The 72,089-nt window shown below is 36.6% G+C and overlaps 1 non-coding gene across 1 annotated transcript; it reads left to right on the top strand.

Moving 5' to 3' along the window:
- The first annotated feature begins 49,577 nt into the window (after positions 1-49,577).
- Positions 49,578-49,683, top strand: LOC145110425 (small nucleolar RNA R71). The gene has a single exon (XR_013709804.1). It is a non-coding gene; the product is annotated as a small nucleolar RNA R71 (small nucleolar RNA).
- The last annotated feature ends 22,406 nt before the right edge of the window (positions 49,684-72,089 follow it).

The raw sequence follows: 72,089 nt of genomic DNA, 5'->3' as shown, positions 1-72,089 counted from the left end.
AATTGTCCCAAGCCTCCCTACCCTTGGAAAACGTTTTTGTGCACTATTTACCATGAGTGTGCGGCCGCACACTCCTTAGCTGCACACCCATGGCCGCACACTCCTCAAAGTGGCCGTATACTCCCTTTAAGTGAATCACATGTGATTGCAACACTTGGACAAAGTGTTTCCTAGTTTCGTAAGGTGTTTCCTTGCATTTGGTTGCTTCTAAACACTATATTTATTCCAATATATGCCATTATATGTCATTTAGGACTCGTTAAGTCTCGGGTCTTTATTCGTGGAACTTCTCATCCTTACGCGCATATTCGTTTGAATCACCCACATAAGGTGAGTTCATACCCCTATAATGAATCTTTTAACTGTTTTAAATTCTTTTAAGGGGGGGGGGATACAAGTTGAACACAATGATAATTGTGTAAATGTTTGTTCTAAACATCTTTCAAAAGATTGCTTATGTCTTTTATAAGTGATCAAAACATTTCAAAAACTCTTTTAAAGTTATGTTACTTTATAGTTTAACAAAACTCCATTTTTAAAGTACCAGCATAACTTAGTAGAAAAATGAGTCTTTTCAATAACAGTTCCAGTAAAACACTAGTAAACTATAAGGGGTATAGTTTAGAGGTTTAGTTCATACTAGATGCTAGAACATACTATAAAGAGAGTCAGGAAGGTAGAAACAATACGCGATAACATAGAGATCATACTATAAAGAGAAACAGGGAGGTAGATACAATGCATCAGAGAGACATACTATAACAAAGAGAACATACTAAGATAGTATAACAGAACGAACATACTAAGATGCTACAGCATAGAACAAATACAGGATCTAATTATACCAATTAATCACTAACTCGTTGTTCTAAACAAAAGGTGATAGTAAAATTGGGTATACATGATCATATAACTTTACTGTGAGCCTACTTCACGGCTCAGCAACAGGTTTGCTGAAGTCGCGTTTGGTTCCCATAATCTCTTGTAGGGAGAGCGTATAGTATGGGGACTATTCATCACATTATGACCTTAATTAAACAAACATGTTTTAAGGTAATCAGTACTGCAGGATGTCAATTCAAAAGAAAATTGTGTACTTATAACTTCCCATTACTTTCATTTTGTGACAGTTCCACTTGAAAGTTAATGCAAACTATTTTCGAGTCAAGATAGTTATAAACTAGGGAAAACTTACATTTTACAAATGACAAACAGAACAGTCGAGTCTAGTACATTTAGTAGAAAGTGGGCCTATAATGCTAACTTTATGATTCCTTAGTGTATACATTCGGGGATATATATTAATCGGGTCCGATAGGTAGTACGATGTGTGCTTTCCGCTTCATTTCCTGTTCCTTGTTTGGTTGTGGGCTTAAAACGGATTCACCCAGCCTACTCTCTATCCGATCTTAACTATATATATGTTCTGTGTACACCAGGTAATCATAAGGGGTACCAGGTATGGGCCATGTCATAGAACATTAATTCAATGCACCGTTTTCTAGTTCAAAACATACTTTTGAAATAAAGAACTTTTGAATACAAAACTAGAAACTTACTAGTAAAGGGTTTAATCCATTTTTATTAAACCTGTATAACTTAAAAGACCTTAGGTGGTTAATTCTATAATACTTTAGTTTATACATCAAGGTTATACATACTTAATATCCGATAAGTACTTGGATTTGTGCTTTCCGCCTCAATTCCTGTTCCTTGTTTCGTTCTGGGCTTAGGGCAGATGCACACAATTAACTATCTGTTCGATATTAGATTATATATAGCTGGTATAAACAAAGTGATTATAGAAGGAACCACTGTTGTTACCATTTTTATTATAAGAAATAATGGTATTCTTAAAGAATCTTTTCATTAATTATAAAGGAACTATTACAGTTAACTTCGTGAGTACCAAGTGAATACGTTAGGGTTATATATAACAATGATCTAACAAACAATGGGATGTGTATCTTCCGCCTCATTTACTGTTCCTTGTTTGGTTGTGGGCTTAGGGCAGATACACACAACCGATTGTTTGTTTACTCGGAGTTTTATATAACTTGTATCCACTTAATACTCATAGAAAGGACTGTAGAGTCATTTTTACTTATCTTTCATCAAAACAGGAAATATAGGATTTCCTGGAGGAACAGACAAACTTTTCTAAACAGAACTTACCACAACTTACTACAACTCTCTTACTACTCACTTACATCACTTAAATCTTATGAACTCACCAGCTTAAATGCTGATCTACGCTTTCAAAATAACTTGTATTCTCAGGAGACAAGTATACAGGTGCGCTCTCTGGGAATTCAGAAGATGGAGCAGTATAGCTCAAGTCTTGTTTTGTAATTTACTTTGAAGTCTATATTATGTGAACACATACTTTGTAAACACTTTCTTTCTAATGAAATGGTTGTTTATTACTTTGCTTACTATGATGCATGACCTGTGATACTAAACATGACGTCCTCCACCCTAGAACGTTTCCGCCGTTCCGGTTTTGGGGTGGGACACTATGTGTTCTTGCTCCTCCGGAAACGCATGCCTTGGCCCCATGATACCTGAAAATGAACATCAAGAAAAACCAAACAAACCACCAAACAATTAAGCATATAGAAACAAAATGGAAAACAGTTCGCCCAGCTTTCACGTCGTGGTCAAGAAAACCACATCCTGACTTCAGTTCGTAACGTGAACTATAATCGTGAAAGATCTAGTATGCCCAAGAGTCATTATAGAATGATATTGCTAATAATATATGATCCTATAGGGTCACACCTTATAAAAAGTTACAATCAATTGATTATTTATTAGTATAATTTGATTATTAATAAACATATCAACACTAGTCTTTAATTGGAAAATTATCATTTCATGGAAATAATATTTTACTAATTTGAAATTTATTATATGTGGAAATAATATTTATTGGAGAAATAACAACTTATGAAATATATCATAAAGTATGATCATTTGTAAGTTATATTTATATCTTAATAAACTAGTTCAATTTATATAGAAGGTAGTTTTATATAAAATAAGATATTTATATCTTAACAAGCTAGTTACAATTTATATAAAAGGTAGTTTTATATAAAATACGATATTTATATGTGACTAGTTATATAGATATATATGTTGGGAATTCTTTATAAATAAGATTGGATTTTTATAAAGAAAACATGTATATATATATATATATATATATATATATATATATATATATATATATATATAACAACTATACATGAGATAACTTTTGTCTTCTTTTGTGTCTTGCTTTTCTCGAAATTTGAAAGAGACCAAGAATGGCTCTCTTTTGAATTGTTTAATGGTGCATGCCATGCTTGGAAGAGTGTTGTCCCATGGTTTTTCTTTTGTGTCTCGTTTCACCTTTGATGGTTCTACTCTTGCTTTGTGGATACTTCTAGAGAGCTCTTGTTTTAGAGTTTCATGCCACACTTCATCAACTTCCAATCTACCATGAGAATCAAAGTCTTCAAAGGTTGTTAACACTTTCTTTCTATGATTGTTTTAATCATTCTAACTCTTGCAAAATCATCCTTGGTGGGTAAAATAGTTTTTTAGTTTTACTCAACAATTTTAAAGCTTCCGTTGTCATTTTTACCGGTTGTGAAACCATATTTTTGAATAAAAACTCAACAATTGGTATCAGAGCCATTTTTGCAAGATTAGTTAGATTATTTGTTTAGTTGATGAAATATTTGTGTTTGGAAAACATGGATGGTTTTCTATTTGCAAGAAAAATCCATACATATTTTCTATGAAAACTTTAAAATATTTATAATTGTTATTTTTTGACCAAAAGTTTACATGCATCTTTTTGGTCATAAAAGATGTCTTAGAAAAACAAAGAGTTGTTTTATATATTTCTGATTATATAAATATGTATGATATGCATAAAATAGCAATGGACCTTTGTGTTGTTGCATGTGTTGATTTATTTAAAATGGTTGTAAATATTTACTTATTCATATGGTATATAATAATTAAATAGATAGTTTTCTTTTGTTAATTTTTTAAGTAATAGATTAGTTTTAGAAGTAGTATATTTTTACAAAAATGTAACAAGAATGAATATGGTGGCCATTTTGAAGATCAAAAGTTTATAAAGTTGGTTTTATTAAAGTTTCTCAAACTTTATAAAATTATTTTTATAAACTTCCTGCAAGGTGTTCAAGCAAGTGGGAGCACATGAAGACTTTACAAGATAAATGTCCCTTATGTCCCTTTAGGAATGGAATTGATAAGTTTGTGACGGCTCACAAAATTATTACTAGTTTATGGCTTGGTTTATGCACATATGTTATAATTGTTATGCATGTTGGTGTTGTTTTATATTTATTTTTTTATCATGTTATGCTTGATAAACTAGTTTTAAAATGATAAATAATATTTTGAACATAAATAAACATCACAAGGATTTTGGTTTTAATGAAATTTACTTTTTAACATAAGATGCTAAAAATAGTTTCAAAATAAAACAAGCTTTATCATTAAAACTAGTAACCGGTAAAATTTCGAAATTAAAATTGTATAAGTTTAAAATAGAGATTTGTAAACTTATCAAACTCCAAACCTTTTTTTATAAAAGAAAGTTTTATTAAATGGTTTCCAAATTTTCTAAAGTGCTCAAACTATATAACTTAATACTAGTTATTAATTTAAAACATTGATTGCGTCAATTATATAAAAAAACTGGGTTTTATATATAGAACATTGTTCAAAATGTGATTTTACATTAAATAAATTTTTTGAACTATACCATGGTTTATTGAATGCATACAACAACCATGATATAACATGTTTTTTAAACTAGAATTATAAAAACATCAAAGACTCCTTACTAACCTCAAATCTGTGCAATCCTTTTTAAATAACACTCGCACATCTCTTGTATACACTAGCAGGATAAATGATACCTAACCGCTTGGTGTTATCTTTTGATGGCCGGGGTGTTTTCGCGATTTAATTAACCAAGTTATAGGCCGATTACAAAAGTTTTTCAAATTGGATGATTTGATTGGAAATCTCTTGTGATAAAGGATACCTAAACAAGAGAGTTATGAGGCATAGATGGGATCAAACATGCCTAATTAAATTTGTTATTAGAGATCTCATAAATCTAGGAATTATATGGTAAGATATAATTGATAATCGATATCTACCGGGTTGAATTCGGATGAATGGGATAAAGGATACCTTACCATTTATTTTTTTTGCAACTTGGATCCTAGACTTTGATAATTAATGTTTTTAGAAACTAAAAGGGTATTAATTATTAAATATTAAATATTGAAAATACTAAATGAATTTTCTTAAAATTTTGTAGATATATAATCCACTCTCATAACCATGAATTGTCATTTCTCTTTAAATGACTTAATAAAACATTAACATTCAATAGATACAACTTCAATGAATGAGTTCATGTCTTGAGTGACAATCTCGTGAGAGATGTGAAATTGTATACACTTAAAGGGCCTACTCCAAAACAAATACCTTTGAGAAATATACCTGAATATGATACCTACTAAATGCATCACAGTGATGTTGAAGATGCTTCTAACATCATACTAGGAACAATTACTCATGATTTCAAGGAAGTTTTGGATAATATATATATATATATATATATATATATATATATATATAGATATATATATATATATTTATATATATATATATGATAATATAACAGGTTAAGGAATATTCCAATAAATATAGTGATATTTTGTTGGAATAGTGGATGGTTAAAAGAGTCACCTTATGTGATCTAAAAGGCCCATGTTTTATGGACTAAAAATCTTTAAGCTCAAGAAATCCAATAAGGCCCACATAGATGGATCTTGTTTCTTTTGTGAAGAAAATGGATACTGGTAGAGGAACTACTTCTCTTATCTAGAAAGAAAGTCTGGAAGAGACTAGTACTTAATTTATCTACTGGATAGAAATTATACTTTTCGTATAACACTTAAGTACTTGGTAGTTAAACGTAAATCTGATATTTATAACTTGATAGCATATATTTATAGAAGAGTAACTAGCTAAGCACAAGCAAGTTGGAACTATACTCTCGAAGTTTAATTTATTATTTATGCTTAGAATATAAATTGCTTGTAATATAGAACAATATTTGTTTTGGAACAATGTATGTTTTAAATTTAGCATGTCTAAATATTTATGTCTCAGTTATTTATTTAAATGTTTGAATATTTACTAGATCGTATTTCATAACGATAATACTCATATTCTGAAATGATTGACTTCTATTTCTGAGACTAGATCTTTTAATAGAATTACAAAGTAAATATCAACATTTTATAAATAAAATTAAGTTCTATGTGCAAGCACTTTTGACTTAAACTTGTTTTAAATCAAACTTATCCATGACATTGTTATCTTTATTGTATGAATGAAATCCACATATTCCAACTTCAAGAAAGGGATTTTTGAAGGCAAATAATGTAGTTTATTTGACATATGTGAATCTTATTTATATATAAAAGATTCCTAATGATATTTTTACTAAAGTTTAGAGAAAATAATTATTAAGGAACTATACACTTTGGTGTATGACTTCCTTTTTAATTAATGTCTATGATTAAGCACAATATACGACCCAGTAATACCATCTAAATCCTTCATGATGATAAAGGGTGAATTAAACTTTAATTGATATAGTTTACTTTCTAATCGGTAGAAATGTCCTCCTTTGAACCTTTTTGGGATAATACTTCAATCACTATTAATTGTATCTAGAATACAAACACCAACTAATTACATAATTGTAGAATATTCTAAAAGGGCATTTAGATTATTATATACAAACCAACCAAGAATAAGTTCCTTTTGATAGGTCCTGATATAGTGGTTTAGGCTAGGCATTCATCTTGTATAAGTCTTGATAGGGTCTTGGGGTTTGTTATGGTGGTTGTAACCTTTGTGTGGCTGTGTACGGCCGGACATGTGTGTACGGCCGTACACCCTGTGTACGGCCGTACACGCGTGTGCGGCTGTACACTAGTGTACTGCTGGGTGTGCTATAAATAGTAGGTGTCTGTGTCAGTCTTAGGGTGACGTATGTGTGTGTTTTCCAAGGTGTATTTGACGTTTATATGATATAAATGTGTGCATGGTTGGCTTAATTCTTCTTCTACTCCTTCTACACTCTGATTGATAGCAATATCATTTGATCACTGATTAGGATTTTAGAATTCGGGACTTACAATTGGTATCAGAGCTAAATCAGTGTTAATTTGGATCCTCGTGAGTGTACGGCCAGAGAAACTTCATAATTTTTGAAGATAATTCGAAATTGCTTATAGAGTATCTTTTTCTGAACAACATTTACGGCTTTTGATTGAAAATCAAGTGTACGGTTGAGCTCAGTTGAAAGTGTACGGTTGAAGGTTGAAGGTGTACGGTTGAAGGTTGAAGGTGTACGGTTGAAGTTTAAAGGTGTACGGTTGAAGGTTGAAGGTGTGCGGTTGAGTGTACGGTTAAGAGTGTGCGGTTGAGTGTGCGGTTAAGACTGTGCAGTTGAGTGTACGGTTAAGAGTGTGCGGTTGAGTGTACGGTTAAGAGTGTGCGGTTGTAAGTGTGCAGTTGAGTGTACAGTTGGGAGTGTACAGCTCCAGTGTACGGTTGGAAGTATACGGTTGAAGAGTGTGCGGTTGGGAGTGTACGGTAATAAACTCCTTAGCTGCTTGAACTTCTTAATTTTAAGCATCTTTCTTGTTAAGTTTTTGATCTATTCATTTCTGAAAAGCCAAAAACAAAAACAACAAAAATGGATTCTCAAAGCCCAACAATTCATCATGAATTGGATTCAATCATGGGAACAACCACTCACATTCCACGCTTGTTATCTGTAGAAGGATTCCCGGAATGGAAATACCGGATCGAGAAATACATCAAGATGAAAGACTTTAAGGTTTGGTGAAGCATTCTCAGAGGACCAGTCAGAATCACTACTACTCTTGCGAATGGACAAATAATTGACAAAGTGTATGTTGATTACACTGATGAAGACTTCGAAAAGGTTGAAGAACAGGAAAGGGCATTGGGTACTTTAACTATGGCTTTATCTCCTGATATTGCTCAAGGATTCAGCCAAGGCATTGTGGGAAGCTTTAATTGAGGTCTATGAAGGTAATGAAGACATGAAACACAGTCGCCAAGACATGTTAAGAAAGAAACTCAATATGTTTAATTATGTTCTTGGAGAAACTCTAGAAGCCCAGTTGCAGTGTTTTACCACACTCACCACTGAAATGAGTTCAGCTGGGATTTATGTGACTAAATCTGAGATAAACAAAAAGCTGCTGAATTCACTTTCGAAGGCATGGGATATGAACATGGCTGTCATCAAGAAGACGAAAGATCTCAATTGTCTCGGTCTTGCTGAAGCTATAGCAATCATCAAAGCCTGTGATCTTGATGATAAGCAAAGAGAGATCAATCATGTGAATTCCTACTCGACAGAAAATCTTGGGATTTCTTCAAATAATTCCTTTTCATCTTTTACCTCCTCTCCAAGTCAAGTTGTTGCCGTTCAACAACCTCAGAATCAAACCTTTGTTGCTCCATCAGCTGCACCATTTATTGCTTCATCATCTATGTCTCATCCACAAAGTCAGTCTTTTGTTGTTCCACAAGCTATTTCCTCCTCCAAAGCACCATTTATGGTTCCTGCTCCCAATCCAAAAGAAAGTGATGAAAACTTAGCTCTTGCCACTGGACTTGTCAATTGCTACAATGCTTTTGTAGCTGGAGAGCTTCCACCTCAACTCTCATTTGCTGATCTGGATCAAATTCATCCAGAAGATGTGGAAGAAATGGATACTACTTGGCAGATAGCAATGACAGTGTTCAGGGCAAACCAATTGGCAAAGAAGATGGGAAAGAACAACTGGGGAATGAATGTTGACAAGAAAGTTGGGTTTAACAAGGGCAAGCTTCGATGTTACAACTGTCACGAGAAGGTCATTTTGCTCGTGAGTGTCCGAAGCCAGACAGAAGGGTAAGCAATGATAAAACAATGGTTCCAGTGGGAAATAGTCGTGGAAGTGCTGCTATCAACAGTGAGACTGCTAATCTGGCAGTGGTTGCTCAGTCCTTTGAGTGGGAGGACCAGATTCAGGCACTGAATATTTCCGGACCTGAGAGTGCTCACTTTGCTCAAATCGATGATGCTCCAGAAGAGAAAGCTGAGGTTGATCCTGAAGAAGAGATGATGGAGTTGTAGTTTTCCTTTATGGTATCTTCTACTCCAGAAACTGAGAAGAAAGAGGTAAGTCGGTCTTCCTGTTCTCAAACATGCATTAATAATGTCAAAAATTTACTTGAGCATATAGAATTATTGCGTAGAGAGAACGAGGACCTAAAATATGAAGGGTGTCAACTTAGGAAAGGACGAAAACCTCTAAAAGCTCAATTAGAAGCAAAAACAAATGATTTTAGAAAACTTCAGGAAGAGTATAGCAATAAGTGTGCCAATTATAGATTTGTGACTGAACAACTTGCTGAGTTAACTTCTGAGCTTGACACATTGAAAAACAAATTTGAAAATGCATATTTTAATTTTAGAAAATTTGATGTGTCAAGTGAAGTAGTTGCATCCATGATAGAACATAATTTTCAAATCAAAAATAACCAGCAAAAGGGTTTAGGATATGATAAAGTGCCTCCTCCTTTTAATCATAATTATCAGTTTAAGCCACTGACTGAAGAAGAGATGGACAAAGAGCCATTTCTTAAATATGGATTTGTGTCAGGAGGTAGTATTAATGTTGAAAATACTAATGTTTCTACTTCCCATGCAGATCAATCTCTAAGTCAATCAAAGCAAGAAGTTGAAGGCTGTGTTTCTGAAAATAAAAATGTTTCTGAACCTGCTGTTTTTATTTCAAATGATAACACTTATGTTTCTGATGTTAAAATAAAGGATGTATATTGTGATGATTCTACATCACAAAATGATAACTCAAACTTTTTCGATATATTTGATGATTTGTTTGACAATACCGATGTTTCTGTTTCAAGCACATCCACTTCACCCTCATCAATCACACAATCTGATTCTGGCACATGTTCTGGTGGGAAAAGTAAGGGTGTCAGTAAAGAAAGTAAATCAGACAAAGGTCGTACCAGTTACAATAATAATAAGGAAATTTGTTTTAACTGTGGTACTGCCGGTCACATAGCTAGGAACTGTCCTAATACGACATTTATGCATTTTTCGTCTCAAAGAAGAGAGAACGAGTCTCAAGGAAGGTCTTTAACTAGAAAGTCCTTGAGATCTCGCCCTCGAGATGGTGATTGGAAGGCTAATCATGTGACAACCCGAAATTTTTAATCTTATATAGTAATCAACTCAATCAAGGTTAGACTCATTTTTGCAATCTTTTAGCACTATTTGGAGTCTATTAGAGTGTTCTAAACCTAGTACATCAAAGGAATCAGTGTTTAGATGAATCAGTTGAAGTTCCAAACCACCTAACCGACCATAAACCTCCTCAAAAGGAGTTTTCGGTCAAGACCTTAGAGTTTTCGGTCAAGGTGACCGAAAACCCCATCCTACATAAACATTTCATGATCATTTCGATCATTCTTTCCTTTTCAAAGCTAGAAACATCCATTCTCTCTCAAGTATCATCGAGTTCTTCACTTTGATCTTCAAAATTGTAAGAATTCTTTCCATTTGATTTGTTGTTACAAAGCTTTATCTAGTACTACCCTTCTTTGCTTCCTTATTGTAAGTATCTATCTCCTATACTTGTTATCTAGTAAGGATACTTGATTTACGGCCTTGAAAACATCCATTTCTCAAGAACAATAGGTGTTTTTGGTCAAGTGCATCTCCCTTGAGCGAAAAACCTAAAGAAAGGTGCATTTAAGACCTTAAACTCACATAAGGCTTTGGATGAAACTTAGAACCACTATATATACTTGAAAGCCCTTGAAAATCACCTTATGCACCAAATATCATGAGTTTTCGGTCTTAACCGCATGAACCGAAAACCCTAAAACCGAGAACCATTTGGACCGAGAACCATTTGCACCGAAAATACCATTAGGACCGAAAGCTCCTAGGAACATACGACTTAGACCAAAAGCTTCATTTGGTAACCATAGACTCATTTTATGTAATCATTTATGATAGTAACACTTCTATAAGAGTGGTTTCTAGTCTATGAGAGTGTTACCCTTCTTAATTAGTTGTATAAGCACTAATTGCATGCATATATGTGTCTTTATATGCTAAATAGGATCCGTGTGTGCTCAAGTCTTCACTTGACACTTAGCATCCTTTTTCCGATCTTACATTCGGATCACTCATTTCAGGTGAGTTCATACCCCTTAATCGACCTTTGAAATGATTTTAAATGCTTTTATGGGGGGGGGGAGATACAAGTTGAAACATTCTAGATATTGCTTTAATCACATGTGATTAATGTCTAGAACAAACAGAAGGATTTTCTATTACTTTCAAATTACTATCAAACTTATGGATTTCAAGCACTTCAAAACCCTTTATCAAACTATTTTAGATGCTAAAACTGTTTTCAAACCTTCTTAAACTTACATTATTTTCAAACTCATATCTACACTAATATATTTATATAAGTAAGACTTGAAGGACTTAGGACTGATAGCTCACCTTATTTCCTGTTCCTTGTTTGGTTGTGGACTTAGGGTATCCTGTTATTTGTCCGAATGTCGTTGAACTCTTAGTTATATATCATATATATATATATATATATATATATATATATATATATATATATATATATATATATATATATATATATATATGTGTGTTGGATATAAAAACTTTCACTTCAGTTCAGTACCTTTGTGTAACGAAGGCATACAAACAACATTACTATTTAACTATAATAGGTATAGTTAAGGGATTACTACTCACTATTACTACTAGAACGATACATACAAGAGTCAGTACATTTACGAGTTACTACATAAGTACTACATTGAGAAACAATACATACTATACACCATACAAGAGAACATACTATACACTATACAAGAGAACATACAATAGACTACACAAGAGGATATATTGTACACTAGTATAGAGAAAACATTACTATACTATGACCTACTATACAAAAGTTTTGAATACTATAAACAGAATGTGACATACTACTTCTCAATACGACACTGCATTGTTGTATCACCTTGTAACTAGAGTCTCCTGGAGGGAGAGCGGGCATCATGTGTATAGATCTATACGGGACAAACACTCCCACATCCCGACTGCTAGCTACAGTCCCAGCCGATAAGGCCAAGGGGTGACAGAATGTTACCTCACTACATATGACACCGGAGGGTCATCAGTTATTCAGTCGTCGATCAGCATGGTTACATACGAGTTCACATTCAAACTTTTAATTAACTATCTAAGAATTAAAGGCAAACGGACTCCCCGAGGTGTATTGTACATTTAATACTACCTGGAGTCTGCATTTTTATCATTTTCAGCCAGCAGTGCCACTGCTGAGGTAAAACATTATTTTCCCCTATTACAGTTATTTTGAAATCATCTTGCATAAGTGAGGTCTTAAACTATATTTTTCATAAGGATAGTTTCACTGGGGAAAACTCTTACATTTACAAAAGAACAAACATACAAACAGTCGGGTCTTGGTAGAAGACTACATTTCACTAGAAAATATAGAATTTTCTAGGGAGTATAACTATATACAAACATTTGAAATCAGTTACTAACATTTGCACTATGTTGTTACATATATCTTCATACAAGCAAGGACACTACATACTTATGAACTCACCAGCGTTATGCTGATAAACTCTATCAAAATAACTTGTATTCTCAGGTCATCAGTAGACAGGTACCGATGAAACTTTTGAGAAGATTGAGCACATACAGGACTCATCTTTTATTTTGATCATTCTTTTGGTGTGTTACAAACTATACAGAACACGCTTGTATTAAAATTATTATATTAATGCAATGGATGTTGTTGCTTGTCTTTACTATTATGCATTGTTATGATAATGTACATGCCGTCCTCCACCCCAGAACGTTTCCGCCGTTCCGGTTTTGGGGTGTGATAGATTGGTATCAAAGCACTGTTTATAGTGAATCAAGTATATCAACCCATAAAAGATATACAAACTATAAACGCAACGGGATTAAAACACTCTGACCAAGAATTTATACTTTTAAATAATAAAATATTTAATTAAGTATGTATACATCTATTCATACCAAGGAGGTCAGTATCATACTAGATCGGAACGAAAGTATTACGATTGTTAAACAACGCAATTAGGCTTAGAGATATATAGTCAAACCTAGGGGGATATAGCCTGATCAACTATATTTTCCGAGGAGTGACTAGCATGTGCCTAAGAATGATTGTAGTGTTGCAACAAGTCTAAAAACTTACCAACACTACTACAACAAGAACATTAGAATAGAACTTAAACCTAAAATACTATAGGAGTATTTTGTGTTACTATAATTACTTATGTGCAAACTAAAAAGGACCTTCATTAGTACGTCTATTAACTATTCTTTTCCCCACTCTCGCATAGATAACATGGCTGGCTTCCATCTCCCTGGCGATCCGTATTATCCCAACCAAGGCATTGGTGGATGGCTTGATGATGAGCCAGAAGATGATCACCCAATCCCTTTGGATGATCACCTCGGAGAAGGCTTTTCGTATGGCTCTGACTCCGAACCAGAGGTCAACAACCTACCCCAAGAAGGTCAAGTCCCAAACCTCAACCCCCGTCCGGCATTTCAAGGTCCCACTCCCTTGTGGGCAACAACCTTGAATCGTTGGAGTGATGAGCAGGGTCAGCCCTTACCTTACATTGGGGACCGGAGTTTTTACAATCTAAGCGAGGAAGGATCAGCTGACCGAATCCTACCCATTATGGTCCGTAGGATTGCTCGAAATGATGAGCAAGGTCGTGCAGCTATCGACCGAGTAATGGAAGTTGACGCCAACTCTGGCGTTAATACGGTCCGCATTCGTCAACCCGAAGAGGCTATGGAGAGAACTAGAACGACCAACGAGGCTCTGCAACAACAGCTAGCTGCATCCCGAGCCGAAGTCATGGAACTCCAAGTACGTCAGAGGGCGCATGAACGAGATCTTCAAGAGGTTGTACGTCAACTGGCAGATCTGAGCGTTCGCCCGAGGGATACCTGTCGCCGGTAGAAGATGTCGACTCATCTTTTTCTTTTGGGATAAGGAATAGCCTTTCTTTTCCGTGCTCTATGGAGCACTTGTCTGTAAAATATTCCTAGCTTTTAAAGTACTCTAACTAGTCTTCTAAGCTACCAATATTTTCCCTTATGGTTTGATGTAAGACCTACTGTTAGGTCATTTCTTTTTCCCTAACTCATTTTACATCATTAATACCAGTAATATTGGCAGTTATCTAATTTATGGGGAAGGATATACCTTTGTGTTTCCCTACTCTATTGTTATATCTCTATCTAATAGATGGACTATGGCGATTTAGTCCATGAAACACTCTCATCACACTTTCAATTGATTCTCACTATTATCATCATTTCTATAAACTTCCAGTAAAAGATGCCTCCTCGTCCGCGTCCGACCAGGGGAAGACCCGCAAATCAAACTCCACCATCACCACCCCCTCCGCAGTTCGATGCGGTGATGTTTCAAGCAGCCGTGACCGCAGCTGTGACCGCAGCCATGGCTCAAGTGAATTTTGGTGGTGTAAGTGGAGCTGGTACGGGCACCAACTCTAGCCATGGTGAAATGAAACCTCATGCACGGGAGTGTACCTATAAAGATTTCATCAGCTGCAAACCGACATACTTCAACGGAACCGGAGGGATCATTGCGCTGTCCCAATGGATCGAAAGAACAGAAGCAATCTTCGAGATGTGCTCATGCCCTGAAGGAAGCAAGATAAAGTTCGATGCTTGCACCTTGACCGAAAGGGCTCTGACATGGTGGAATGGCCATGTCAAATCACTCTCACTGGTAGCAGCTAACGCCATGGGCTGCGATACACTGAAAGACCTGATGACAAGGGAGTACTGCCCGAGGGGCGAAATTCAGAAGCTCGAGGAGGAACTGTGGAACCTCAAAATGAAGGGTTCCGACATAGTGGCTTATACAACCAGGTTCTGCGACCTGGTGACTCTATGTCCCAGCATGGTCCCCACCGAAAGCAAGAAAATCGAAAGATACATCTGGGGTCTGGTACCCCCATATCGACGGAACGTTCTAGCATCACACCCTGCGACCTTTGATAGTGCCAAGGAATTGGCCCAAAGGCTCATCGATCACGAGGTTCCTTCTACTCCAACAACAACTATAATGACTGTCTCCGCACCAACCAAAACGGCTGATAACAAGAGGGCGTTAGGACCGAAAGAAGGGCAAATCAGCTCAACCCTCTTCCAAGAACCAACAGACGGTGGCTGTCCATGCTGTCACTACTCCTGCTGCCCCTGTACCAGCCAAACCATATGCAGGGAGCCTACCCAAGTGCACCAAGTGCTCTTTCCATCATAACGGCCCCTGCCGGGAAATGCACTGCACTAATTGCGACCGGAAGGGCCATACCGCCCGGTTTTGCAGAACACCACCCAAACCCATCACCCAGGTTGCCGGTGCAGGAGTGAGCCAGGCCTGCTAAAGCTGCGGCGAGACAGGGCACTTCAAAAGAAACTGTCCGAAAGTTGGGAATGCGGGAGGAGTAGGAAGACTACTTGCTATTGGCCACAATGAAGCCGTGGCAGACCCCACAGTAGTCACGGGTACGTTCCTTCTCGATAACTCTTATGCTTGTATCATATTTGATAGTGGGGCAGAGAGGAGCTTCGTAAACCAAAAATTTAAACACTTACTTAATCAAGCACCGCAAGAACTAAAAGAAATCTTCGTCGTAGAAATGGGTAACGGAAAGACAGAGATTTCTAACGAGATTTACATAGGTTGTACCCTCACACTAGACAATCATTCATTTCCAATCGACCTCATACCAGTAGCAATCAAGAGTTTCGATGTCATTGTGGGCATGGACTGGTTGAGTCTCCATCTACCGATATTCTGTGCTTCGAGAAGGCAGTCCGTCTAAACCTACCGAATAGCGAAACCTTGTTGATCTACGGGGACAAACCTAGTACGAGCCTTCGTATCATCACAAGCATCCAAGCCCAAAAGTAATTGCGTAAGGAATATCGCGCATTCCTTGCACACGTAGTCGATGCGAGCCAGAAAACCAAAGACCTAAAAGACCTCCCTGTAGTACGCGATTTTCCTGACATCTTTCCGGAAGAGCTACCGGGTTTACCTCCCCAACGTCAAGTCGAATTCAAGATCGACTTAGTTCCAGGGGCTACCCCCGTAGCCAAATCGCCCTATCGTCTAGCAGCTGCTGAGATGCAAGAACTGTCCGGTCAACTTAACGAACTGCTCAGCAAGGGATTTATAAGACAAAGCTTCTCACCCTGGGGAGCACCAGTCTTGTTCGTGAAGAAGAAAGACGGATCGTTCCGTATATGCATCGACTACAGGGAAGTCAACAAACTTACGATCAAAAATAGTTACCCTCTTCCTCGCATAGATGATTTATTCGACCAGCTGCAAGGGGCGAGTTACTTTTCTAAGATTGATCTGAGGTCCGGGTATCACCAGTTACGAGTGCTGGACACTACGAGTTCGTAGTGATGCCGTTCGGATTGACTAATGCGCCCGCATTATTCATGGACTTGATGAATAGGGTACGCCGTCCTTACTTGGATCAGTTCGTCATCGTTTTCATCGATGACATACTTATCTACTCTTGAAGTAAGGAGGAACATAATGATCATTTACGACAAGTCCTAGGAACCTTACGATCAGAGAAGCTCTATGTGAAGTTCTCTAAATGGGAATTTTGGATTCAAAGCGTCGAATTCTTAGGACACGTGGTTAGCGAAGAAGGAATCCACGTGGATCCATCCAAAATTAAAGCTATTGAGAACTGGTCAGCACCAAAGACGCCTACGGAAATTCGTCAATTTCTAGGCCTCGCTGGCTACTGCCGCAGGTTCATACAGACCTTCTCTCGAATTGCGAAACCCCTTACGACATTGACCCAGAAAGGCGTGGCCTTCGACTGGGAAGAGAAAAAAGAGAAGGCGTTCCAAACGCTGAAGCGAGCATTATGCACCACACCGATACTATCCCTCCCCGAAGGGATAGACGACTTCGTGGTATACTGCGATGCATCCAACCAGGGGCTCGGCTATGTTCTGATGCAACGAGGTAAGGTCATCGCCTACGCCTCAAGACAGCTGAAGACACACGAGGTCAACTACACCACACACGATCTCGAATTAGGAACGGTTGTGTTCGCCTTGAAGATCTGGAGACACTACCTGTATGGTACGAAGAGCACTATCTTTACAGACCACAAAAGCCTACAACACATATTCAACCAGAAGGAGCTTAATATGAGACAACGACGGTGGGTCGAGCTACTCAACGACTACGAATGCGAAATTCGTTATCATCCGGGTAAAGCCAACATAGTAGCAGACGCCCTAAGTCGAAAAGAATATTCTGGACGAAGAGTCAAGTCATTAACTATGACTATCCATTCGCATCTATCCGCAAAAATTAAGGAGGCTCAGTTCGAAGCCTTAAAACCTGAAAATGTGGCGGGAGAATCCCTATGTGGAATGGATAAGAACTTGGAAGTCAAGGGTGACGGAGCCATATATCTCATGGACCGGATCTGGACACCGAGACACGGTGGTTTCAGAGACTTGGTCATGACCGAGGCGCACAACACTCGATATTCCATCCACCCAGGTTCAGATAAGATGTATTTGGATCTTAAAAAGCTATACTGGTGGCCTAACATGAAAGCAGAGATTGCTACCTTCATGAGTAAATGCCTTACTTGCGCCAAGGTTAAGGTCGAATACCAGAAACCCTCAGGATTACTAGAACAACCAGAGGTACCTGAATGGAAGTGGGAGCGGATCACAATGGACTTCATAACCAAGTTACCCAAGACAACGGATGGCCTCGATACCATTTGGGTGATCGTAGACAGGTTAACCAAGTCCGCACACTTCCTACCTATCAAAGAGACAGACAAGATGCAGAAGCTAACAAGAACCTACATTAGGGAGATAGTACGACTGCATGGTGTTCCTATATCTATTATCTCCGATAGAGATAGTAGATTCACTTCGAGGTTCTGGCACTCGCTACAAAGTTCCTTAGGAACTAGGCTGGACATGAGTACAGCCTACCATCCACAGATCGACGGACAGAGTGAGAGGACTATCCAAACCTTGGAAGATATGTTGCGAGCCTGTGTGATCGACTTTGGGAAGGCATGGGATACTCATTTACCCCTTGTCGAGTTTTCCTACAACAACAGTTACCACACGAGCATAAAGGCTGCTCCCTTTGAAGCCCTCTATGGCCGAAAGTGCAGATCCCCTCTGTGTTGGGCTGAGGTGGGTGACACCCAGTTAGCTAAAGGACGAGTTCCTGACAGCACTCTCACCGGTCCGTAGATCATTCGGGAAACGACAGAGAAGATCGTTCAGATTCGAGATTCTCGCTAGAATCGGCCCCGTAGCTTACAAACTCAACTTACCCCGCGAGCTTAGTAACGTACATCCTACCTTCCACGTCTCGAACTTGAAAAAGTGCCTATCCGACAAGACTCTTGTAATCCCACTAGACGAGATCGAAATCAACGAGAGCCTCAACTTCGTGGAAGAACCAGTAGAGATCAAGCAAACGAAACAAAGCCGTATCCCGATAGTGAAGGTTTGCTGGAATGCCAAGCGAGGACCGGAATTCACTTGGGAGCGCGAGGATCAAATGAAGCTGAAATGTCCTCATCTGTTTACTTAGTTATTTGTAACAACTTCTTTGCTTAAAACTCTAATTTCGGGACAAAAGTCTCTCTAACGGGGGGATGATGTGACAGCCCGAAATTTTTAATCTTATATAGTAATCAGATCAATCAAGGTTAGACTCATTTTTACAATCTTTTAGCACTATTTGGAGTCTATTAGAGTGTTCTAAACCTAGTACATCAAAGGAATCAGTGTTTAGATGAATCAGTTGAAGTTCCAAACCACCTAACCGACCATAAACCTCCTCAAAAGGAGTTTTCGGTCAAGACCTTAGAGTTTTCGGTCAAGGTGACCGAAAACCCCATCCTACATAAACATTTCATGATCATTTGGATCATTCTTTCCTTTTCAAAGATAGAAGCATCCATTCTCTCTCAAGTATCATCGAGTTCTTCACTTTGATCTTCAAAATTGTAAGAATTCTTTCCATTTGATTTGTTGTTACAAAGCTTTATCTAGTACAACCCTTTGATTTCATCCATGAAATCATCTCTTTCGGGTAAGATGTTCAAGAACACCAAGAACACACACTACTGTTTTGGGCCGAAAACACACTTCTTTGCTCCCATATTGTAAGTATCTATCTCCTATACTTTTTATCTAGTAATGATACTTGATTTAGGGCCTTGAAAACATCCATTTCTCAAGAACAATAGGTGTTTTCGGTCAAGTGCATCTCCTTGACCGAAAACCCTAAAGAAAGGTGCCTTTAAGACCTTAAACTCACATAAGGCTTTGGATGAAACTTAGAACCCCTATACATACTTGAAAGCCCTTGAAAATCACCTTATGCACCAAATATCATGAGTTTTCGGTCTTAACCGCATGGACCGAAAAACCTAAAAACCGAGAACCATTTGGACCGAAAGCTTCATTTGGTAACCATACACTCACTTTATGTAATCATTTATGATAGTAACACTTCTATAAGAGTGTTTTCTAGTCTATGAGAGTGTTACCCTTCTTAATTAGTTGTATAAGCACTAATTGCATGCATATATGTGTCTTTATATGCTAAATAGGATCCGTGTGTGCTCAAGTCTTCACTTGACACTTAGCATCCTTTTTCCGATCTTACATTCGCATCACTCATTTCATGTGAGTTCATACCCCTTAATCAACCTTTGAAATGATTTTAAATGCTTTTATGGGGGGGGGATACAAGTTGAAACATTCTAGATACTGCTTTAATCAAATGTGATTAATGTCTAGAACAAACAGAAGGATTTCTATTACTTTCAAATTACTATCAAACTTATGGATTTCAAGCACTTCAAAACCCTTTATCAAACTATTTTAGATGCTAAAACTGTTTTCAAATCTTCTTAAACTTACATTATTTTCAAACTCATATCTACACATTATATTTATATAAGTAACACTTGAAGGACTTAGGACTGATAACTCACCTTATTTCCTGTTCCTTGTTTGGTTGTGGACTTAGGGTGTCCTGTTATTTGTCCGAATGTCGTTGAACTCTTAGTTATATATCATATATATATGTGTCGGATATAAAAACTTTCACTTCAGTTCAGTACCTTTGTGTAATGAAGGCATACAAACAACATTACTATTTAACTGTAATAGGTATAGTTAAGGGATTACTACTCACTACTACAACTACAACGATACATACAAGAGTCAGTACATTTACGAGTCACTACATAAGTACTACATTGAGAAACAATACATACTATACACTATACAAGAGAACATACTATACACTATACAAGAGAACATACTATACACTACACAAGAGGATATACTATACACTAGTACAGACAAAACATTAGTATACTATGACCAACTACTTCTCGATACGACACTGCATTGTTGTATCACCTTGTAACTAGAGTCTCCTGGAGGGAGAGCGGGAATTGTGTGTATAGATCTATACGGGACAGATACTCCCACATCCCGACTGCTAGCTACAGTCCCAGCCGATAAGGCGAAGGGGTGACAGAATGTTACCTCACTACATATCACACTGGAGGGTCATCAGTTATTCAGCCGTCGATCAGCATGGTTACATACGAGTTCACATTCAAACCTTTAATTAACTATCTAAGAATTAAAGGCAAACGGACTCCCCGAGGTGTATTGTACATTTAATACTACCTAGAGTCTGCATTTTTATCATTTTCAGCCAGCAGTGCCACTGCTGAGGTAAAACATTATTTTCCCCTATTACAGCTATTTTGAAATCATCTCGCATAAGTGAGGTCTTAAACTATATTTTCATAAGGATAGTTTCACTGGGGAAAACTCTTACATTTACAAAAGAACAAACATAAAAAAAGTCGGGTCTTGGTAGAAGACTACATTTCACTAGAAAATATAGGATTTTCTAGGGAGTATAACTATTTACAAACATTTGAAATCAGTTACTAACATTTGCACTACGTTGTTACATATATTTTCATACAAGCAAGGACACTAAATACTTATGAACTCACCAGCGTTATGCTGATAAACTCTTTCAAAATAACTTGTATTCTCAGGTCATCAGTAGACAGGTACCGATGAAACTTTTGAGAAGATGGAGCACATACAAGACTCATCTTTTATTTTGATCATTATTTTGGTGTCTTACAAAGTATATAGAACACGCTTGTATTAAAATTATTATATTAATGCAATGGATGTTGTTGCTTGTCTTTACTATTATGCATTGTTATGATACTGTACATGACGTACTCCACCCAGAACGTTTCCGCCGTTCCGGTTTTGTGGTGTGACAAAACAAAACAAGAAAAAGGCAGTTTTTCAAAAGAACAAACAGGTTTTCAATAATAAAGTAACAAATAGTTTGCCAAAATCGAACAAGGCTAAGCCGAGGTCGGTTTCGTCAAAGAGCAGATATGGATTTTCAACCACTTCTAGTAGAAAATCCAAATGCCCAAAGCAAACGGGAAGGAAAAATTTTTCAAAATCACCCGTGATTCTTAAAAGAACTAAATACCAGTGGGTTCCCAAATTAACTTCCAACCAATCATCGTCATCTTCTAAAAGTGTTTTAAATGATGATTCAAAATCAAAAAGTTCAACAGATAAATCTGTGATCGTAAAGGGTCAACCCAGGAAAGTAATGACCTGGGTCCCCAAATCTAAATGATCCCGTTCATTTTGCAGGGAAAGTTGTGGAGGATTGTCATCAGACCTTGGTATGTCGACAACGGCTGTTCCCGGCACATGACAGGAGACATCCCTCAGCTGAACGACATTCAAACTTTTAATGGGGGATATGTTTCCCTTGCGGGAGGTGAAGGCGGAAAGGTCACTCAAAGAGGAACAGTGTCTAATGGAGTACTAAGTTTTGAGAATGTCAATTATGCTCCCGAGTTAAAGCATAGCCTGTTGAGCGTTTCTCAGATCTATGACAAGGGTTATTCAACTCACTTCACTGATAAGGAATGTCTGATTCTGAAGCCACTCATTGTCATCCCGGATGAGTGGATTCTTGTTAAAACAAAGCGGGATGGAAATACATACATCATCGACATGAATAGCAACATTCCAGAACAAAATGCTATGTTATGGCACCGACGACTCGGTCATGTGAACGCTAAGAATCTTAATCGACTTGCTAAAAATGAAACGGTGCGTTGCCTACCTGTCAGAGACTTCATAACATTTGAAAAGTGTGTGTCATGTGCCCAGGGAAAGCATCACAAAAAAACACACCTGCCAAAATAGGTCAATTCAATCACCCAGGTGCGCCGATTATTGCACATGGATTTATTTGGTCCGGTCAATGTCCTAAGCATCAACAGAAATTCATACAGTCTAGTTGTGATCGTTGACTTCTCGCGTTTCACGTGGGTCTTCTTCTTATCCAACAAAGATGGGGTATCTGATCTGATTAAGAAGTTCATCGTAATGATAGAGAACCAAACCAATTACCGGGTGAAGGCGCTTCGAACTGATAATGGAACAGAATTGAAGAATGCGGTTCTTGATCACTTTTGCACAGAAAAGGGAATCGTGCGTCAATATAGTTCCGTTCGCACGCCTCAACAAAACGGTGTTGCTGAACGGAGGAATCGAACATTACAAGACGCTGCAAGGACGATGATGTGTGACTCAAAGTTGTCAGTTTTCTTTTGGGCTGAGGCGATCAACACAGCATGTTTTGTTCAAAATCGTGTTCTGATCAACAAATCTCAGATGAAGACACGGTACGAAATTCTATATGGTCACAAGCCATCTGTCGGTCACTTCCGCGTATTTGGCTGCCCTTGTACCCTTCTTCACCTGTAGTCCAACCCGAAGTTCAATGCCAAAGCTGATGACTGCTATTTTGTGGGGTATGCTGCTCGCACTGCGTACAGGGTCTACAACAAAAGAACAAAGCAAATCGTAGAATCATTCGATGAGCGCTGGTTGGAGGAGAATGAAACGGATGCTAGAGTGGGTCCTGATTGGCTGTTTGATTACACATCTTTGTTCAAATCATTCAATGTGTGTTCAGATAGTTTATCTAGTTCTACTTCTGGTTCGAAGATTGTACCTGAAGAAGAAGACGAAGAAGTTCTTTACAGATCGCCGATAGTGCCTTCTGCAATTCCTTCGGTGGAGTCATCTGTTTCAATTACTTGTCCAGAATCTCCAAGTCAACAACACGCTCCGGATGTTGATGCCTCACCTCTTACTCCTTTTGAAAGAGTGTTCATGTCCAGAGATGCTTCCGCTGCTACTCAAACTTTTATGGAACTTCTCTTTCCTGAGCAAATTGCTAATGAGTTTGTGGCAAATCCTTCTAACGAGATAGGTTAGTCTGAAGTGGATCATTCAGCAAACTTTGATGGAGTTATTAACATTCACAATCTTCCCGTTTCAATCAATGACATCAGCCAGGAGATACCTTCTCATCTTCAATGCGATCATCCGATCGAAAATGTCATTGGCCAGCTGGGTGATGGTGTTAGAACAAGAAGTCAGAGTGGAGATGTTAATACATGTCTATATTCTTTCTTTATCTCTCAAATTGAGCCAAAGAATGTTGAAATGGCTTTTAATGAGCCTAGTTGGGTAGATGCTATGTACGAAGAGTTAAATCAATTTGAAAAGCTCGGGGTTTGGACGCTGGTTGAACTCCCTAAGGGCAAAAAGTCTCTTGACACGCGCTGGGTATATCGCAATAAGCAGGATGATTCCGGAGTCATAGTGCGCAATAAGGCGAGATTGGTGGTTCGTGGGTTTAGACAGATCGAGGGTCTTGACTACACCGAGGTTTATGCTCCGGTTGCTCGCTTGGAGGCTATCCGTATCTTCCATTCATACGCTTCGCACATGAACTTCACAGTTTACCACATGGATGTCAAGACAACCTTCTTGTATGGCACGGTGAAGGAAGAAATATACGTTGATCAACCCCCTGGGTTTGTTGACTCGAAATTTCCAAATCATGTCTATAAGTTGGACAAGGCGTTGTATGGGTTACATCAAGCTCCTCGAGCGTGGTATGCAACTCTCACAAAGCACTTTCTCGACCATGGATATTCTCGTGGCACTATCGATCAAACCTTGTTCATCAAGCATGTGTGTAATGATCAGATTCTAGTTCAGATCTATGTTGACGACATTATCTTCTGGTCTACAAGTTCGCAGCTATGCAAGGAGTTTGAAGGCGTTATGACAAAGAGGTTTGAGATGAGTTCATTGGGAGAAATAACCATGTTTTTGGGGCTTCAAGTCCAACAGAAGTCAACCGGAATCCTGCTCCATCAAGCCAATTATGTGGAGGATATGCTGGAGAAGTTCGGGTTCCGAGACGCTAAACTTGCATTGACACCGATGGACGAAAGACCCCTGCTGAATTGGGATACTGATGGCGAACCTGTAGATCAGACCGACTACAGATCGATGATCGGATCGTTGATGTATCTAACTACAAGCAGACCAGACATCATGTTTGCAGTTTGTCAATGCGCTTGATATCTGGCCAATCCTAAACTTTCACATCTTATTGCTGTCAAAAGGATCTTTCAGTATCTCAAAGGCAACCCAAAATTGGGTCTTTGGTATTTGAAAATTTCTGAATTTGATTTATATGCTTTTGCTGACAGTAATTATGGAGGCTGTGAGCTTGACAGGGAATCAAATTCAGGAGGATGTTAATTTCTCGGTGATCGTCTGGTGTCGTGGCAGTGCAAGAAACAGCACACCGTCTCAACCTCAACAGCAGAAGCGGAATATGTTGCTGCCTCTTCTTGTTGTTCTCAAGTTATCTGGATCCAATCTCAGCTGTTGGATTACGGTTTGAACTATCTAGAAACCCCTATTTTTTGTGATAATGAGGCTGCAATTCAGATTGCTAAAAATCCTGTCCAGCATTCGAAAACCAAGCACATTGATATCAAAATTCATTTCATCAGAGATTATTTTGAGCATTCGCTCATTCGGCTGGAACAGGTTCCCACTGCTAATAATGTGGCGGATCTGTTCACAAAGCCGTTTAACAAAGCTAGATTTGATGTGCTTGTAAGCTTTTTGGAAATGATACGTTTTGAGGACTAATTTTTGCTTTAGGTTAGTTTAGATTTGCGCATTTTAATTTCATTCTCTCCCATGCACAAATTTAGGGGGAGAAATAAACAAAAACCAAACAAATATTTAAAAAATTCAAAATGCAAAAACATTAGAAAATCAGAAAATAAAAAATATGTTGCTGATAGTTTTTGTTTGTAGGTGATGTGTTGGGAAGTGATATAATCATGTGATAACAGGCAATCTGAATCTGTGTAAGGTACCAAAGTTGAATTGTCTAAGCTCTGTGTTCGATGCGCTGGTAGGCACGAAAGTTTTTAAATTGGATTTGACTAGGATGAGATGAACTTAAAGAATTTAGAGACCTGACAAATCTTGACCTAGATAGTTCCATTTAGCCTGACAATACGACGCTTCGGTAGGTTGAGCAGAGAGATATACATGGAAATCTGCGGATACATTAAATGATCTGTATCTAGAACTATGGATTAACTCTTCCTTGATGTACGCACTTATGTCCTTAATTCTGGTTCTGATAGGGCGACTGAGGGGTTCTGATAAAGTAGGTATGTAGGAAATTATTTTCTTGCTTTCTATCTGTCAGTCATATGTTGCTTCCTCTACGTGATTGGAAGAGATCCGACCTGGAATGCAACATATGCAACTCTATTTCTACGCACCTCCTTATCTATGAAATTCTTTCTATCTGTTAGTCATATGTTGTCTCCTCTTCGTGATTGAAATGATCCGACCTGGAACACAGCATATGCAATATTCTACCTCTCAATCCCTCTATCCTAGTTAGTTATATGTTGTCCCCTCTGCGTGATTGAAAGAGATCCGACCTGGGACACAACATATGCACCTATTTCTAAATCTGACTTCCTCCTTAATAATTGTTTACTCACCTAAAGTAAGGAGTTCTTTGGATGTTCTTGATTACTGGGGTATATCAGGAAGCGGGAAACACATTCCAGTACAACTAAAATTGAACATTTATAGGTTGTCTGTAGATCTCGCTGCTCAATTTAGGTGGACAACAATATCCTTGGTCGTCGTCAGCTGAATAGTCCTTAGGAAGTTTATCTAGGAACATAGGATCAAAATGTCTTGTCATAATTTTTCGTGCTTGAGTGGACCACAATACCGGCGATCAACCAGACATGGACATGAAGGTATAAGTACCGATAAGTGGATTAAGGCTGTCTAACAACCTTGATCCCAATATCACAAAAATATTATTAGCGTTAGTTGAGGTGAAATTAGTGTTAATTCATTTTAATCTCAATTTTAGTTTGATTTTTAAAATTTGTTCTATTTTATTTTTTAAAAATATTATCTGCATTAGAAATTAGTTTCGTTTAATTTCAATTTTATCTTATTTTATTTTATTTTATTTTTATTTTTTATTTTTATTTTAAGTCCTTGAAATGCATTATTTTTAAAAAGTCTATTGGGTTGTTGGGCTTGAGTTCACTGTTTGATGGGTTGCAGCCCATTTCCAGGTGTAAGGGGGAGTATATAAGGAGGGTGTGGTCGGACTCACTCTTATTCTTTACTTTCTGAGTACGGCCGCACACCCGAAAGAACACTCTCTCTCTTAAAAACATCAAAAACTCGATTTTTCTTGATGGTTTTCTTGAGCTAAAATGATTGTGAATCCATGGTTTATTGAAGGAAAAACGTATTTCGGCAATGTTGGAGCGTGTACGGCCGCACACCCGTGTATGGCCGCACACCCGTGTACGGCCTCACACCCAGTGTACGGCTGGACTTCTGTGTACGGCTGCACACCCAATTTGCCCCTAAAATTTGAAATTTAACCAGTGAACAACTTAATTTAACTGATTATTGGGAAAAACACTTGATGTTTATTGATGAATTTTTGTGTTTTTCTCAGCTCAATATGGCAGGACTTGAATTCGCTAAAGTTCACAACTTGGTCGTTTACCTTGTTGATCCTCGAGAGGCTCACTCCGAGTTTCAATTCATAGTCGATGGCTTAAAAAGGTGTTGCTTGTTCACTGCTCTCACCACCAGTCCGGTCATTTATCAACAATTGATTAAGGAATTCTGGAGCAACGCAGTTGTGATGAAGGATAACAAGGGTACAAAATATCTTGAGGCTTCTATGTGTGGAAAGAAAGTCTTGGTTACTGAGCAGATTATTCGAGAAACTTTGCAGATCGGTGATAAGCCCGAATTCCCGAAGGAGATTGATCTTGACCGGACTCAAGAGATTTTAGATCAAATGGGTTATGAAGGAACTTCCCCCCCCCCCCCCCACTCTCAAGAAGCTATTGCCTCCGTGCTACAAATATTTAGCTCATGTATTTGTGAGTTGTATCTCTGGTTGGAAATCAGGAGCTAATGAAATATCTCTGGTCAAAACCGGTGCAATTGCTGCTTTGGCTTCTGGATTTGAGTTCAATTTCTCAAAGTTTATTTTGCATGAGATGAGTTTGAACATTGAAGGTAACAAAAGGGATAAGTTCTTCATGTACCCAAGATTCCTTCAACTGATCTTCAATGTCAAGCACGCTGAAATCGAAAGAGGAGGAGAGACCCTGGATCTTAAGCCTGTTGGGTCAAGGGCCTATGGATTGATGAAGCAAAATCGACCAGGAAAGTTTAATTTTGAAGGGAAATATCCACTGATCAAGTTTGGAATTTTTACTGAGGAGAGTTATCAATCTGAATCTGATGATCTCTCTGGCCCCACGGAAACTGATGATGTCGTTATCTCGGTTTCAGAACATGAAAACGAAGAAGGCCATGTTTCCCATGTCGCAATCGTGGCAGAAGAGCATGACCAACTGCGAAATGTGGAGGTTCAGAGTAATTTTGATGAAGAGGGTGATGCTGAAGAAAATGATGGTGATGATGATTTTCTCAAAGACATGGATTTATCTGGCTTTAACGATAAGGAAATCCCACTTAACCTTGATCTTGATCATGATAAACTAGGTCGAAGTTCAGAGTTCCTCGACAGGTTCTTTATCAATGTCATTGAAGTTGCTCAAACAGCAATAGAGACTAGGGTTGCTGATGATGTTCATGAAACAATGCCTTCTACATCAAGATTGATGGTAGAATCTTCAAGCCATAAGGATGCAGTTTCAGAGATTCCTCCCTCTGATACAGCTATTCCTTCATCTGTTCCATCTTCTAGTGATCCGATACAGACACAGACCTCTCTGCCTCCTGTGAAAAGAAGGCGTCTAGATCCTAGGCAGGGTATGTTCATTCAAGATCAAGAACCCTCAGCTTCATCCACAATGACTACCACAACAGTTACTGCACCACCTGTACCAATCCAACAAGGCCCAATCTCTTTAAATGAAACTGGAGGATCTTCATCTGTTCAAGGATATTCCCCTTCAGGGCCTTCGCTAGATGAAGCCTCTATCATCCTAGCAAGGCACTTGGCACAACAACACAGTCCAGTACCTTCCTCACATGGAAAAGGAATAGCTATTGAGGAAGGTCATTCAGGGGATGATGATCCTTCTATGTCTAAGCTCAGAGAAGAAATCGACATTCTAAATCAGAAAAACATTGAGAAGGATATTCTGATTGAAAATCATGATATAAGGATCGCTGAACTTGAAGCTGATAATGCTCTAACGTCAAAGCAAATCTCTGACTTGCAGACTAATCTTGGATCCTTGACTCCATTCTTCTTCCGCTTGAAGAACAAACTTTTTGTAGAGTTTGTTGATAGGTTTAATTCTTTATTTCAACAGCCTCCAACTAATGTAGATGCCTCCAGTGCTCAAGTCCAGTCTCCTCCTCATGACAACCCGGTTGTTCAGCCTTCTCCCAGAACCACAAGGGTGTTTGATCGATTTGAAAAAGAACCAGCTCAAGCTCCTCACATTGTGACAACCCGAAATTTTCTTTTGTATGAACTCTACAGTCAAACACTTCAAATAAAAGTCAAATTCATTTCTGCTAATTTTTAGCCGGTTTAAAGTCCGTTTGGCTGTTTTTAATATAAATTCGTCAAACGAACAAATAAAAAGGAAGTATCTTCTAGGAGTATTGGGTAACAAATAAACATTTCACACCATAACAAGGTATTTTCGGCCAAAATTTGGGAGTTTGGGCCATAAACTCCTCTTGGCCGTGAACTCATGCTTAAGGCATGAGTTTACTCCTCATTTCCTCACTTCTCACTTCCAAGCTCAAGAACACCCACATTTTCTCTCTCAAGTATCATAACATATTTCTTCTAATCTTCCAAAAATGTAAGTGTTTCTTCTCTTTATTTGTTGTTATAACACTTCATCTAGTAGTTATACATGATTTCATCCATGAAATCTTCTCTTTTTCATAGATCTTCAAGTGTTCTTCATTTCACCAAGAACACACACTAGTGTTTTTGGACCTTAAACACTCTTACAAGCTTCCTATAAGTAAGTACACCCCTCTTAACTAGTTATGTGCTTAGATTACTTGCTAAATCATTGAAAAACACCAAGAATCCCCAAGAACACATGGGTTTACGGCCAAGGCAATCTCCTTGGACCGTAAACACCATTAGGTGGTGCATATGTGCCACCATTACCTTCTAGGGCTTGGATAATGGACTAGAACCTTGCATGCATGAGCTAAGGACCTTAAACCACGAAATGATAGGAGTTACCATGGGTTTACGGACGTAAACCCACTAGGACCATAAACTCTAAACCGTAAACTCCATGGGAGTTGGTCCTTGGGCCGTAAACACTATTACAGGGGCCATTATGAGCCCTAGTCCCTTCTAAAGCATTGGAACCAAGTCTAGATCACTTGCATGAGGAGTATAGGACCTTAAACATCAACATGGTAGAAATTACCATGGGTTTACGGCCGTAAACCCATTAGGGCCGCAAACCCTAGGCCGTAAACTCATGGAGAGTTACTCTTGGACCGTAAACTCAAAAGCAAAGCCCTACAACCCCTAGATGCAACCCTATGTACTTCTAACACTCGGATCAAGGTGTTTTTCATGTCCTAGGGTGTCCTTAATTGTTTAATTAGTTGTCTAAACACTAATTAGATACATATATGTGTCATTACATGTTAAATAGGATTCGTGTGTGTGTTCAAGTCTTCACTTGACACTTAGCATCCTACCCGTCACTTCCATCCAAATCACTCATTGCAGGTGAGTTCATACCCCCTTAATCAACCTTTGAAATGATTTTAAATGCTTTTATGGGGGGGAATACAAGTTGAAACATTCTAGTTATTGCTATAATCATATGTGATTAATAACTAGAACAAACATAAAAGATTTGCTATTACTTTCAAGTTGTTATTAAACTTATGGATTTCAAGCACTTCAAAACCTTTTATTTTAAACTCTTTTAAATGCTAAAACTGTTTTCAAATTCTTTTAAACTTACATTATTTTCAGACCCATATCTACACCAATATATTTATATAAGTAAGACTTGAAGGACTTAGGACTGATAGCTCACCTTATTTCTTATTCCTTGTTTGGTTGTGAACTTAGGGTATCCTGTTATTTGTCCGAATGTCGTTGAAACCTTAGTTATATATATATATATATATATATATATATATATATATATATATATATATATATATATATATATATATATATATATATATATGTATGTGTTGGATATAAAAGCTTTCACTTCAGTTCAGTACCTTTGTGTAACAAAGGCATACCTACAACATTTCTATTTTAACTATAATAGGTACAGTTAAGGTTTTACTACTCACTACTACTATTACAACAACACTTACAAGAGCCAGTACAGGTATGAGTCAATACACGCTATATACTATACAAGAGAATATACTATACACTATACAAGAGAACATACTATACACTAGTACAGAGAAAACATTACTACACTAAGAACTACCACATAAACATTTGAATACTATAAACAGAATGTGACATACTACTTCTCGATACGACACTTCATCGTGGTATCACTTTGTAACCAAAGTCTCCTGGAGGGAGAGCGGGCATTGTGTGTATAGATCTATACGGGACAGACACTCCCACATCCCGACAGATAGCTACAGTCCCAGCCGATAAGGCCAAGGGGTGACAGAATGTTACCTCACTACACATCACCTGGAGGGTCATCAGTTATTCAGCCGTCAATCAGCATGGTTACATACGAGGTCACATTCAAACCTTTAATTAACCAATTAAGAATTAAAGGCAAAATAGACTCTCCGAGGCGTATTGTTCCTTTGATACCACCTAGAGTCTACATTTTTATTACTTTAGACTCCCCGAGGTGTACTGTACATTTAGTACTACCTGGAGTCTGTATTTCATCACTTTATGACTAGCAGTGTCACTGCTGGGGTAAAACATTATTTTCCTATGACATTTACTTTGTGATTCTGTCACATACACATTTAAGTAAACTATATTTTTCATAATGATAGTTTTATTGGGGAAAAACTCTTACACTTACAAAAGAGAAAACACACAAACAGTCGGGTCTTGGTAGAAGACTACATTTCAGTAGAAAATATAGGATTTTCTAGAGTGTTCAACTATTTACGAATATTTACAATCAATGATGAACATTTACACTAGGTTATTACAAACATTTTTATACAGGCAATGACACTAAATACTTATGAACTCACCAGCTTTATGCTGATAAACTCTTTCAAAATAACTTGTATTCTCAGGTCATCAGTTGACATGTATTGACGAAGCTTTTGAGAAGATGGACCACATACAAGACTTATCTCTTATTTTGATTATACATTTTGGTGTCTTACATACTATTCAGAACACACTTGTATTAAAATTATTATGTTAATGCAATGGATGTTGTTGCTTGTCTTTACTATTATGCATTGTTATGATACTATACATGACGTCCTCCACCCCAGAACGTTTCCGCCGTTCCGGTTTTGGGGTGTGACACCCATCATTACTTTGAAACTTGCCAAAGCTGCGTCATCCTCTAATAAGAAAAAGTATCTATTCAAGAGGAACTCAAATCAAAATGTTCGTGGAGGCCAACCCCAAATCACTGTTACAGATCTTGAACTGAGATGTTTTGGTGGCAAATATGGAGATAAATCTGGAACTGTGTCATGGGGATTTCATGATGAATTAAAATTATGGCTTATGAAGCGGAAAAGTGCCAATGTGGAGTACTACAAGAGCATACATGATTTCAACTCTTTTATGAGAGTTGACTTGTCTGAACTTGCTGATGCTCCCTTTCTCAATCTAGGAAATGTTCCTCAAGCGACTAAATTCAAGCATTTCCTGGAAGATCAAGTAAAAAGGGGATTTCCTAGTATGAAGACTGCTGAATCTTTTCTCAAGAGCCACCCTGGCATTCTTAATCCATTGACTGGCAAGCCTATCCAGACAGTGATGTGGCCAACCACTAATCAAGTGAAACAGATCCCTATCTTGCAAAAATCGGTGACAACCCTGGACTTCTATCCTGTACAATTGATCGGTATATCAATCTTAAACTAGATTTTATCACCTTTTAACGCCGTTTAAGGGTTTGATCAAGCGTTCTAAGCCTCGTACAATCAAAGTTTGGGTCCTAGGTCGAGTAATACCAAGTCATAGTTCAACATTCGGGCCATACACCCTCTCGGGAGGAGTGTACGGCCGTACACATGGGTGTGCGGCCGCACACCCACCCCTCAACCGTACACCCACCCCTATATAAAGGAGGAGACGCCTTCATTCACTCTTTTTCCCTTTTGGCTGCACACTACTTTCTCTCTCTAGAATCTTCACATAAGGACCCTTAAAAGGCTTCAAGAACGTAAGTATTCTATCATCTAGCTCGTTATACTTGCAAGACTTCTTAATCTAAGCCCTAATTCATCAAAGTTTCATGCTGTTCTTCATCCTTGAAGGTGTACGGCCGCACACCTTCATAAGGTGGCCGTACACACCTTAAAGACTCTCCAAGGTGAGAGTTTGGCCTCCATCTGCTAGTTGGACTTGGTATTAGCTTTGAAACACTGGAAAATCGACTTTTGGAGCATAAATGAAGAGTGTACGGCTGCACATACCCTCTGTACGACCGCACACTCCTGTGTGCAACTAAACACACATCCCGGCCGCATACCCTGGCCGCACACACACTCTTATGTCCATACACCTCCCCCGTTCGATCATTTATGGCTCCGACACTTAGTTCAAGCATTTCCAAGTCTTTAGGGTGGTTTCCCGTCATGTTTTGTCATGAAATACCTTAAATCTAATACATATATGTGTACTATATGTTAATAGTATCTGCTTGCGTATGAATAATCAGTTGACACTCAGCACTCGTAACCGATCGTACACCCGAATCCTACGTTAAACTGTGAGTTCATACCCCTACGCTTTTTCCGAGTTTTTCATGTTTTCAGGGGGGAATACAAGCAAAAGTACAAGGAAACTTGTGCTCAAAGTATATTATTTTGTTTAAAATAATTATATGTTCAGTATGCTTTTAACACAAAAAACAGTTTTACCAAACGATTAAGAAATCAACTCGTAGAAACAGTTTTTAAAACTAAAGCAAGGAACTTGTGAATCTTGTCATAAAATGTGATATTTTATAAAGAATTCATACAAAACATAAATAGGATTTTCGGTATTATTACATGCAAATTGTTAGTCTAAAGTTGGAGACACGTCCTTGTTAACACTCCCACCAGATTCGAGAGTGTAGGACTAGCACTTGTAACCAGAATCTCTTGTAGGGAGAGCGTGACTATTGTGTATAGATCTATACGGGACTGACTATCCTGCACATCGCTGCTAGCTACAGTGGAACCGTCAGGTCAAGGGTGACAAAAGTCATAAAAAGATACCGGCCCCGTTACGTGCCATATCAAGTCTAAGTACGGTTATGACACTCACAACCTAGATAACAAAACTTACTTTTGTAATAATGAAACAAGTGAACTAACCTCAAAGTAATAACCGATTTGATTACTATAAAGTATTAATAATACCCTTAGGACTTAGTTCACCACTTATTTATTAGTTTTATTTATGTAATAAGGCTAATACACCTCACAGGGAGCAAACAGGGTTTTCAAGAAAACTACGTCTAACGATGCAAGTATGGTAGATACTTGTACACCTCAGACAAGAACAGATAACCAACTATCAACTTTTAAGGAAAATATAGGATTTTCCTGGGATAACTCAACCTTACATAAACAGCCTGTTTAACTTACAAGTAACGGATAATCAAACATCTTTCATAAGAAAATATAGGATTTTCTTAGGGAAACACTTTTCAAAGGATCAAAGAAACATTTCTTTCACCAGAACTAAACACTTATGAACTCACCAGCTTTATGCTGATATTTTAAAACTGCTTGTATTCTCAGGGCAACAATAGACAAGTACTCTTGCCAACTTTTGGAGAAGACGGAGCATTTTGGAGTCACGTCTTTTAATTTTGTTATATACTGATGCTAACAAACTATGTTTTCAAACAATGTAATTATTCATATTATAATGTAATGGTTGTGTTTACTACGCTTACTATGATACAACTGTTGTGATACTACGCATGACGTCACCCGCCCCCGGACGTTTCCGACGTCCGTTCCGACGGTTCGGGGGTGTGACAGATTGGTATCAGAGCTATTGTTTATAGTGAACTAAGTATACCGAACCTTACATGGAATACAACTATAAACACTAAGGGGCCGAAGTGCTCTGAACTAAAAGTATACTTTTAAAATACAAGTATTTTTGCAAAAAGTATACAAGTATACCTACATACCAGAAACAATATCATGAGTAGAAAAAAACAAAAGTATTTTCGATGTTGAACACTGCGGTTAAACCTGGGCAGTTATGTAATCATGTCCAGGGTCAATATAGCCTAATCAACTATATTTATTCGAGACATGACCAACATGTGCTTGGGAGTGACTTTGGTGTTGCAACATGCCTAAAACTTACCTAGTATCCATACAACAAAGTATCAAAAGAACAAAACATAGAACATAAAATACTTTAGGAGTATTTTAGCCAGAGCCGAATACATTGTAGAAATTCATTCCTAGTGTTGCTACCTATTCGTTTCTTAGCGATAACTTACTTGCATTGGTAACCTTTCTTTGCTTATCGCTTGGTAGAACACTTTATTATCAGGATGGGATATATTTTGTTTCATATATCTTGAGGACTTACCATCCTCTTCTTCCTGGTTGTTTCTAAAACAAGATGCCTCCTCGAAAAAGACCCATTAGAAGAAATGAAGACACTCCACCACCACCACCCCCTCAGTTCGATCCCGTTATGTTCCAGGCAGCTGTTACTGCTGTTGTGGCTGCCGCGATGTCACAGATTAATCCTGGCGGATCTGGCGGGCAGGGAGGTGCTACTCATCCCCAAAATCATGAAGGTGGCCAAGGACACCAGAAGGAGTGCTCTTATAAGGACTTCATGAACGCAAAACCCACATCTTTCGACGGAAAAGTAGGGGTTATTTCCCTGACCCAATGGTTCGAGAAGATCGAGTCCATTTTTGAAATATGTTCCTGTTCTGAAGTCAACAAAGTAAAATTCGCCGCTTGCACTTTCGCCAACAGAGCACTGACCTGGTGGAATGGTCGAGTCAAATCCCTAACCCTGCCAGTGGCGTATGCTATGGGTTGGGAAAGTTTAAAGGAACTCATGCTAGCTGAGTACTGCCCACGGGGCGAGATGCAGAAACGGGAGCACGAACTATGGAACTTGAAGATGAAAAGTTCCGACATTACTGCCTACACTTCTTGGTTCGAAGACCTAGCGCTTCTTTGCCCGGGAATGGTCACCCCGGAAAGCAAAAAGATTGAGAGATACATATGGGGACTGACACAACCCACCAAAGGAAATGTCCTGGCTGCTAGGCCAAACACCTTTGACAGCGCTAAGTGTCTGGCGCAGACCCTCATAGATCACGGAGTTGATCTTGATAAAGTGACAACCGCTCCTGAGCCAGCAAAGGTGAGCGGTGAGAAAAGAAAATTCTGGAAGCAGCGCAAGGGCCAATCTTCGCAGGAGCCCTCAAAGAAACAGCAAATGGTGGCAGTCCACATTGCTACTACTCCTGCCGCTGCACCTACCAGTAGATATGCTGGTACCCTTCCTCGGTGTGACAAGTGTAACTCTCATCATAATCCCGGCCCATGCCGAGAAATGACATGCACCAGCTGTAGCAAAAAGGGGCACACAGATCGAGTTTGCAAAACACCAGTACAACCAACCAATCAAGCATCTGGAGCAGGCGTCGGTCAAGCCTGTTATGGTTGTGGAGAAGTCGGGCACTACAAGAGAAACTGCCCCAAGGCAACAACAGCTGGTATCACGGGGAGATTGCTAGCGATGGGCCAAGAAGAGGCAGTTGCTGATCCCATCGTTGTTTCGGGTACGTTCCTCCTCAACAACTCTTATGCATGCATTCTTTTCGATTCTGGTGCGGAGAGAAGTTTTATTAGCCATGCATTCAAACATCTCCTCAAACATAAACCTCAACCACTAACCGAAACATTTACCATCAAGATGGCTAACGGTGAGAAAGAGAGCACTAATAATATATACGTAGGTTGTACCCTTACCTTGAACGATCATTCTTTTCCTATCGACATTATGCCAGTTTCCATAAAAAGCTTCGATGTCATCATCGGCATGGATTGGTTGAGCCCTATTCATGCTGATATCCTTTGTTACGAAAAATCTATTCGTCTCAATCTTTTCTCTGATGAAACTCTCATGATTTACGGCGATAAACTCGGTTCAAACCTCCGTATCATTTCGTGCATCAAAGCCCAAAAATTTCTGCGAAAGGAGTGTCATGCATTCCTAGCCCATGTAATTAACGAGAAGCAGGAAGTTAAAGACCTCGAGAGCATCCCCGAAGTCTGCAACTTTCCCGATGTTTTTTCCCGACGATCTCCCGGGAATCCCTTCTGAGCGCCAAGTCAAGTTTCGCATCGACTTAGTCCCCGGAGCTACCCCCGTACCTAAATCCCCATACCGATTAGCGCCAGCAGAAATGCAGGAGTTATCCAGTTAGCTCAATGAGCTGCTCAGCAAAGGATTCATCAGACCGAGTTCCTCACCCTGGGAGCCCAGATCTTATTTGTGAAAAAGAAGGATGGATCCTTTCGGATGTGCATTGACTATCGCGAACTGAACAAGCTCACTGTCAAAAACCGTTACCCTCTTCCTCGAATCGACGACCACTTCGATCAACTTCAGGGAGCCAGTTACTTCTCCAAAATAGACCTAAGATCAGGGTACCATCAAGTGCGAGTTCACGAGAATGATGTGCCCAAGACAACATTCCGAACTCGTTATGGACACTACGAATTTGTAGTAATGCCCTTTGGTCTAACCAACGTACCAGCGGTATTCATGGACCTGATGAATCGGGTGTGCCGTTCTTTCCTGGACAAGTTTGTAATTGTGTTCATCGACGATATACTTGTCTATTCCAGAAGTGAGGAAGATCATCGACAGCACTTGAGATCGGTGCTGGAAACCCTAAGGACAGAGAAGCTGTACGCGAAATTCTCCAAGTGCGAATTCTGGATTCGAAAAGTAACCTTCCTAGGTCACGTGGTAAGCGAGGAAGGCATACACGTGGACCCCTCCAAAATCAAAGCGATAGAGAACTTGTCAGCACCGAAGACGCTCACATAAATCCGTCAATCCTTGGGTCTAGCTGGCTATTATCGCAGATTTATCCAGAATTTTTCCAGAATTGCGAAACCCCTAACCATTCTGACTCAGAAAGGTGTACCTTTCTGGTGGAGTGAAAAGCAACACACTGCGTTCCAAACGTTGAAGCGGACCCTATGCAGCGCACCTATCTTATCTCTTCCCGAAGGGACGGAGGACTTCGTTGTCTACCGTGATGTATCCAATCAAGGCCTACACATTGAAGATATGGAGACATTATCTCTAAGGAACCAAGTGCACAATCTTCACTGACCATAAAAGCCTGCAGCATATTTTCGACCAGAAGGAGTTGAACATGAGACAACGGCGATGGGTTGAGCTACTCAGCGATTACGAGTGCGAAATCCGCTACCATCCCGGTAAGGCCAATGTGGTGGCAGATGCCCTCAGCAGGAAGGAGTACTCAGGTCGTAGAGTGAAGGCACTGACCATGACTATCCACTCCCATTTATCCGTGCAAATCAAGGAGGTTCAGCTGGAAGCCTTAAAACCAGAGAACATGTCGGGTGAAGCCTTGAGAGGAATGGAAAAGAACCTAAAAATCAAGGGAGACGGAGTTTAATATTTCATGGACCGGATCTGGACCCCAAAGTTCGGTGGTTACAGAGAGGTTGTAATGAACGAAGCTCACAAGACTAAATACTCCGTTCATCCAGGTTCGGACAAGATGTACCTCGATCTCAGGAAACTGTATTGGTGGCCGAACATGAAAGCAGAGATCGCTACCTTCGTGGGCAAGTGTCTGACTTGCGCCAAGGTGAAGGTCGAATATCAGAAGCCCTCAGGTCTACTCCACCAGCCGGATATACCTGAGTGGAAGTGGGAGAGAATTACTATGGATTTTATCACCAAATTACCCAAGTCTCCGAGTGGGCACGACGCCATCTGGGTAATTGTCGACCGACTGACTAAATCCGCCCACTTCCTGCCGATCAAGGAAAAGTTCAAAATGGAGAGACTCATGCGAATCTACATCCGAGAGATAGTTCGACTGCATGGTGTGCCTGTGTCCATTATCGCCGATCGAGATAGCTGGTTCACTTCGAGGTTTTGGCAGTCACTGTAGAAAGCTCTTGGAACTAAGCTGGATATGAGCATAGCTTACCATCCCTAGACAGAAGGGCAGAGTGAGAGAACCATCCAGACCTTGGAAGACATGTTGAGAGCATGTGCCATTGAAGTTGGTGAGTCGTGGGACACCCATTCGCCCTTGGTCGAGTTTTCCTACAACAACAGTTACCATACCAGCATCAAGGCTGTGCCTTTCGAAGCCCTTTATGGTCGCAAGTACAAATCCCCTCTATGCTGGGCTGAGGTGGGCGACACGCAGCTAGCTAAGGGGCAAGTCCCTGACAACATTTTCACTGGCCCAGAAATCATCCGCGAAACCACCGAAAAGATCGTACAAATCCGAGAACGACTGAAAGCCTCACAAGATAGACAAAAGAGGTACGCCGATAAACGCCGAAAACCCTTGGAATTCTAGGTTGGAGACCGTGTTCTGCTGAAGGTATCGCCCTGGAAAGGCATGATATGCTTCGGAAAGTGTGGAAAGCTGAATCCAAGATACATAGGACGATTCGAGATCCTTGCTAGGATTGGTCCCGTGGCATACAAACGCCGTTTACCCCAAGAGCTTAATAACATTCATCCCGTCTTCCATGCCTCGAACCTAAAAAAGTGCTTATCCGATGAAACCCTTATGATTCCTCTCGATGAGATTGAAATCAACAAAAATCTGAACTTTATGGAAGAGCCAATCGAAATCATGGACCGGGAGGTCAAACGAACAAAGCAAAGTCGCATCCCGATAGCGAAGGTTCGCTGGAATGCCAAGCGGGGACCTGAATTCACTTGGGAGCGCGAAGATCAGATGAAACAGAAATATCTGCATCTCTTCTCTAATTCATGATTTGTATTCTATGTTCGAATTTCGGGACGAAATTCCCTCTAACGGGGGGATGATGTGACAACCCGGAACTTCTATCATGTACAATTGATCGGTATATCAATATTAAACTCGATTTTATCACCTTTTAACGTTGTTTAAGGGTTTGATCAAGCGTTCTAAGCCTCGTACAATCAAAGTTTGGGTCCTAGGTCGAGTAATACCAAGTCATAGTTCAACATTCGGGCCATACACCCTCTCGGGAGGAGTGTACAGCCGTACACATGGGTGTGCGGCCGCACACCCACCCCTCAACCGTACACCCACCCCTATATAAAGGAGGAGACCCCTTCATTCACTCTTTTTCCCTTTTAGCTGCACACTAATTTCTCTCTCTAGAATCTTCACATACGGACCCTTCAAAGGCTTCAAAAAGGTAAGTATTCTATCATCTAGCTCGTTATACTTGCAAGACTTCTTAATCTAAGCCCTAATTCATCAAAGTTTCATGCTGGTCTTCATCCTTGAAGGTGTACGGCCGCACACCTTCATAAGGTGGCCGTACACACCTTAAAGACTCTCCAAGGTGAGAGTTTGGCCTCCATCTGCTAGTTGGTCTTGGTATTAGCTTTGAAACACTGGAAAATCGACTTTTGGAGCATAAATGAAGAGTGTACAGCCGCACACCCCTATGTACAGCCGCACACACCCTCTGTACGACCGCACACTCCTGTGTGCAACCGCACACACATCCTGGCCGCATACACACTCTTATGGCCATACACCTCCCCCGTTCGATCATTTATGGCTCTGACACTTAGTTCAAGCATTTCCAAGTCTTTAGGGTGGTTTCCCATCATGTTTTGTCATGAAATACCTTAAATCTAATACATATATGTGTACTATATGTTAATAGGATCCGCTTGCGTACGAAACATCAGTTGACACTCAACACTTGTAACCGATCGTACACCTGAATCCTACGTTAAACTGTGAGTTCATACCCCTACGCTTTTTCCGAGTTTTTCTTGTTTTCAGGGGCGGAATACAAGAAAAAGTACAAGGAAACTTGTGCTTAAAGTATATTATTTTTTTTAAAATAATTATATGTTCAGTATGCTTTTAACACAGAAAACAGTTTTACCAAACGATTAAGAAATCAACTCGTAGAAACAGTTTTCAAAACTAAAGCAAGGAACTTGTGAATCTTGCCATAAAAGGTGATATTTTATAAAGAATTCATACAAAACATAAATAGGATTTTCGGTATTATTACATGAAAATTGTTAGTCTAAAGTTGGAGACACGTCTTTGGTAACACTCCCACCGGATTCGAGAGTGTAGGACTAGCACTTGTAACCAGAATCTCTTGTTGGGAGAGCGTGACTATTGTGTATAGATCTATACGGGACTGACTATCCCGCACCTCGATGCTATCTACAGTGGAACCGTCAGGTCAAGGGTGACAAAAGTCATAAAAGGATACCGGCCCCGTTACGTGCCATATCAAGTCTAAGTACGGTTATGACACTCACAACCTAGATAACAAAACTTACTTTTGTAATAATAAAACAAGTGAACTAACCTCAAAGTAATAACCTATTTGATTACTAGAAAGTATTAATAATACCCTTAGGACTTCGTTTACCACTTATTTATTAGTTTTATTTATGTAATAAGGCTAATACACCTCACAGGGAGCAAACAGGGTTTTCAAGAAAACTACGTCTAACGATGCAAGTATGGTAGATACTTGTACACCTCAGACAAGAACAGATAACCAACTATAACTTTTAAGGAAAATATAGGATTTTCCTGGGATAACTCAACCTTACATAAACAGGCTGTTTAACTTACAACCAACGGATAATCAAACATCTTTCATAAGAAAATATAGGATTTTCTTGGGGAAACACTTTTCAAAGGATCAAAGAAACATTTCTTTCACCAGAACTAAACGCTTATGAACTCACCAGCTTTATGCTGATATTTTAAAACTGGTTTTATTCTCAGGGCAACAATAGACAGGTACTCTTGCCAACTTTTGGAGAAGACGGAGCATTTTGGAGTCACGTCTTTTAATTTTCTTATATACTGATGCGAACAAACTATGTTTTCAAACAATGTAATTATTCATATTATAATGTAATGGTTGTCTTTACTACGCTTACTATGATTCAACTGTTGTGATACTACGCAAGACGTCACCCGCCCCTGGACGTTTCCGCCGTCCGTTCCGACGGTTCGGGGGTGTGACAAAATCCACGATGGTTCTTTAATAAACATGCTCTACTGGGTATTTGATGAAGCCATAGCTTCTGCTGTCATCAAATTCCCAGATGGCTGTTTCCGTTTGTTTGACAAGAAGGATCTTCTTCAATTTGGAAAGTGGGATATTCATCAATTGGCTCTTCAACAAATCCGGGTTGGCGAAGAGTTCTTTGAGCCTGCTGCTAAAGAGTACACTGGAATGGTTGCGGAGATCATTAAGGAGCATATGTGGTGTGGTGCCTTGGAAGGATCTGATGTACTAATCATTGAGAAAGACTGAGTTTATGCTAGCCACAAACCAAGGGGGAGATTGATAGGTCCTAATATAGTGGTTTGGGCTAGGCATTCATCTTGTATAAGTCTTGATAGGGTCTCAGGGTTTACGGCCGTACACGCGTGTGCGGCTGTACACTGGTGTACTGCTGGGTATGCTATAAATAGTAGGTGTCTGTGTCAGTCTTAGGGTGACGTATGTGTGTGTTTTCCAAGGTGTATTTGACGTTTATATGATATAAATGTGTGCATGCTTGGCTTAATTCTTCTTCTACTCCTTCTACACTCTGATTGATTGCAATATCATTTGATCACTGATTTGGATCTTAGAATTCAGGACTTACACCTTTATTCCACTAAAATTTTGGCTAGAAGAAAGCAAGCTTATAATGACAAAGCTAGTAGGAGACACATTGAAGTTGAAGTAGCTCAAGAACCATAGCCGGATGTAACAATTGTTGGCACTAGTTTCTACAAGGAATTGTTGAACATGAATAGTAGCTATTCATGAACATAAATTGTTCACAATAATGGTAGAAATCATTAATGACTTGAGAAATGTGCAATCTCTCATTGATAAGTTCTTAATGGTTTCTAGTTAAACCATCAAATACCAAAATGTTATATCAGTTCTTGAATCTGAAAAATGACTTAGAGTGATGAACATTGAGATGTAATGTGTGTTTATTAATCAAGTATGAGCTTGATTAATCTCTCTCTATATCAAGGCTAGAAGGAGTAAGAGATTCTTCTAGAAAGAATATATACATGGATATATATACACAATTAGTAATACTTGTTATATAAGGATTTTCTCATACTCATGTCATTGAATATATTCCTTATCATACTCATGACATTGACTATGATCGAACCTTTTCACAAGTAGCTATGATTAGATCAACAAGGATATTATTTACCATAACTTCATATTATTAATATAAGATATAGGAAATAGATTTCAAGAAAGACCGCTTTTGTTAATACACATCTACTAGAAGATATCTATATAGCTTAGCATGGAGGTTTTCTTAATCCATGTTATCCTAACCAAATGTGTAAGGCTTAAGATCCACTTATGGATATAAAGAAACCATCCCAAGGTTGGAATAGTCATTTTAATATAAAGATACAAGGTATGCTTTAATATCAAAATGAAAAGAACGTGTGTGTGTTTACTAAGAACTAGTGGGAGGATAATGATATTCCTAATCTCGTATGTAGGAGACATACTTAATCATTTGAAATAACATTCTGACTATGCAAGGTGGTTTTCACCTTGACTCGGAAAGTATTTATAAAATGAAAGACTTAGGAATGACAAGATACATTCTTGGAATGTAAAATCTATAGAAATAGATAAATATGAATGTCGAAAGTTTTAAACTCTTTTACATGAATCAAAAATATCTTGAATGAAGTCAAGATACAAGATTCATTTGGATAATTCTTTGCACTGTTACATGCACCTTTTGAGTCTGTCTCAAAGGACCTAGGACATAGGTTGAGCTAGATGAAATGATTTATATTTTGTTTTCTTGGCAAATGAATCCATCATTTATGTCATATCATGAGATACAAAATTGAATACATGGTTAAGTCACTAGACGACTGTGAGAACATTCTAAGAGTACTTAAGAAGAGCTAAGAGAATGTATATGAGATAATTAGTTTAGAATGAAGAGTAAGTTTAGTTGGAATGAGATGCAAGCAAAACATAATGACACAATCTACTACAAAATACGAATACACAACTTTTAAAGTTGAAGTCAAATATGATTGGATGAATGAGTTCATTGAAAAACTATGTTGATTTCTGCCATTTAAGGATCACATAGAAATCTTTGTGACTTCGAGAGTTCACTTAATCAAGCTGAGAGACTTTATGTCACGAAAGAACACCAATCATATTCTCCAAGATATTTAACTATACCTAGAGTAAAAGTCAAATATCGGGATATAGTACTCGAAAAATTCATACAAATTAAATTTAGTCGAACCCATTAATAAAAGTCTTTCATTTTAAGCTAAGTATGTGTAGTCACACTTCAACCATAAGACTTTTATTATTATACTAGTGGGATTTTGGTTTGGATTTAGTATTTGGATATTGGAACATTAAGAGAACAACTATTATATTGTTTATGATATCTTGGGATATGATCATTGCATCAATACTTGTTGTGTTCTATATTAAAATGTTTAATCCGTGAATAATATTATTATTCTAAATGTTTATAGTCGGTCATGATTGTGGGAGTAGTTATGAAGTAAGACTAATATGAATTGGATTGGTTGACTCTCACCAGATGAAAGTAGCCAAGTGGTTGTAACCAAGTTTCATAGGTACTTGTTAGAGAACTAGTATTGAACGGACCCGCATCAAGATCAACTCATAGATCGCAGTCGTGAGTGACACTCGATTAAAAGGTATTATCTTTGTATCCTTAAGACCTGAGACACATAGTGGGACTTAAGTGTAGGGAGTGTTGTGCTTTGATATGACCAAATGTTGTTCCTTAACCAGGTAGTTATAAAAGTTATTTTCGGGTATGGTGTGAACTATGCAAGAGGCTTTTGTAGTCAAGATGGGATTTGTTCCTCTTATGTATTGAGAGTTAGACATCTAACGCGCATTACCCAAAATTGAAATACAAATGAGACTGATTGCGATCCAAGGCTCATGTTAAACAAGATGCATGTAAGAAATGGATAATTGATAAACTTACCTTAATACATCAATTGAAGCTTAGAGCTTTTGGGAATTGGATGTTGATTAACGGCATTCTTTGTCATATGTTATTGGGGGCAGTGAAATGTTGCTAGACGTTCATCACTGTCTATATCAATGTATGACGAGTCTTGTGCAAGTGGGAGATTGAAAGATCTAGTATGCCCAAGAGTCATTATAGAATGATATTGCTAATAATATATTATCCGATAGGGTCACACCTTATAGCAAGTTACCATCAATTGATTATTTATTAGTATAATTTGATTATATTTTACTAATTGGAAATTTTTTATTTGAGGAAATACTCCCTCCGTCCCAATATTATTGTCCACAGACAAAAAACACACATATTAAGAAAAGCATCAATTACCACTAACTTTATTTAATAAAATGACAGTTTTGTCCTTACTTTGCATTTAATGTTCCATTAAATGCTTAGTTGGTTAAGTAATAATGAGGGGGTATTTTGGTAAAAATGTTATTTATTTTTAGAAGTGTACTATTATTTTGGGACAAACCAAAAAGGAAAGATGAACTATAATTTTGGGACGGAAGGAGTAATATTTATGGGAGAAAAGACAACTTATGAAATATATCATAATGTATGATTATTCATAAGTTATATTTATATCTTAATAAAGTAGTTCGATTTATATAGAAGGTAGTTTTATAAAAAATAAGATATTTATATATTCATATTTATATCTTAACAAGCAAGTTACAATTTATATAAAAGGTAGTTTTATATAAAATAAGATATTTATATATGACTAGTTATATAGATATATATGTTGGAAATTCTTCATAAATAAGATTGAATTTTTATAAAGATAACATGTATATATATATATATATATATATATATATAAATATATAACAACTAGCCATGATACAACTTTTGTCTTCTTTTGTGTCTTGCTTTTCTCGAAATTTGAAAGAGACCAAGCATGGCTCTCTTTTGAATTGTTTAATGGTGCATGCCATGCTTGGAAGAGTGTTGTCCCATGCTTTTACTTTTGTGTCTCCTTTCACCTTTTGGCTTTATGGGTTAGGGCATAAAGGAGAGACGGATAAGGGTTTTGTTACTAGTTTTCGCAAGCAATATTTTGTGGTCTTTGGAAGAGCCAAAACTGAGAGCAACATACTCTATAAGAGGGCTGCCATTTTTGGAAGTTTTAGCCTTCCCTTCTCCTCCATTCTCTTCCGTTTTTAATGCTAGTCAAAGTCCTTTAGTTTCTTCATCTTAGAACATATATTTGGTATATATTTCAAAGGCTTATGAACAACTAATTACAAGTGTTTACTAACATACTTTGATGGTTCTACTCTTGCTTGGTGGATACTGCTAGATAGCTCTTGTTTTAGAGTTTCATGCCACACTTCATCAACTTCTAATCTCCCATGAGAATCAAAGTCTTCAAAGATTGTTAACACTTTATTTCTATGATTGTTTTAATCTTTCTAACTCTTGAAAAATGATCCTTGGTGGGTATAATAGTTTTTTAGTTTTATTCAACAATTTTAAAGCTTCTGTTGTCATTTTTACCGGTTGTGAAACAGGATTTTTGAATAAAAACCCACCAAATCGATAATCCTAGGGTCCAATCGAACTGAAATTGATTCTTGGGGTTTTTGTAATCTCCTATTCGAAAAGGTTTTAACACACATGCAACCGCAATTTACTGACAAATCGACTCAATTTTGGAAGTAAAACCTCAAGAACAAACTCTAAGTCAAAATGCCTAAAAATATATGAAAATAAATATTAAACAAGTTAGAGAACTTACCTTTGATGATAATGACGTACGATGCTAGTAGGAAAACAAGTATTCGATCGAAATCGAAGTGTATGTGTGTGGAGGGGGGGGGGGGGGGCAGTTCAAAATCACATTGTAATCTATGCAAAGTGAGTGTTGAACAAAAGCAACTGTTGTTCTTTTCATACTCCGTGACTTTGACTAATTCACGTCGTGAGCCTAAGCTCACGTCGTGAATCTGGTCTAGGCCAAATTTTTGGGTTAGATCATGTTGGGTTACAATAACAATGGGCTAAAACATTTTGGTTACTTTTGTCCAATTGGACATGAAATAACTAGTCATTTTCTTTTATTTAATTTAGAAAAATTATTATTCATAAATTTTTTTTTCTTTTACGATAAGGACCCTCACTTGATATTTACTGTTTTCTAAAAATAAAAAATGCAAAAACGAAAAGAAAAACACAAACCAAGCTCGGGTTGCATCTCGAGAAGCACTTATTTTTGTTGGAGTCATGAGCCGGACTCTGTGCCATCATACGTTGAATCGTTCGGAGTCTCAACCACCAATTGCACCTTCTGTCCCTTCTATTTTTTCTTGTATGCTTGGACTCTACTTAAGTAGGCCTTCTTCGAGTTTTCCTTTTTCAATTTGGAATCACCTTCTTCGAGCTTTTGTTTAACTCCTTTATTCGCAACAAGTTTAGGACCTTCTCTTTGTAGCTCCTTAGCTTCAACCTTCTTCTTCTCAAAAGTTGGTTGTCTCAAGACTTTTGTAACTTCTTCTTCTTCATCATTTGACACCAAACTTTCTTCACTATCCCCACTAACTAAAGACTTTGGAGTTTTATAAGCAAAGACTTCAAAAACCATTGGAATCGATGCTCTAGGCTTTGTAAGCTTGACATCTTTAATTGATTGAATTTATCCTTCCACTAACTTCTCTAACTCTTCAACCTTGTTTTCTGCATCTATATTAAACACTTCATTTTATGCATAATCATTGTTGAATCTGTCTTCCACTCCAAAAGTCATTTCTTCATCTCCTACTCGCAATGTGAGTTTTGACTCGCGTATATCCACCAAGGCTCGTGCGGTATTGAGCAAAGGACGCCCAAGGATAATTGGGACATTTTTATCCTCTTTTATGTCATGTACTGCAAAGTCTATTGGAAAAATAAAATTTCCAATTTTAACTAAAATGTCCTCAACTATGCCTCGAGGATGAGTCACTAAACGGTTGGCCATATGAATTGTCATTCGAGTAGGTCTTCATGTTATTTCCGAATTCACATGGAAGTGTAAGGCGTCTAGGATCTCCCATATTCTTTGGTATTTATCCCATAATTACCATGGAACTTTGCTCACTAAGGAATACCTTGGAAGCCTTCTGTAGTTCTTGGTGAGTGTCGAGTAAATCTTGAAGAAACTTTGCATATTCGGGCACTTCTTCCAAGGATTTAATAAAGGGAGTATTAATAGCAATATCCTTAACTTTCTTTATAAACTTCATATCTTCTTGCTCCACTGGGTGAACTCTTGCTCGAGAAGGAAATGATAGCGGAGGACGAAAAAGTTGAACACACGAAGAATTTTTCTATTCAAACCGTGCCCATGTCATGGAGATTGAATCTCCACATCGTGAAGACGGTGTTTCAACAACATTTGTGGCTTCAGTTTTCGATTTCTTTGGCTGTGGTTCGGATTGCTTTGGCTCTTCTTCAAAATCTTCTAGGAACTCAGAAATAGTTTCTTCTTTAGTGTCGATGGCCATGACATGCGGTTGTGGTTTTTTATCGGGAATTTGTGGAGATAATCATTTGTTAACCAATGTAGTTAATTAACCAAGTTGAGCTTCAATTTTTTGGATTGATACTTGATGATTTCTAAGTAAAGCTTGTTGATATCTCATTAGAGCTTGCTCGTCTCTTATTGCTGCATCGGTCTCACCATGATGTTTTTTCGAAGCCTCCATGAATCGAGTAAGCATGGACTCAAAATCAGCTTTCTTTTCAGGTTGTGGTTGCTCTTTTTGGTAGAACCCTCGACCAGTTTTCATAAATTTCTTGTCCTTTTAATTTGCATATTCATCGTATGGCAACCATTCTTTCTTTGGCTACTTCCAATCTTCATCGTAACGATCTCCACTTGAGTAGCATACTTGAGCTTTCTTATTCCCGTTTTCATCCAAATGGCAATCTTTTGTCAAATGTGGACCATTGCATTTTTCACAACCCACACGTATACCATGTACGGATTGATCCATCTTTGTTATTCTTTGATCCATATTACTCAACATAGCCAAAACAGTCGCCATGTCTTCCGAAGTGCCATTCCCAATTCCTTTTTCTCCATCATTTTGAGGATTGTGATACTCACGCGAATGCTTAGAAAATTCTCCAATTAGCTCCTTAATTTCAGCGGGATTTTTCTTCGTCAAAGGTCCTTGAGAATCAAGGAGTTGCCTTTTCATCACATTTAACCCATTGTAGAAGATTGAGACTTCTTGTTGCACATTAAGATCATTTTGGGGCAATTTTAAAGTAATCCCTTGTAGCGCTCACATGCTTCGTAAATTTACTCCCCTGGTTGTTGCTCAAAGTTAGCTATTGTCTTCTTGAGTTTAGACACTTTTGATGGTGGGAAAAATTTCTCAAAGAGTTGTTCACGCGTTTGTGCCCATGTAGTAATTGCACTGGGTGGAAGTGCTTTTAACCAGTCTTTAGCAGCTCCTTTGAAAGTGACTAGGAGCATTCTCAATAACACTGTCTCGCATGGAACATTCGGGATGTCGAAGTAATCAACGATGTCGTTGACTTCATCAATGTGTTTGTAAGCATCCTCATGATCTTTCCTAGAAAATGGAACATCCTTAAGTGCGGAAAGAATACGCACTTTAAGCTCGAATGTTGCGGTAGCGGGAATTCAGGGTTGCACTGAACCTGGATTGGTGTCCTCCCGTATTATCTTCTTGTATATTTCCATTGAAATGTCGGTAATGTCTGCCATGTTGTTTCCTTGCTCGCTTTCGGGTTTGCTACTTTCGTCTGTTTCGTAACTAGATTCCTTTTTATTATGAGTGTTCTCAATGCCTTCGTCTTTCGGGTGGTTGCTCGATTCTCCTACGTGCTTTCCCTTCTTCTTACTAAAAATCGATTTTAGATCTTTGAATGGTGATTTATTTGGTGTGTTTGTTTCTCCTACGTTCTTGACCGTATTTTTATGAAAAAGATTACTTCTGATCTTCAAGTGGAGGTATCAAAAGTGTATTGGATCCACGGGTCATAAACTTCTACAATAAAAACAAAAATAAAAACGTAAAAATGAACAAAGAGCAATTAAAAAGTCCTATTGAACGTTCACCACGACGTGGTGATGATACCACCTCGTGTTGAATCAAATAAACTAAACAGAAGTAAAAACGAAATAAAATGAAAAATAACCGAGTTCACGTCGTGAGTTCGGTGATTCAGAAAAAAACTAATGCTAAAAGTTGGTTATCAACTATTATGTTATTAGCAATTCAAGTCCAAATTTACTAATGTTTTCACTAATTCATGTACAACTATGTATGGTCATACACTAGCAAACAAAAAATCAGTTATTGAATATAAACAAGTTATGTAAGATTTATCTAAATAAACATAATTATGGTCTCTATTTATGTTCTCCAACACAGATAATTAATTACTTTTATCACTTATCTAAGATTTGGTCGATCTTAGCCCTAGCAATTTAATAGTCACTAAACTACTAGGTAACAAGTTCATGTAATTTAATGGTGACTAAGCTACACAGAACCTGAATTCAAGCAATCAAAGTATCCAATATTAACATGCTAGGTTATCAAAATCAAACAGAAGCTCATAACCAACTATAAAAATCCATAATTTGATAAACTAAACCATAGTGTTAAAGCTTCATCTAGCTAAACAAAAGCAACAAAATTCAGCTACTCATGGATGAAAAGACAAACACGAATCAAAGTAAAATCGACATCATCAAAGTGTACCAAACCAATGTAATTGAGGCTAGTACGATCCCTGGTGATAACTTCTTATATTCCAGCATGTCATTGTACACCAAAATCAATTGTAAATTTTAAATGAGAAATGAGATAATATGTGTTTAGTTATATGTGATTACTACTTATGTTTATGTGTATGATGATATATGCATGTAATATGTATAATGGATAAGTATTGTGATTACTAACTAAGCCCTAGGCATATAGTTGTCATTTTATGTTTTAGTTGTAGGTCCTTCAGGTACGAAGGGCAAGGAGCTGGCTTGAGTGGTATATTTGAAAATTCTCAGGGGCAATGCAGATTTTTTTATCTTTTGTGTTTGTTTTAAAACAAGAACTTAGCTTTTGTATTTGACGATATTTGTATGATACTATGTTTTATGTTGTTATGGGTGGAACCCATGATTTTGGCAATGACATACTTTGAATTTAAAAGAATTTAAATTAAGTTTTTGGGATGTTACATATTAGAATATCGAGTCATGTTCATGCCCGTGGTGACATCATAGCAAAACAATGCCCTCTCCATAAACTTGTCAATGATCTCCATCACCGACTTCATTGTCTGATCAAGAGAAAAAAACTCTCGAGTCACCCTATCAAGATAAACTAGATGCACATACTCCTCCCTAAAATTAATTGTGAACTCAGGTCACTATAACACATTAATTTTCAGCCAGAGGAATGGACCGAACAATCAAACCCTAACAGTCTTTAGAACCCTCTCTTAGTAACTTCACAAAAAAACTGACTTTTGCCACTTCAGGGAAAAAGCTAGTATGAAATGCACTGTCAACATCAACGATCAATAACATGCTCACGATCGGGTATTTCCTCCCAACAAATTTGGGAGGATGGTTTGAAGAAAACGCACGATAAGTGATATCCTTCGACCTCGACCGTCCGACCCTACTAACATCAATCTGAACAGTCCTAGACAACTCCTCGATATTCGCGATCAGCTCATCATTGATCATGCTAAACACACCTGATCTAGAACTTGAACCAAAACTATAACTAACACCCTCTCCTCTATGATGAGTGACCACCATCCTGTGGATGCAAACCGAAAAGTTCTAACATTATAATAGTATTATCCCACACTATTACCTATCTACCAACTACTCAGAATCCTTGTGACTCTCCCTAAGTCTAATACATATCATATGCTTTTGGTAGTGCAAATCCATACTACATTCCACCCTATCCGTACTTGTTCAAGGAATTGCCTCAAATTTCCTAAGTTTCTCCCCTATGGCCAATACCAACCGTCCAATCATATAATTTTCGGCCTATACACATACATCCTCAACCCTCCTAGTTATCCCTAGGATTCCCCTTTACTCATGTATCGAATGAAGTTTCTTCTATATTGACGAGTCGCCATATGAATGCATAATCATACATAGTTGAGAACTAGATAGACATTCAAATAATTGATCACACAAAAGAAGTGTATATCACACATTAACCATGTAGTATAGCATGAATGAAGAATTGTATGGCTATTTGATTTTGTTTATGTATAATCCTAAAGCATTCACTTAATGGCCTATCTGGTTGGAACGTGTGTCGAAGGTCATTAACTATTGATAATATTTCTAATAATAATCGGGTCCTTTTAGCTTGCCCTCATGACCCATTTGAGGAAGTAAAAAGAATAGGAATTAAGGAGAATAATTATTATAATAATTTATTGTGTTTAATAAATTAAATAGAATCTATTTTGGAATTAATTAGAATTTAACTAATCCAAGGGGTTGAATATTAATTAGTTAAAATTTAACTAATTGGAATATTCTAGAAACCCTAAAGAGATAGGGATGAATGAAATTTGCAGCCATCCCATATGGGATGGCGATGCAATTAGATTAAGGATCCAATGCCTATGAAGAGGGTGCTTATGATTTCATTCTCCTTTATCATTTCGCTTGAAATATTCCCTCTTTCTTTCTCTTCTCCTTAGGAATGAAATTCTTAACCCTCTTTAGGGTTTGTAGAATTTTGATACTCTTCCTAGTTATTTTTTATTCTTTATTTGGTGTTCAATGGGTTTGACTCCATTAAAGGGAATCTGGTTTGTGTCCTCTAATCCAAGCAATGTTGAGGAGGAAAAGATCTCAAGCATGAAGATCATTCGCATCATAAGAGGTATGTAATCCTTCCTTCTTTATGTTTTAATAGGGTAGTAGTAATAGTATAAAACTTAGATCGTTAGGGTGCATTAACACATAGGATTATTCTAATGTTATTGTTGTGGATGATTCGGTGTTTAGATGTGACAACCGTCAAAATTCGAGTTAGTTCTAGATTTGAATAAACTTAGTTGCACGTATAGGCACGACACATACTAGACTTAATAACTAGAAGTTAATATATAACCTATTAGAAACTTGGAAACAATTAGAAACAATGGATTATGTGCTTGGATTTCACATTGGTATGTGAATTCTACAACTACTTAACTGTAGTGAATATCCGTATTTAGGTCACTCTTTGACTCGAACACCTTTTCATGAATCATATACACACATTCTGCACTTGACCTAGAAGTAGAAATTAGGTCAAAGTCTCATAAAAACTTAAGTCAAAGTTGAAGAGTAGGACTAGTATACTTGATTCCTCAATTTCGTTTGAATCTCGGCATCACTACATAGAATGCCAATAAACCGCTAAAAATAAATTACAAACAATATTTCTAATTTGAATAAGAGTTATGAAACTCTAAAATAGTTTGAAGTCTCAAAATTCAAGTAATTTTGATATCCAAAGATTTACAAACTCTCAAAAACCCTAAATGCCCTAAAAACTCACATTTATAAACTTTAACCTTAAAAATTCTATAAAAATAATCATGAACCTTATAATATGATCTTATAACAATTAAAATTATGAAAATGCATTCAAGGTAAATGAAATTTAACTCATTAACATTTACCCTTAATTTATAAACCAAAAATCAACACTTTTATGCATACAAACTTGGTTAAGTTGCATCTTTTATAAATAATTGATATTTTTATAAAATATTTAAAATTTATAAAGACAAATGAAACGGAGAGGGATATTATAACATCAAAAGTCGGATTTCTCTTTCCCTCTCTCTCTCTCCTCTTCCCAACACACTCAATCACTTTCCCAACACACCCACTCCATCTCTTTCTCTCTCACACTCCCTCACTTCATTTTCTCTCTACTCTCTCTTCCTCTCTCCCTCAACCACGAAATTGTCCAGAAAACATGTCCAGGAACACACCTCAAACACAAAATCTTCATCATGTAGTGGTGTTCATTAAGGTAGAACACGATTTCCTTTCATTTTCCTTCAAGTTTTTAAGATTTTTCTTGCATTTCCTTCTTCTTCTACACCTTTCTATTAGAAAATATGTGTGCATGTTCATTCACTTCAGTTTTTATGATGATGGTGGTAGGATTTCACCCAAAAACAACATGCATGTTGTAAATGATGAAATCCAAGGACCTAAACCTAAGTCAAGATCATGAAAATGCACTTTTCTACAAGTTTTGGTGGAAAATCACCACATGCACTCTAAGTTTTCTTTCAAAAACGATTTTTGAACATTTCAAACTCATGAATGGTCTTCAAACAAACATGCATGTGATGATCTTCAAGCTTAGATGCTAGATCATCAAAGTATGTTGTTAAAAGCTTTCAAATATGTTCATGAAGGATTTATTTCCAAATAAATATCTAAAACTCCTTTTCTGACCAAATCCGATTTTTCCCAGATTCCCATCAACAAAATAAGATGCTCTGTAAATTTCCAGAAGATAATTCATTTATCTCGAATTACTATAATTAATGCAAGAAAATAGGGCAATAAATCATATAAAATACTTTCTGGGGTCTATAAATCCTAGTTAAATTCGTGGATGACCCCTATGCTAAATAATGATTGCCCATTAAGTTTCATCGATTTTTGTTACTGTTTAATATGGTTTTGAATTTTCTTTTTGTTTAGCACCAATAAATCTTAAAACCGCTTTAGATAATTTGAAAAGGTTATATAATAATTTTCGCAGCTTATACTCTCTGTGGAAGACTTAGAAAAATATTTTCAGAATTTTTCATAATGTATTCCTATTTTTCCCCGATTTTTGTGTATATTATGGACTAAAAACAGGAAAAATAGTTCTGCTTATCCAAAATTCAAAAAAATTTACCAGAACACCTTGTAGTACATTAGGATGCTACATAAAATTTTTGATGATTTTTCTCTTCTGTATACTATTTTCTCCTATTTTCTAAGATTAAATACACTTAAATACACAAAATCGGATTTCAGTATATAAAAACCACATTTTGTATTTTTCCCAGATTATTTACTCTGTAAATGAAGTGTACAAAAATTTTGGTAATTTACTTTAACTGTTTAATAATTATTCTCCAATTAATGATTATTTAAGAGGATAAAACAAAGAAAAATAGAAATACTAATTGAAAAATATATTTAATATTTTTCACAGCTTCTACATGTATAATAAAAGTGTTACAAAAATTTTGGGTAATTTTGGAAACTGTTTTCTATTTATTTCAATTTTTATTAGAATAAATTCTCAAAAATCATAAAATTGGGTTAAACAGTTTTGAAATCAATTTTTATATTTTTCCCAACTTAAAAATGTTTAGTAACAATATCACAAAAAGTTTGGATAATTTTGGAAACTGTTTTCTATTTATCCCCATTTTTATTAGAATAAATGCATAAAAATCATAAAATTCGGTTAAACAGTTTAGAAACCCCTTTTTATATTTTTCTCAGCTTAAGTATGTGTAATGACATTGTTATAAAAAGTTTGGGGTACTTTCATAACTGATTTCTATTTTTCATGAATTTGTATCTATTCAGAGAATTAAATATGTGAAAAATGGTTATACATACTCATAATCCATGAAATTTTATCTAGAAGTCTTTTAGTACATTTAGAACCAAAATCTGAAGTTTGGTAATTTTTATTAACTATTTAGTATTTTTCATGATTTTTTGGTTATTCAAGAAACTAAAATCGTGAAAAATAGTCAGACAAATCAAAAATTCAAGAAAATTTATCTTAAGGTCTTTGACTTCAACTAAAACTTAAATGCAAAGTTTGGGAAAGTTTAGAACTAAATTGATTTAGTTTTGAATATTTAATCATTGGAACACCTCTAAAATGTTAAATATTAACATTTCAATAATGGAAATTTTCCACTTAAATTGTTATATAACAATTGATTCTTTGAAACTTAATTTACACAGAAAAATGTTTGTAACTTATCAATATTAAATTTTGACACATTATTGGCATAATTCTATTGTAGTAGTAAGTATACTAGTGTTAGATTTCGATTAGAGACTCACTAGCGAATACCATTATTGTAGGAATCGGTAGTGGTACACGTGGAACGTAGTTCAAGGCACCATTTGCATCATCTAAATGCATTGTGAGTATTCACCACTCCCTTATTTTCGGTTTTTTAAATGTTTTGGGGTGGAAAAGCATGTCCTAAACTATTTATGTTTGTTGCATTTATTTTACTCGTATAAACTTGGTTGCTATATTTTGCATATTGTGAGTATTCACGCACTCCCCTATTTTCAGTTTTTATGTTTTGGGGTGGAAAAGCATGTCCCGAAAAACTATTATTTGAATGTTGTATTTAAATTGATTTGTATCAAACATGATTGCTATTTTATTGCTATATCTCTCTATGTATGTCTATGCAACACGGAACATGAGAACTTATCGTACTAAGGCCCTTCCCTTATCTCTAACCATTAACTCTTTGAGCCAATGGTCATTATGGATAGCGCTATTAGGAATTGACAACTCCTCACTCGCCCTATTGTTGGAGTGCATGATACCATATTCATCTATGGAACGATAAGCATAGATCTTGATAGGGCTTCAGTCATAGGTTTGGTTGAGACTCATTGTTTGCTCATACAGATACAAATTCGTTTCTCGTTATAGCAATAAACTTGTTATTAATTATAGCAATGAACTTTGTTTCTCATTACAACAACGAACTTTTATTACTGAAAACTTATATACATGTTTTAGCAATGAAATTGTTTGCTCATTGTAGCAACGAAATTGATTGTTCATTTTAAGCAATGAAACTTGTTTACTCGTTTGAGTAACGAACTTTAACTTCCATGAGAATATGAATGTTGCATCTTATTTGGGCAACATACTTTATCTCTCACGATGGCAACAAACTTTGTTTATACAAACTTATTTACTCATTTTAACAATATACTTTTATTATTGGAAACTTTTATCAAAACTTTGATTTCAATTCATGGAACCAATATTATTTTGTTTATTTGTGAGTACTCACCAACTATTTTTATAGTTGACTCTCGTTTTACATGCTTTTTCAGGAATCATCGAGTAAGTGGCACTTAGGGACACTTCACTTTTAGGAGCATTCACATGTGTTGTATTTCAATTTACATTGTAAATTCCTTTTAAAAGTTGTTCAAACCCATTGTAAAATTGTAACGATTTTTAATACTATGGTTGGTGTAGTCTTTTAACTTTTGCTATGAAACCCTTTATACTGCCACGCCTCGTGTTTCCGCTTTAGCGTGGTGTGACAGAAAATGGTATCAGAGCCGAAGGTTATAGAGAATACCGGTTTTCCTTTGGAAAACCACAACTATAGCCAAAAAAAAAAAATTCAAAACGTTTTTAAAATACAGAACATACTAATGGTATAACTAATTTGAGTACGCATTATTGGACTTTAATTAAGTATAGCCTAGCCAACTATGCTTAATTAAGGAAAGTTAATGTGAGGCTGGAAACGGTTATAGTAGAATTATGTTCAAAACAATTTTCAACTTAAACTTTTGAAAAACAAAATTTTTCGGTGTGCGTACGGGCATTGCATATTATAGGCATTCATCTAGATACACTTAGAAACTAAGTGCACTTTTATAACAATGCCTTTATTTAGAAATATTCTTGTCCCTTATCAAGTGCTAGGTTAACCACTTAGGTTATATCACTAGCCACTCTAGGAGCAATGCACTTAGTACTAAGAATGGGCATTCCTCGGTAGCTATTGAATTTAGATGTAAGATTAGTAGCTAGATATACACTAGTAATAATCATAAGTCGAAACCTATACGAATTATTCCTCAATACCTCTTCATCGTCTTCGTACTAGAGTTACAACTAGGAAAGCGTTCCGATACCGACACGGATGAAAATTGGAGCATCGCGTAAGGAGGTAGATGAGTCGTTTCTAAGTAATCACTTGGATACCATTGGCGGGCATTCCGGATTCAACTCACGAGGAGATACGGAGGTTTAACCCATACATGAGACTTTATTACTACGCTACGATTTAGCTCTAGGTTGTTTCCACCTTGAGCTTAAAACTTAACATTGGATATCCATTTGACCTCTATAAAAGTTCGTAAACTGTATTGAGACCATAAAACGTTTTTCAAACAATTTTTCTTGTCCTTTATCTTGGGGGAAAAGACATCGGCACTCGCCTTAGACTCGCATTAGTATTTAGGTACGATCAGCTACACTAACATACTTATTCCTTACTTCTTAATCTTCCATCGAAAAATTATTTCGCTTCATCGTTTTTATTTATCATCGATAAAATATTTTATAACCACTTCATTCAACTTAGTATACCTTTCCTAACAATTTAAGCCATATTCTCGCTAAAACTCTTTTGACAACTTGCTTTAACTTAACGCTTTTCTTCAAAACTCAATTTAACCAATATTGGTTTTTAACATTGCTATTTCAATTTCAATTCAAATCCATTTCAATGGATAGATATGCTTTTAAGGACATATAAACCATTTTAAACCTTGCTTACGATTTTGACACGTTTTCGAAAAACTTAGAAACATTTTCTTTTATAAAAGTGTTTAAACTCTATGCTATAAAACTTAAACATATGACATTGAAGTTCATATTATGTGAAAAAGTTTCATCGAATCTTCAAAACACTTTTATTTGACTTTTTAACAACTTTCTCATTTAGACATTGTAATTTACTTTAATGTGTTTTCTCGAAACCCAACATGATATTTATGAAAATTTCTACTTCAAACATGTTTATAAGACATCTCTAATGCTTGTATTTCAAAACATAGCTTATTTGTGTACTTTGCTTCAATGTGGTTTTATAATCTATAACGTTTTTAAAATTTATAGCATTTGAAAACTTAGTGCTCACTTTTAAAATTCCAGTGACGCACTTTCGACAATGCACAATTATTCATCTAAATATGTAAGTTTTTACCTTATCCGTTTTAACCATTGTTGGACCCCAGTCAAAAAAGGTCAAAACTGTCAGATTTTCAATTACAAGTTTTAGTGTTTCTTCTTTTTCACAAAGGGAGTTTAACTTAATAGATAACTCGTGAATTTTTAGCAAATCTTAGAAAACACTTTAAAACTTCTTCATTTCTATTTAATCATCAATATACATCAAATATTGAAGTTTGAAATATATCTCAACCTGGTTTTAAATCTACCTATATGTATTGTTCTTAAAATTTTAACAATAACAATCATTGTCGCCGTTACCTACCTTCCTTTTTCTGTCCTCCGAACTTGATTTCTCGCTCTCCTTCTGATTTTAGATATCACACGCCCATGATAGTAACATAATACATTGTCTAACTTTGTTTCTGTCTATTTTGCTTCTCGTTGTATCATGTTCGTACACATAAAGATTAGAAGTCTACACTTTCGTTTTGAGCGATTAATACGTGTATAGTCGTGAGACATAATTTTGATTTAGTTAACTTTGCTATATTCAATTACGCATTTTATCATATACATCTTGCTTTTATTTTGAAATCTACTATAAACAAGTGATCCTTATTTACATTTTCTCTTTCGTTCTGAATTCGGAAACTTGATTTAAAATGTAATTTTCATTGTATTTTTCTTACAATTAATACACAAGATGAATACCATTGTTCTTATCATTTTTCTAAATCCGTAAAATATATGTGAAAGAATACATTTTCTTATGCTTCTTGTTTTCTTTAAATACATCAAAAGTCTTGAATTTTACTATGATCTATTCTCTAAATGATTGTTTTTGTAGAAACACTAAATTAAGAATGCATTATTTTCAATGATCGATATTTTACACATTTCTTAAAATAACATTCTACTTTGTAATTTTCAGTGAGTTCCTAAACTCTCAACTTTGTTTTCATAAATATTCTGACTCATAAAATTGAATTTGTCCTCACTTAGACAATTAGACAATTTTTCAAAAGAGTAATCAAAATATTTTTGTATAAATTCCCTTATTGATGACTTAAACATGTAACCTTAATTAATCTTTATATGATTTTACTACTTTGTTGGATCGCCACACATGTATCTTCATTATCTTGGAATTATTACACATTTTGATAATAGTGAGATTAATTATCATTTCTAAACACACATTTTGATAACAGTGAGATTTTTATCACTTCTAAGCACTTAAAATGCTATCTACACAATGTGATTTAATTTATCATAAACTTTCACCGCCTTCATTAGAAACAATGACTCTCCAATTATATATACTCTTCGAATATAGTTCTATTATTGTAAGAGTAACCGTAGTAGTAATTATAGCCTCGGAGATCCTCAATCATTTCGTAATTTATTTTGTAGACGACACTTAAATAGCCTTTACATTTGAGATGTACCAAAACTTCGTTGCCTACCCTTAGTACGTATTTTTAGGAACTTACCCTCGATCGCTTCCCTTTCATTCGTGCTACCCCTTCCTATTTCGAAATATATCTTTTCCAGAGGTAATAGCCAACCCGGAAGTGAACAAATTGTTCCTAATATCTTCTTCATTAGGCGGCGAATTTACACTTAGTGCTAATTTAGAATGCAACTTAAGGATCAATGCGAATTTAACGCTCAGTGCAGTTGGTGCTTCAGCAAAACTTATACCGCTCTCTTAATTCAGATAATATCTAACTAGATGATACTTTTTGACTAGGTCGCCATGGTTGGATCATGATTCCATGAACCAAATTTTCCATAACCTAGACGAAAGAACTCGAATTAGGGAAACATTAATTTGATTATAGCTAAAGAGTTGGGCTCTTCCCTTGAGGAATTAACCCAAAATAATCAAAGAGCTCTTCAAGTCACCACCTCTCCAACTATACAATAGTATTCGGCTGAGTTCTAATAGAATACGTCACGAATTGAATTTCGGGACGAAATTCTTTCAACCGGGGGAGACTGTGACAACCGTCAAAATTCGAGTTAGTTCTAGATTTGAATAAACTTAGTTGCACATATAGGCACGACACATACTAGACTTAGTAACTAGAAGTTAAGATATAACCTATTAGAAACTTGGAAACAATTAGAAACAATGGATTATGTGCTTGGATTTCACATTGGTATGTGAATTCTACAACTACTTAACTGTAGTGAATATCCGTATTTAGGTCACTCTTTGACTCGAACACCTTTTCATGAATCATATACACACATTATGCACTTGACCTAGAAGTAGAAATTAGGTCAAAGTCTCATAGAAACTTAAGTCAAAGTTGAAGAGTAGGACTAGTATACTTGATTCCTCAATTTCGTTTGAATCTCGGAATCACTACATAGAATGCCAATAAACCGCTAAAAATAAATTACAAACAATATTTCTAATTTGAATAAGAGTTATGAAACTCTAAAATAGTTTGAAGTCTCAAAATTCAAGTAATTTTGATATCCAAAGATTTACAAACTCTCAAAAACCCTAAATGTCCTAAAAACTCACATTTATAAACTTTAACCTTAAAAATTCTATAAAAATAATCATGAACCTTATAATATGATCTTATAACAATTAAAATTATGAAAATGCATTCAAGGTAAATGAAATTTAACTCATTAACATTTACCCTTAATTTATAAACCAAAAATCAACACTTTTATGCATACAAACTTGGTTAAGTTGCATCTTTTATAAATAATTGATATTTTTATAAAATATTTAAAATTTATAAAGACAAATGAAAGGGAGAGGGATATTATAACATCAAAAGTCGGATTTCTCTTTCCCTCTCTCTCCCTCCTCTTCCCAACACACTCAATCACTTTCCCAACACACCCACTCCATCTCTTTCTCTCTCACACTCCCTCACTTCCTTTTCTCTCTACTCTCTCTTCCTCTCTCCCTCAACCACGAAACTGTCCAGAAAACATGTCCAAGAACACACCTCAAACACAAAATCTTCATCATGTAGTGGTGTTCATTAAGGTAGAACACGATTTCCTTTCATTTTCCTTCAAGTTTTTAAGATTTTTCTTGCATTTCCTTCTTCTTCTACACCTTTCTATTAGAAAATATGTGTGCATGTTCATTCACTTCAGTTTTTATGATGATGGTGGTAGGATTTCACCCAAAAACAACATGCATGTTGTAAATGATGAAATCCAAGGACCTAAACCTAAGTCAAGATCATGAAAATGCACTTTTCTACAAGTTTTGGTGGAAAATCACCACATGCACTCTAAGTTTTCTTTCAAAAACGATTTTTGAACATTTCAAACTCATGAATGGTCTTCAAACAAACATGCATGTGATGATCTTCAAGCTTAGATGCTAGATCATCAAAGTATGTTGTTAAAAGCTTTCAAATATGTTCATGAAGGATTTATTTTCAAATAAATATCTAAAACTCCTTTTCTGACCAAATTTGATTTTTCCCAGATTCCCATCAACAAAATAAGATGCTCTGTAAATTTCCAGAAGATAATTCATTTATCTCGAATTACTATAATTAATGCAAGAAAATAGGGCAATAAATCATATAAAATACTTTCTGGGGTCTATAAATCCTAGTTAAATTCGTGGATGACCCCTATGCTAAATAATGATTGCCCATTAAGTTTCATCGATTTTTGTTACTGTTTAATATGGTTTTGAATTTTCTTTTTGTTTAGCCCCAATAACTCATAAAACCGCTTTAGATAATTTGAAAAGGTTATATAATAATTTTCGCAGCTTATACTCTCTGTGGAAGTCTTAGAAACATATTGTGAGAATTTTTCATAATGTATTCCTATTTTTCCCCGATTTTTGTGTATATTATGGACTAAAAACAGGAAAAATAGTTCTGCTTATCCAAAATTCATAAAAATTTACCAGAACACCTTGTAGTACATTAGGATGCTACATAAAATTTTTGATGATTTTTCTCTTCTGTATACTATTTTTCTCCTATTTTCTAAGATTAAATACACTTAAATACACAAAATCGGATTTCAGTATATAAAAACCACATTTGGTATTTTTCCCAGATTATTTACTCTGTAAATGAAGTGTACAAAAAAAATAGAAAGACTAACTGAAAAACAAAGAAAAATAGAAAGACTAATTGAAAAATATATTTTATATTTTTCACAGCTTCTACATGTATAATAAAAGTGTTACAAACATTTTGGGCAATTTTGGAAACTGTTTTCCATTTATTTCAATTTTTATTAGAATAAATGCTAAAAAATCTTAAAATTGGGTTAAACAGTTTTGAAATCAATTTTTATATTTTTCCCAACTTAAGAATGTTTAATAACAATATAACAAAAAGTTTGGATAATTTTGGAAACTGTTTTCTATTTATCCCCATTTTTATTAGAATAAATGCATAAAAATCAAAAAATTGGGTTAAATAGTTTAGAAACCCCTTTTTATATTTTTCCCAGCTTAAGTATGTGTAATGACATTGTTATAAAAAGTTTGGGGTATTTTCATAACTGATTTCTATTTTTCATGAATTTGTATCTATTTAGAGAATTAAATATGTGAAAAATGGTTATACATACTCATAATCCATGAAAATTTATCTATACGTCTTTTAGTATATTTAGAACCAAAATCTGAAGTTTGGTAATTTTTATTAACTGTTTAGTATTTTTCATGATTTTTTGGTTATTCAAGAAACTAAAATCGTGAAAAATAGTCAGACAAATAAAAAATTCAAGAAAATTTATCTTAAGGTCTTTGACTTCAATTAAAACTTAAATGCAAAGTTTGGGAAAGTTTAGAACTAAATTGATTTAGTTTTGAATATTTAATCATTGGAACACCTCTAAAATGTTAAATATTAACATTTCAATAATGGAAATTTTCCACTTAAATTGTTATATAACAATTGATTCTTTGAAACTTAATTTCCACAGAAAAATGTTTGTAACTTATCAATATTAAATTTTGACACATTATTGGCATAATTCTATTGTAGTAGTAAGTATACTAGTGTTAGATTTCGATTAGAGACTCACTAGCAAATACCATTATTGTAGGAATCGGTAGTGGTACACGTGGAACGTAGTTCAAGGCACCATTTGCATCATCTAAATGCATTGTGAGTATTCACCACTCCCCTATTTTCGGTTTTTTAAATGTTTTGGGGTGGAAAAGCATGTCCTAAACTATTTATGTTTGTTGCATTTATTTTACTCGTATAAACTTGGTTGCTATATTTTGCATATTGTGAGTATTCACGCACTCCCCTATTTTCAGTTTTTATGTTTTGGGGTGGAAAAGCATGTCCCGAAAAACTATTATTTGAATGTTGTATTTAAATTGATTTGTATCAAACATTATTGCTATTTTATTGCTATATCTCTCTATGTATGTCTATGCAACACGGAACATGAGAACTTATCGTACTAAAGCCCTTCCCTTATCTCTAACCATTAACTCTTTGAGCCAATGGTCATTATGGATAGCGCTATTAGGAATTGACAACTCCTCACTCGCCTTATTGCTGGAGTGCATGATACCATATTCATCTATGGAACGATAAGCATAGATCTTGATAGGGCTTCAGTCATAGGTTTGGTTGAGACTCATTGTTTGCTCATACACATACAAACTCGTTTCTCGTTATCGCAATAAACTTGTTATTAATTATAGCAATGAACTTTGTTTCTCATTACAACAACGAACTTTTATTACTGAAAACTTATATACATGTTTTAGCAATGAAATTGTTTGCTCATTGTAGCAACGAAATTGATTGTTCATTTTAAGCAATGAAACTTGTTTACTCGTTTGAGTAACGAACTTTAACTTCCATGAGAATATGAATGTTGCATCTTATTTGGGCAACATACTTTATCTCTCACGATGGCAACAAACTTTGTTTATACAAACTTATTTACTCATTTTAACAATATACTTTTATTATTGGAAACTTTTATCAAAACTTTGATTTCAATTCATGGAACCAATATTATTTTGTTTATTTGTGAGTACTCACCAACTATTTTTATAGTTGACGCTCGTTTTACATGCTTTTTCAGGAATCATCGAGTAAGTGGCACTTAGGGACACTTCACTTTTAGGAGCATTCGCATGTGTTGTATTTCAATTTACATTGTAAATTCCTTTTAAAAGTTGTTCAAACCCATTGTAAAATTGTAACGATTTTTAATACTATGGTTGGTGTAGTCTTTTAACTTTTGCTATGAAACCCTTTATACTGCCACGCCTCGTGTTTCCGCTTTTGCGGGGTGTGACATTAGATGCATAGAAAAGCCAACAGTGGTATCAACGCCTTAGTTCATGATTACTTGCACTCTAATCCATCTGTACTGACAAAAGTTGTTTGTAATTAGAATAAGAAAAATCAAAAATAATAAAACCTGCTAGTAGCTGGAGTAATATGCCTTCTACTGGGCACGATGCATCACACTGGAACTAGGGTTTTAGGTTTGCTTCCCTTATTGATTTCAAGCTTGAAGGTTTTCAAATTTTGGATAGGTGCCTTGTAAGATAAATATTATTTAAAAGTTTTTTTTTTAATTTGAATATTTATTTTGGATAATTATTATGTAAATAGAGATTTTATATTTGAATGTTTATATTTGTATAAATTTAATATTATTTAAATAGAGATTTTAAATTTGAATATTTGAATTAGTTATAATATTGTTTATAATAGTTATTTATGAACTTGAATATTAAAGTAATATTAATTGTTAACAATGTATCCTCGTAATATAATTACAACTAATAATAGGTACTTAAATTAAAGAGTTTGAATTTATCGATATATTTATTAGAATAGTATCAATATAAAGAGTTTAAACGTAATTATAGTTAACAATTGACATTATCAGTCTTAGCATGACTAGGATCATCCGCTCTAATTCTATAAGAGATGTTTAAGGAGGTCTTTTTGATTCCAAATGAAGTCGATTTTTTAAAAGCTCTTTAGCTTACCACCCCCATCGCCTCTTTGCATTTTGAGAGTGAAATTACTGAAAGGTTTTGACAGGGTACATGTTCAAGTTAAAACTATTAATTTAAGATTATAAAACAAAATCCCATTTTATAAAAAATGTGAATCTTATGTAACCCATGAAATATGGACATTTTCTTTATAACCAATTGATGGAGCTCGTGTAGTTAACTGGCACATCAATCTTGAGAATAGTTTAGAATAATATGGAACTTGTGAATATCAAGCGCAACTTGAGTAGAGGACCACACATATTTACATGGTTGATTCATCATCCGTTATATGATCTGTGTCGACCCGGTCGTAGAATTTGAGTTGAGCATAATATGAGATTAACATGTCACTGATAGTCAATGAATCTCAAAGATCCAGGAGTTTCATGGAGAATGATTGACAAATATTATTGCGTACCTAAATAACTTTATGGTATATTTATAGTGACAATTTACACATTATAAAGAAAAATATAGATCCTAGCTTTGTTAAATATTTTTATTTAGGGTAATTATTTGCTCAAGATTATTAAAACAAACTATAATAGCAATTGATTTTGAATGATGTCTATAATCATACGCACTAAAATCTACTGCTCTAAAACCTCTAAAAGGATAAGCTATTAGGATGATCAATCTTGTCCAAATTTGTAGTTTGGGAATTGGTCTCATAAACGAAAACAAAGATCATATCTTTGATAAAGCTCTTCTTGAGGTCCCTCTAATCACTGTATTATAAATTATTAGAAAGAGTGGTTACCAAATGTAAATTGTAAACTGAAATTTGTAGTACCATGAAATTTCATTGAGTTAGGAGATGACTAGGGTTAGTTAACGAGCCAACATGTAAATATGATTAGATCACACTGATTTTGATATCAACAACTTGTAATGCCCATGAAGGAGTTACATGGCATGTTGTGGTTTCCTTTTGGAACTAACATGGCCATTGATAGAAACTCAAACTTCAATTACTCCCATATATTTAATATCATGATTGGAAGTGTCAAGAAGAAAAAAGTCATTTGGTCATGGGTTAAAAGGCGATTAGTGTTGATATACCTAATCCGGCCCCAAACGCCAAGAACAAAGGAAGGCTTATTCCAAGACATGTTCTGATAGGCAACTTGTTTCCATAAGAATAAAAGGACCAAGAAAGCATACATGCCCAATATATATCTGAAGTAAAAGAAATGAAACATGGAGAAGTTAAATTTGATCATGGATGTCACACCCCAAAACCGGAACGGCGGAAACGTTCGGGGGTGGAGGACGTCATGTAAAGTATCATAACAGTGCAAAGAAGTAAACAAGCAACAACATCATCCATTGAATTAAAGGTAAAGTTTTAATACATGAGTGTTCTTTCATAGTAATAAGACACCAAAATATGTAATCAAAATAAAAGACGAGTCTTGTCTGTGCTCCGTCTTCTCAAAACCTGGTCATCGTACCTGTCTACTAGTGACCTGAGAATACAAGTTATTTTGAAAGTGTAGATCAGCATAAAACTGTTGAATTCATAAGTATTATGGTGTCATTAATTTGGAAGGCTGATATGAAAGACATGAAATTGATGATGAAACATTTGATATAAGTGTGAAAACCCTAGAAAATCCCATATTTCCTACTAGTATAAAAGGTAGTCTTCTACCAAGACCCGAATGCTTTGAAGTTTGCATTTCTGTGTAAATGAAAGTTTTTCCCATGTGACTATTATTATAAATATATAGTCTACCTCATCGTTTTTCCCATGTGACTATTATTATAAAAGGGGAATTATATAATCATTTAAGTATTGTCCTTTGGTACTAGGATAAACACGACATGGAAGATGCCGAATAGTATTAACCGTAGACATCCGTCGATGTGCATTTTCCCTCTGTAGCTAACAGCTGGGTGTAGAATGGTTAGTCTCGTACATATATAATAGTATCTACACATATAACATGTAAATGTATCTCATCATATAGTATCTATGTAACAGTATCCATGTAGAAGTATCTATGTACAAGTATCCATGTAATAGTATCTCTTCATATTGATGTATTAGTATCTCTTCATATTGATGTATTAGTATCTCTTCATATTGATGTATTAGTATCTCTTCATATTGATGTATTAGTATCTCTTCATATTGATGTATTAGTATAGACTCATGAATGAACTGACTCTGGTGTAATTCCTTGTAGTAGGAATAATGTTTTGTATCCCCTAAACTATACCTATAATAGTTTACTGGAATGTAAGTTGAGTGTCCAAGTAGGTTTATACACCCTTGCTACCCAAGAGTGTTGGAACTGAAGGAAAAATGAAAGCTCTCATATCAATACATATATACATGAAACATAAGTGTATAGATATGGTTTTAAAAATAAGTTGAAAGAGGTTTTGTAAAACATTTAAGAGTTTTGAACAATAATAATGATGACTTGATGTCATTTTATAAAACATTTCAAAAGTGATTCATTTGATAACAAAGTATAACAGGACTAAAAACCATTGTGTTTATCACATTTTGAAGTATGTGAAATCAGTTGGTTGAAAACACAGTTATAAATCACATGTGATTGATTCTATAACTTGCTGTTTTCTACTTGTATTCCCCCCTATTAAAGCATTTAAAATCATTTAAAAGTTTGATTAACGGGTATGAACTCACCTGTAGTGGGTGGTTGTGGATGAACTGAATGATGTAGGATCCTAAGTGTCAAGTGAAGTCTTGTACACACACAATGATCCTAGTTAACATATAATCACATATATGTATCCAATTAGTCATAAAACAACTAATTAACCAAGATTAAGACATCCTAAGACATGTAAAACACTTGATTTAAGTGCTATAAGTCATAAGGATTGCATCTAAGCGTGGTAGGACCTTGCTATTGAGTTTGGGGTTCAAGGGTAAATTTCCTTGGAGTTTACGGTTTTGTGACCATAACTCCTTGAGTTTACGGTCGTAAACCCATGAGTTTACGGCCGTAAACTCATGTTTCTTTGACCATTTGTTGTTTTGAAGCTCTACAAGTCCATAGAAGCATTTCCACTTGAAGTACAAGCCTATGGAAGTGATTAGGGCACCATTTCACTCCTAAATGGAGTTTACGGTCCTTGGACCATTTCCCTTTGGGTTTACGGCCGTAAACCCATATGGTTTTGGTCTTTTGATTGTTTTGAGTCCCAAGCATAATGAGGAAAGGATCTATGCAAGTTTCCAAGGCTTAGAAGGGACTAGAGCACACTTTGGAACCCTTTTTAGGGTTTACGGTCCAAGAACACCTTGGACCGTAAACACCTTGATCTTGTGTTTCCTTGGTGATTTCTTGATGTTTAGAAGTGTAACAAGACTTATACTACTCTAGGATAGAAGTACTTACTAGTTAGAAGCTTGAAAAGGTGCTAAAAGTCCAAGAACACTAGTGTGTGTTCTTGGTGTTCTTGGTGAAACTTGAAGATCTACACTTTTGGAATGATTTCACGGATGGAATCATGTTAGATCACTAGATTAAGGTTGATATCAACTTATTAGGGCTAGAAACACTTACAAGTTGAAGATCTAGAAGGAAAACTCGGATGCTACTTGAGAGGATTTGAGTTTTGTTCTTGAAAAGTGACAAAGTGAATAAAATGGCTAAGTGCCATATATATACTCTTGGGGTTTATGGGCGTAAACACCAAGTTTAGGCTGTAAACTCCAAACTTTTGAAGTTTTGGGACTTTATTGTTGCACAATAAACCCTAATGCATCCTCTCTCCTGTTATCTCCTGAAGTACTTACTTAAAAACACTCAAACTTATTCCTAAAAGCTTGAAAGTTAGCAGAAACAGTTCTGACTTGTACAAAATAGAAATTTCAGGTTGTCACATCATCCCCCCATTAGAAGGAATTTCGTCCCGAAATTAGAGTTTAAGCAAATAAGTAGTTACAAATAACTAAGTAAAAAGATGAGGATATTTCAGTTTCATCTGATCCTCTCGCTCCCAAGTGAATTCATGCCCTCGCTTGGCGTTCCAGCGAACCTTCACTATCGGGATACGGCTTTGTTTCGTTTGGTTGACCTCCCGGTCCATGATCTCTACTGGTTCTTCCACGAAGTTGAGGCTCTCGTTGATCTCGATCTCGTCGAGTGGGATTACAAGAGTCTCGTCGGACAGACACTTTTTCAGGTTCGAGACATGGAAAGTAGAATGTACGTTACTGAGTTCGCGCGGTAAGTTAAGTTTGTAAGCTACAGGGCCGATTCTTGCGAGAATCTCGAAAGGCCCTATGTACCTTAGATTTAGCTTTCCACGCTTTCTGAAGCGTATCAAGCCCTTCCAGGGTGAGACCTTCAATAGAACACGGTCTCCCACCTGGAATTCCAAAGGTTTCCTTTGTTTATCAGCGTAGCTTTTCTGTCGGTCTCTAGAGGCTTTCAATCGTTCACGAATCTGAACGATCTTCTCTGTCGTTTCCCGAATGATCTTCGGACCTGTGAGAGTGCTTTCAGGAACTCATCCTTTAGCTAACTGGGTATCACCCACTTCAGCCCATCACAGAGGGGATCTGCACTTTCGGCCATAGAGGGCTTCGAATGGAGCAGCCTTTATGCTCGTGTGATAACTGTTGTTGTAGGAAAATTCGACAAGGGGTAAATGAGTATCCCATGCTTTCCCAAAGTCAATCACACAGGCTCGTAACATATCTTCCAAGGTTTGGATAGTTCTCTCACTTTGTCCGTCGGTCTGTGGATGGTAGGCTGTACTCATGTCCAGCCTAGTTCCTAGGGAACTTTGTAGCGACTGCCAGAACCTCAAAGTGAATATACTATCTCTATCCGAGATAATGGATATGGGAACACCGTGTAGTCGTACAATCTCCCGAATGTAGGTTCTCGTAAGCTTCTCCATCTTGTCTGTTTCCTTGATAGGCAGGAAGTGTGCAGACTTGGTCAATCTGTCGACGATGACCCATATGGTATCAAGTCCACCCGTTGTCTTGGGAAACGTGGTTATGAAGTCCATAGTGATCCGCTCCCACTTCCATTCAGGAATTTCAGGCTGTTGCAGTAGACCTGAGGGTTTCTGGTATTCGACCTTAACCTTTGCGCAAGTAAGGCATTTACTTACGAAGGTAGCAATCTCTGCTTTCATGTTAGGCCACTAGTATAGCTTTTTCAGATCCAGATACATCTTAGCTGAACCTGGGTGGACGGAATAACGAGTGTTGTGTGCCTCGGTCATGACCAAGTCTCTGAAGCCACCGCGTTTCGGTGTCCAGATCCGATCCATGAGGTATAAGGCTCCCTCTCAAGGTTTCACTCGCCACATTTTCAGGTTTCAAAGCGTCGAGCTGAGCCTCCTTAATTGGCGTGGACAAGGATGAATGGATAGTTAGAGTCAAAGATTTGACTCTACGACCAGAGTATTCTTTCTGACTTAGGGCATCAGCTACTACGTTGGCTTTACCCGGATGATAACGAATTTCGCATTCGTAATTACTGAGTAGCTCGACCCACCGTCGTTCTCTCATGTTGAGCTCCTTCTGATCGAATATATGTTGTAGGCTTTTGTGGTCTGTAAAGATCGTGCTTTTTGTACCATACATGTAGTGTCTCCAGATCTTCAGAGCAAACACAACTGCTCCTAGTTCAAGATCGTGGGTGGTGTAGTTGACTTCGTGTGTCTTCAGCTGTCTCGAGGCATAGGCGATGACCTTACCTCGTTGCATCAGAACACAATCGAGCCCTTGATTTGAAGCAT

The sequence above is a fragment of the Lactuca virosa genome, chromosome 4 (assembly GCF_052849685.1).
Source record: "Lactuca virosa cultivar CGN04683 chromosome 4, Lactuca_virosa_CGN04683_v6, whole genome shotgun sequence".
Lineage (NCBI taxonomy): Eukaryota > Viridiplantae > Streptophyta > Magnoliopsida > Asterales > Asteraceae > Lactuca > Lactuca virosa.
This window is presented reverse-complemented; position numbering and strand designations above follow the sequence as displayed.